The 69,921-nt window shown below is 50.0% G+C and overlaps 3 protein-coding genes across 29 annotated transcripts; 2 read left to right on the plus strand and 1 right to left on the minus strand.

Annotated features, from left to right (window-relative positions):
* The first annotated feature begins 17,467 nt into the window (after positions 1–17,467).
* OR1I1 (olfactory receptor family 1 subfamily I member 1) lies at positions 17,468–19,134 on the plus strand. The gene has a single exon (XM_005588269.4). It carries the CDS (start codon positions 17,998–18,000, stop codon positions 19,132–19,134), a length of 1,137 nt encoding a protein of 378 aa, XP_005588326.3. The 5' UTR covers positions 17,468–17,997.
* Positions 19,135–38,951: 19,817 nt separating this feature from the next.
* Positions 38,952–46,783, plus strand: SYDE1 (synapse defective Rho GTPase homolog 1). The gene is made up of 8 exons (XM_005588270.5): positions 38,952–39,098; positions 40,630–40,971; positions 41,361–42,005; positions 42,176–42,390; positions 42,967–43,093; positions 43,287–43,447; positions 44,003–44,228; positions 45,377–46,783. The coding sequence occupies exons 1-8, from the start codon at positions 39,011–39,013 to the stop codon at positions 45,778–45,780; spliced, it is 2,208 nt and encodes a 735-aa protein (XP_005588327.2). The 5' UTR covers positions 38,952–39,010; the 3' UTR covers positions 45,781–46,783.
* Positions 46,784–46,795: 12 nt separating this feature from the next.
* On the minus strand, positions 46,796–58,454 carry ILVBL (ilvB acetolactate synthase like). 27 transcript variants are annotated; one of them, XR_012428469.1, is made up of 17 exons: positions 58,328–58,454; positions 57,595–57,739; positions 56,091–56,292; positions 55,832–55,959; positions 55,607–55,745; positions 55,408–55,519; positions 51,795–51,894; positions 51,236–51,333; positions 50,984–51,120; positions 50,094–50,181; positions 49,687–49,821; positions 48,206–48,320; positions 47,950–48,119; positions 47,799–47,869; positions 47,635–47,706; positions 47,351–47,456; positions 46,796–47,239 (listed from the first exon to the last, which is right to left on the minus strand). XR_012428469.1 is itself a non-coding variant. In XM_005588274.5 (16 exons), the coding sequence occupies exons 2-16, from the start codon at positions 57,727–57,729 to the stop codon at positions 47,061–47,063; spliced, it is 1,899 nt and encodes a 632-aa protein (XP_005588331.2). In that variant the 5' UTR covers positions 57,730–57,739; positions 58,328–58,454; the 3' UTR covers positions 46,796–47,060. The 27 variants fall into 27 exon arrangements, 4 of the variants coding, with proteins under 4 accessions (XP_005588331.2, XP_005588329.2, XP_005588330.2 ...); XR_012428473.1 differs by having other exon boundaries at positions 48,206–48,948; XR_012428475.1 differs by having other exon boundaries at positions 48,206–49,285.
* Positions 58,455–69,921: the final 11,467 nt, after the last annotated feature.

Raw genomic sequence — 69,921 nt, forward strand, 5'->3', positions numbered from 1 at the left:
CCCCATCTCTGCAAAAAAAAAAAAAAAAAAAAAAATGCAAAAATTTAGCCGGGTGGTGGTGTGCACCTGTGGTACCATCTACTCGGGAGGCTGAGGCAGGAGGGTCTCTTAAGCCTGGGAGTCGAGGCTGCAGTGAGCTGTGATTATACCACCACACTTCAGCCTGGAGTACAAAGTGAAATCCTGTCTCAGAAAAAAAAAAAAAAATACTGTTTTCTTCTACTCATCATTTCTAAGTTAAATCATTTTTAGTTAATATTTTTAGATTTTGAGTATATCCCATTAGAAATTTATGGTTTCTCCCTGGGGTTCCTCATCCTTGTAGGCCATAAATACTCCCTGATCATACTCCAGTGAGAATAAAAATAAATAAAGAAGGTAGGCCCGGTGTGGTGGCTCATGCCTGTAGTCCCAGCACTTTGGGAGGCCAAGGCCAGCAGATCACGAGGTCAGGAGTTCAAGAACAGCCTGGCCAAGATGGTGAAACCCTGTCTCAACTAAAAATACAAAAAGTAGCAAGGTGTGGTGGCGGGTGCCTGTAATCCCAACTACTCGGGAGGCTGAGACAGGAGAATCACTTAAACCCAGGAGGCGGAAGTTGCAGTGAGCCAAGATCACACCACTATACTCCAGCCTGGGCAACAAAGCAAGACTCCATCACAAAAAAATATATAAATAAATAGATTTAAAAAAATAAAGAAGGTAAATAAATCGGTGGCCATGAGATCAAAGTGTTACTACTTGAAAATTGAGTAACACTGGAACGAGCTTCTGCAAGTGCATCCAAATAAGGTTCTGGTTGTAAAATCCCACAAAGGGATTCATTGTTGCTGAAGCAGCCCATTTTTCTTTCATCCTTGATCAATGTTCCCAAAAAAGACTAATGTCTTAATCCAGGACTATAGATCACTGAACCACAGTAGCAGTTTCCCGATGCAGACTCATGCCATGTAAACAGGAGACACTCATAACTGTTCAGCTTCTCTCTGTTGAGCCCCAGAAAGAAACCCCACACCAGGAGTGTAAATTAGTCCAACCATTGTGGAAGACAATGTGGAGAGTCCTCAAAGACCTAGCAGCAGAGATCCCACTTGCCCCAGCAATTCCATTACTGGGTATATATCCAGAGGAATATAAATCATTCTATTATAGCTACATGCATGCATCATGTTCATTGCAGCACTATTCACAATAGCAAAGACATGGAATCAACCTAAATGCCTGTCAGTGATAGACTAGATAAAGAAACTGTGGTACATACACACCATGGAATACTATGCAGCCATAAAAAAAGAACAAGATCATGTCCTTTGCAGGACACGGATGGAGCTGGAAGCCGTTATCCTCAGCAAACTCATGCAGGAACAGAAAACCAAACGCTGCAGGTTCTCACTTATACGTGGGAGCTGAATGATGAGAACGCATGAACAAATTGGCAGGGGAGCAACACACACTGGAGCCTGTCGGGGGGTTGCGGGAGGGAGAGCATCAGGAAGGATAGCTAATGGATGCTGGGCTTAATACATAGGTGATGGGATGATCTGTACAGCAAACCACCACAGCACATGCTTACCTGTGTGATAAACCTACACATCCTGCACATGTACCCCAGAATTTAAAATAAAAGTTGAAGGAAAAAAAAGAAGCCCCACACATAATACACTGAGCACCTTTTTATCCTCTGTAAAATCCCACTGGCAGTGATTTTTAAATTAGGTGACAGTGATGAAAGATTGGAGCCTCTGCAAAACTAAATGACAATGCGCCTGTGTCCTCAAGCAAGAGGCATCTAACTAATTGGGATGGCCTCAGTTGGTGCCACGAGGGCACCGCCAGCAGCAGGAATTTTCCTTGATGTTGCCAAATGACTACTGGTGGAAGTCCAAGTTCAAAGACAAGGGTGACCAGGATATTCACCAGTGAATGATAATTGGATGATAAGGTCCTTGGCAAAACGTGGGATGAACTTGAACCCCTAGAACTCACCATTCTGAGTTTCAAAACTGAGTCCTTCTTGCTCTGAGTTAGAGAAGAGGCTGTCAAGATGGGATCAAATTCCAAACCAGAAAATTCCACTAGAACCAAAAATGAGGAGAAAATAAATCAGAGCATCCCCAAGACTCACCCTGGGACTGGGAAATAAGTTTATTTCTTGGTAGGATTATTGATTGATGCTGAGTAAATCCAGAGCTGCCGTATCTCCTTAGGACAAAGGACTTCCTATGAAATCTTAATAAGATTTCCCTGACCCACGGTATCTGTTCAACGAACAGGACTTGGCAAATCTTCAAAAGTACCTGAGTAGCCTCTGGCTTAATAAATAAATGTAAGCCAAACGTGGTGGTGCACACCTGTAGTCCCAGGTACTCAGGAGGCTGAGGTGAGAGAATCCCTTGAGCCCAGGAGTTTGAGGCTGCAGTGAAATATAATCAGGCCACTGTGTTCCAGCCTGGGGGACAGAGTGGGACCCTGTCAAGAGGGAAGGAAGGAAGGAAGGAAGGAAGGAAGGAAGGAAGGAAGGAAGGAAGGAAGGAAGGAAGGAAGGGAGGGAGGGAGGGAGGGAGGGAGGGAGGGAGGGAGGGAGGGAGGGAGGGAGGGAGGGAGGGAGGGAGGGAGGGAGGGAGGGAGAAGGGAAGGAAGGGGAACAGAAGGGAAGGAAGGGAAGGGAAGGGAAGGGAAGGGAAGGGAAGGGAAGGGAAGGGAAGGGAAGGGAGGGGAGGGGAGCGGAGGGGAGGAAGAAAGGACCAGCCTGGCAACATCAGCGGATCCCATCTCTACAAAAAATTTAAACATTATCTAAGTGTGATGGCTCACACCTGCAGTCCCAGCTACTTGGGAGGCTGAGGCAGGAGGATCACTTGAGCCCAGGAGTTCAAGGCTGCAGTGAGATATGATCGCACCGCTGCACTCCAGCAGTCTAGGCGACAGAGTAAAACCCTAATTCAAAAACAAAACAAAACAAAACAAACCTCCTGATGTCATGGAAATGTAAAATAGTGTGGCTGCTATGAAAAACAGCTTGGCAGTTCCCCAATGAGCTAAGCATAAAATTAGCATATGATCCAGCCACTTTGCTCCAAGGAATATACCCAAAAGAATCAAAACCAAGTGTTCAAAGAAAAACTTATACTCAAACATTCATCGCAGCATTATTCAAGACAGCCAAAAGGTGGAAACTGTTCAAATGTCTACCAACAGATGAATGGATAAAGAAAATATGGTATATGCATACACTGGAATATTATGCATCCATAAAAAGAATGCAGTACCAGCCAGGTGTGGTGGCTGTAGTCCCAGCACTTTGGGAGGTTAAGGCAGGCGGATCACCTGAGGTCAGGAGTTCAAGATAGCCTGGTCAACATGACGAAACCCTTTCTCTACTAAAAAATACAAAAAAATTAGCCGGGCATGGTGGTGTGTGCCTGTAATCCCAGGTATTCGGGAGGCTGAGGCAAGAGAATCACTTGAACCTGGGAGATGGAGGTTGCAGTGATCCGAGATCGCGCCACTGCTCTCCACCCTGGGCGACAGAGCAGAACTCTGTCTCAAAAAAATAAAAAAATAAATAAAAATAAAAAATAATTAGAATGCAGTACCGATTCATGCTACAATGTGGATAAACATTGAAAACAGGCCCAGCTCAGTGGCTCATGCCAGTAATCCCAGCACTTTGGGAGGCTGAGGCAGCAGGATCACTTGAGCTCAGGAGTTCAAGACCAGCCTGGGCAACATGACGAAACCCCATCGCTACAAAACATGCAAAAATTAGCTTAGCGTGATGGTGTGAATCTTAGTCCCAGCTACTCCGGAGGCTGAGGAGGGAGGATTACTTGATGCCTGGAAATGGAGGCTGCAGTGAGCCGTGATCATACCATTGCACTCTAGCCTGGGCAACAGAGAAAGACCCTGTCTCAAAAAAGAAAAAGAAAAGAAAGAGAAAAGAAAGCATGATGCTGAGTGAAAGAAGCCAGACAAAGAGGGCCTCGTAGTGCATAATTCCATTTACATAAAGTGTCCAGAATAGATAAATCCACAGACATGGAAAGTAGATTAAAGGTAGCCACGGACTAGGGAATGGGAATGGGGAGTGACTGCTCACGGGCATGGGGTCTCCTTTTAAGGAGATGAAAGTGTTCTAGAACCAGATAGAGGTGGGGTTGTACAACCTTGTGAAATGTACTAAATGCCACTGAGTTGTACACTTTAAAATGGTTTAAATGATGACTTTTATATTATGTGAATCTTACTACGACAAAAATATCTTGATTTCTGTGTCCCAAACCATTGAAAGCTAAATCTTGGGGAGTTGCGCCCTGCCACCAGGCTTCAACAATATCAACCCTAGCTGCCCAAGTGATTCCGGTAGGCAGCAAGGGTTGAAGTGCTGGGGTCTAGAGACCAGTTCAAGCATGCAGATGTGTCAGGGTTAATGATATTTTTTACAGGTCTTGAACCAGATAACAGTCGTTACAACTAAAAGGTCAATACACATAAAATATAAAGATCTCCTGCAAATAAGACACAAATAACCTAAATGTGTCCAAATATGCAAATAATCTTTGAAATGGGCAGCCACGGGAGAGAAGCTCTTTAAAAAAATAAAATAAACAGGCCAGACCTGGTGGCTCACGCCTGTAATCCCAGCACTTTGGGAGGCTGAGGGGGATGGATCACTTGAGGTCAGATGTTCGAGACCAGCCTGGCCAACACAGTGAAATCCCATTTCTACTAAAAATACAAAAATTAGTCGGGCCTAGTGGCACGTGCCCTATAATCCCAGCTACTCAGGAGGCTGAGGCAGGAAAATCACCTGAACCTGGGAGGCGGAGGTTGCAGTGAGCCAAAATCGCACCACTGCACTCCAGCCTGGGTGACAGAGTGAGACTCCGTCTTAAAATAAAATAAAATAGGCCGGGCGCGGTGGCTCAAGCCCGTAATCCCAGCACTTTGGGAGGCCGAGACGGGCGGATCACGAGGTCAGGAGATCGAGACCATCCTGGCTAACACGGTGAAACCCCATCTCTACTAAAATATACAAAAAACTAGCCAGGCGAGGTGGCGGGCGCCTATAGTCCCAGCTACTCGGGAGGCTGAGGCAGGAGAATGGCGTAAACCCGGGAGGCGGAGCTTGCAGTGAGCTGAGATCGCGCCCCTGCACTCCAGCCTGGGCGACAGAGTGAGACTCTGTCTCGAAAAAAAATTAAAATAAAATAAAATAATAAAATAAATAAAATAAAATAAAATAAAATAGATCCTTCCTGCTAGTGAAGTTAAAAAAAAAAAGAAAGAAAGAAAGAAAAAGAGGTCCAACTTCACTATCAGTCAGGGAAATGAAAATGAGAGTAATGAGGACTTGCTACTTTTCACTCATCAGACGGGCGATCATTCAAAAAATAATAAGGCAATGCAATAATAACCCAGTGCTTGCAACTGTGTGTTGAAAAAGGCACACTTGTGTGTGGTTCGTGGGAATGTGATTTATGATTGCATTTTTGGGAAGTTACTAGAACAATACCTAGTTGAAATTCCACACTGGGAATCCACCCTATAGAGCGATATTTATCAAGGGATTATTTGTAGTAGCAACAAAAAACAAACTGTAAATAACCTGTGTGCCCTCAAAGGTGGAAGGGTTGAATAATCAGAGTACGCTCCTATCATGAGCCATTAGGTAGCTATTAAAAATAATGAGTTAGATATCTATCTATTCACCTGGAGGAATTCCATGATGTGCGTGCTGCCAAGTTTTAAAGAAATGGATCACCAAGTAGGTTTTAGAGAAACATATACAGTCTTGTGTCACTTAATGACAGGGATTCTTTCTGAGAAAGGCATCATTAGGCAATTTCATCATTGTGCCAGTAACCTAGAGTGAGCTTACATAAACCTTTTTTTTTTTTTTTTTTTTTTTGAGACGGAGTCTCGCTCTGTCACCCGGGCTGGAGTGCAGTGGCCAGATCTCGGCTCACTGCAAGCTCCGCCTCCCAGGTTCACGCCATTCTCCTGCCTCAGCCTCCTGAGTAGCTGGGACTATAGGCGCCCGCCACCTCGCCCGGCTAGTTTTTTGTATTTTTTAGTAGAGACGGGGTTTCACCGTGTTAGCCAGGATGGTCTCGATCTCCTGACCTCGTGATCCGCCCGTCTCGGCCTCCCAAAGTGCTGGGATTACAGGCGTGAGCCACTGCGCCCGGCCGAGCTTACATAAACCTAAATGGTATAGCCTACTACACACCAGGGCTATACGGTCTAGTCTATTGCTCCTAGACTATGAACCTGTACAGCATGCTACTGTGCTGAATAATGTTGGCAACACAACAGTAACACAACAGTAAGCATTTGTGTGTCTAAACATAGAAAAGGTACACTAGGCCAAGGGTGGTGGCTCACGCCTGTAATCTCAACACTTTGGGAGGTCAAGGTGGGTGGATCATAAGGTCAAGAGTTCAAGACCTGCCTGACCAATATGGTGAAACCCCATTTCTACTAAAAATACAAAAATTAGCTGGGCATGGTGATGCACACCTGTAGTCCCAACTACTTGGGAGGCTGAGGCAGGAGAATCACTTGAACCCAGGAGGCGGAGGTTGCAGTGAGCCAAGATCATGCCACTGCACTCCAGCCTGGGTGACAGAGTGAGACTCCATCTCAAAAAAAAAAAAAAGATACAGTAAAAATAAGGTATAAGAGAAAAAATGATATATATGATATATCTATAAGGGGCGCTTACCAGGCTTGCAGCACTGGAAGTTGCCCTGAGTGAGCTAGTGAGAGAGTAATGAGTGAATGCTTAGGATACACGAAATGCATTTTTTAATTCTGTTTATAATCAACACATAATAATTGTACATGTTTATGAGTACCTGTGACGTCTCAATACATATGTACATTGCATAGTGATCAAATCAGGGTAGTGAGCATGTCCGTCACCTCAAATCTTTACCATTTCTTTGTGGTAGTTGCATTCAAGATCCTCCATTTTCTAAGTATCTAAGTATCTCCATTTTCTAAGTAGTTGCATTCAAGATCCTCCATTTTCTAAGTATCTTGAAATGGGCAATACAGGTCGGGCATGGGGGCTCACGCCTGCAATCCCAGCACTTTGGGAGGCTGAGGCGGGCAGATCGCCTGAGGTCAGGAGTTCGAGACCAGTCTGACTAACGTGATGAAACCCCGTCTCTACTAAAAATATAAAAATTAGCTGGTCATGGCGGCCGGCACCTGTAGTCCCAGCTACTCGGGAGGCTGAAGCAGGAAAATCACTTAAACCCAGGAGGCAGAGGTTGCGGTGAGCCGAGGTCACACCATTGCACTCCAGCCTGGGTGACAGAGTGAGACGCCATCCCAAAAATACATACATACATACATACATACATACATACATACATACATACATATGAAGCTTTGCTCGTCTGCCCCACTGCTCACCTCCTGCTGTGTGGCCCAGTCCCTAACAGGCCACAGACCAGTACCAGTCCATGGCCTGGGGGTTGGGACCCCTGCCCTGGTTCATGTTATTTTATTACAGAAGACCTAAGAAAATAATACAGTATCCAGTGAGAGAGCCTTGAAATGGAAAGGATGTTCCTAAAAGAAGCCTAATTGAAATGAGGATGGGAAGAGAGAGGAGGAAACACCCACCCTTTGCAAACCATATAAATGATAAAGAATTAATAACCAAAATATAAAATAAACTCCCACAACTCCATAGCCAAAACTCGATTGCAAAATCGATTAAAAACTTGAATAGAAATTTATCCAATGACATGCAAAAGGCCAAGAGATATATGAAAAAATGCACATCGCTAATCATCAGGGAAATGCAAATCAAAACCACAACGAGGCTGGGCGCGGTGGTTCACGCCTGTAATCCTAGTACTTTGGGAGGCTGAGGTGGGTGGATCAATTGAAGTTGAGGTCAGGAGTTCAAGACCAGCCTGGCCAACATGGTGAAACCCCGTCCCTACTAAAAATACAAAAATTAGTCGGGCGTGGTGGTGCGCACCTGTAATCCCAGCTACTCAGGAGGTTGAGACAGGAGGCTTGCTTGAACCTGGGAAGCGGAGGTTGCAGTGAGCAGAGATCACCCCACTGCACTCCAGCCTGGGAGACAGATCGAAAAATAAATAAATAAATAAACAAACCTCACTCTTTTCCTCACCTAAGAGCGGGTCCCCGAGCAGATACTGAAAATGCCCCAACCCACAGCGCCTTCGCTCACCTCCGATTTCACCTTACTGTAGCAGTGGGCAACTTCACACATGTTGGTGGAAGCCCCGCTGCCTCTGTGTTTGCTGCCTGGACATCTTCTCCAGCACCGTGGGAGTGAGCTCAGCCAGTCTGCAGTGCAGAGCAGCGGGCACAGCAAGGAATTTAACACCCCCACGTACCACCCTCAACAAATAAAGGAGTCAATGGTAAATACCCACATACCTCTTCCCTCAATGGAATAATTCTGAAGGTGCTGTCTATGTGATACCCCAGAGAGTACCCCCAGCAGGATGGAGCCCTGTTTCCTGCAAAGGGAATATAATGTGTTTATTAACATACTTTATTTCCTGCTTCACTTTCCCCACTTCTGGGACCAAATAAAACCATCTGCGCCCAAGTGCTTTATAATTAGAGCCTGTTGGCCGGGCGCGGTGGCTCAAGCCTGTAATCCCAGCACTTTGGGAGGCCGAGATGGGCGGATCACGAGGTCAGGAGATCGAGACCATCCTGGCTAACACGTTGAAACCCCGTCTCTACTCAAAAAAATACAAAAAACTAGCCGGGCGATGTGGCGGGCGCCTGTAGTACCAGCTACTCGGGAGGCTGAGGCAGGAGAATGGCGTAAACCCGGGAGACGGAGCTTGCAGTGAGCTGAGATGCGGCCACTGCACTCCAGCCTGGGCGACAGAGCCAGACTCGGTCTCAAAAAAAATAAATAAATAAAAATAATTAGAGCCTGTTTGGACCCAAATCAAGACCATCAGTTCCCCTGGGCACAGTGGCTCATGCCTGTAATCCCAGCAATGTGGGAGGCTGAAACAGGAGGATTGCTTGAGTCCAAGAGGTCGAGACCAGCCTGGACAACATAGCGAGACCTCATTTCTACCAAAAAAAAAAAAAAATTTCAATTAGCCTGTCGTGGTGGCAGACACCTGTAGTGCTAGCTACTTGGGAGGCTGAGGTGGGAGGATCACTTGAGTTCAGGAGTTCAAGGCAGTAGTGAGCTATGATGGGACTCACAGCCTGGGTGACAGAGCAAGACCCTGTCTCAAAAATAAATAAACCAAACACCACATGTTCTCACTTATAAGTGGGGGCTGAACAATGAGAACACATGGACACAGGGAGGGGAAGAACACTTACTGGGGCCTGTTGGGGGAGGTCAGGGTGGGGAGAGCATTAAGGAAAAGAGCTAATGTATGCTGGGCTCAATATCTAGGTAATGGGTTGATGGGCGCAGCAAACCACCATGGTACACATTTATCTATGTGACAAATCTGCACATCCTGTACATGTACTCCGGAACATAAAAACAATGATATTTTGTAAAACAAACAAACAAACAAACAAACAAACAAAAAAACTCTATCAAAAAATAAATAAATGGGATTATAAATCATTCTACTCTAAAGACACTTGCACACATATGTTTATTACAGCACTGTTCACAATAGCAAAGACTTAGAACCAACCCAAATGCCCATCAATGATAGGCTGAATAAAGAAAATGTGGCACATAGACACCATGGAATACTATCCAGCCATAAAAAAGAATGAGTTCATGCCCTTTGTGGGGACATAGATGAAGCTGGAAGCCATCATTCTCAGCAAACTAACACAGGAACAGAAAACCAAACACCGCAGGTTCTCACTCATAAGTGGGAGTTGAACAATGAGAACACGTGGACACAGGGAAGGGAACATCACACACCAGGGCCTGTCAGGGGGTGGAAGGGCAAAGGGGAGGGAGAGCATTAAGACAAATACCTAATGCATGCAGGGCTTAAAACCTAGATGATGGGTTGATAGGTGCAGCAAACCACCATGGCACGTGTATACTTATGTAACAAACCTGCACGTTCAACACATGTATCCCAGAACTTAAAGTAAAATAATAAATAAATAAAATAAATAAAAATTTAAAAGACTGTCCATTCTACTTGACCACTGACACATCAGGAGCCCTTGACCCTATAAGAATTCAGGAATCCCCATCTCTTCTAGATTCTAATCAAGGAAGAAAATCAGGGACTATATAAAAAACTTTTAGATGTTGGATTTTTTTTAAAAAAAAATCATTTGTGCTTGGAAAAATGGGTGGAGAGTGGCTGAAGCCCAAGATGCTGAGAGAAGAAATCTGGACTTCACTTCTAGAGAGGATAGAATGAAGCAGACCACCCCCTTCTCCTCCCTCCCAGTGTTCATTGATGGTTTCCTGGTACCAGACTTGTTACCACATAAAGACTCTAAGATTTTCCCAACACAGTCAGCCACTGGACTCCAAACCAACATGACTAGAAAGTTGGACTCTGGGAGTGTAGAATTGGTCCCGCCTCATACTAATTTCCCAGGGGGGTAAATGTTATTTTTGATAACATTTTCTATAGAGTCTATCAAAACGAAAGGCTTTTTTCTTCCTGAATGTATCTTTTATTCCTCTTTATCTCTTCACTCTTCTTTCTATAACTGGTTTTGGAATTCCCAGGAGAGTTCGGATGGGAGACACCAATGTCCTACCTAACATGACTTTGGGTGAAATACTTTTTTTCAGGACCATGGACAGTAGCAAAAGTTTGTTCACTCTGTGGGACTTTTTTTTTTTTTTTTTTTTTTTTTTTTTTTTTTTTGAGATGTAGTTTTGCTCTGTTGCCCAGGCTGGAGTGCAGTGGCACGATCTCGGTTCACTGCAATCTTCGTCTCCCGGGTTCAAGCTATTCTCCTGCCTCAGCCTCCCGTGTAGCTAGGATTACACGCCCAGCTAATTTTTGTACTTTTAGTAGAGACTGGGTTTCACCATGTTGCCCAGGCTGGTCTCGAACTCCTGACCTCAAGTGATCCGCCCGCCTCAGCCTCCCAAAGTGCTGGGATTGCAGGCATGAGCCACCATGTCCGGCCACCTTGTGGACTTTTTAGCTGGGTTTTTCCCCAACTTTTGGGCTCAAATTGTTTTTTTGTTTTTTTTTTTAAGACAAGGTCTCACTCTGTCTGTCACCTAGGCTGGAGTGCAGTTGCGTGATCTCGGCTTGCTGCAAACTTCACCTCCGGGCTCAAGGGATCCTCTCACCTCAGCCTCCTGAGTAGCTGGGACTATAGCCATGCCCAGTTAATTTTGTATTTTTAGTAGAGACAGGGTTTCACCATGTTGGCCAGGCTGGTCTCAAAACAGCTGAGCTAAATCGATCCACCTGCCTTGGCCTTCCAAAGTGCTAGGATTACAGGTGTGAGCCACCGTGTCAAGCCTCTGAAAATAGTTTTAATTCTTTTTTTTTTTTTTTTTTTTTTTTTTTTTTTTGAGATGGAGTCTTGCTGTGTCTCCCAGGCTGGAGTGCAGTGGCGCGATCTTGGCTCACTGCAAGCTCCGCCTCCCAGGTTCATGCCATTGTCCTGCCTCAGCCTCCCGAGTAGCTGGGACTACAGGCATCCACCACCATGTCCGGCTAATTTTTTTTTTTTTTTTGTATTTTTAGTAGAGACGGGGTGTCACCCTATTAGCCAGGATGGTCTCGAAATTCCTGACCTCAAATGATCCACCTGCCTCAACCTCCCAAAGTGCTGGGATTACAGGCATGAGCCACCGCTCCCGGCGAATAGTTCTAATTTTTAAAAAATAATGACAGTAGGGTTGGCATCTACTCATATCTCCACATGTCCAACGTGAAGCTGATCTGCCTTCTTCTTGCTTTGAAGCTGACCTCCCCACACAGTTACAATCCAAGAACCAACAGTCCAACAGCCAATATTGTTAGGGAAAGTAATTATAATATTTACTAAAGCCTGTAGGAGAATTTCAACAAGTATCCTACACACGTTCTCTGTGGCTGATGGGAAGGATTTTTTTTTTAGAGACAGGGTCTCACTCTGTTGTCCAGGCTGGAATGCAGTGGTGCGATCATAGCTCACTGCAGCCTCGACCTCCGGGGATCAAGTGATCCTCCCACCTCAGCCTCCTGCGTAACTGGGACCACGGGGTTGTGCCACCAATCCTGGCTAATTTTTTTAATTTTTTTGTAGATATATGGTCTTGCCATGTTGCCCAAGCTGGTCTCAAACTTCTGGGCTCAAGGGATCCTCCAACCTCGGCCTCCCAAGTAGCTAGGATTATAGGCATGAGCCGCCATGTCCAACTCCAGTGCCAGGCAGAACACCTGACCTACAGCAGGTGATCAAGAAGCGTTTGATAGGCCGGGCATAGTGGCTCACGCCTGTAATCCCAGCACTTTGGGAGGCCAAGGAGGGCAGATCACTTGAGGTCAGGGGTTTGAGACCAGCCTGTCCAACATGGTGAAACCCTGTCTCTACTAAAAACACAAAGACTGGCTGGGCACGGTGGTGGGCACCTGTAATTCCAGCTACTTGAGAGAATGAGGAGGGAGAATTGCTAGAACCCAGGAGGTGGAGGTTGCAGTGAGCCGAGATTATTCCACTGCACTCCAGCCTGGGTGAGTAAGGCTCTATCTCAAAAAAAAAAAAAAAAAAGTGTTTGATAAATTCATTTATTCAATGTATGTTGATTGATTGATTGATACTCTTCTGGAGCTTTCCTTAATGAACCAAACAGTTTCTTCCATAATGCAATGAATGAAAGAACCTCTCAGATTCAGGCATCTGAGTGCCCGACTGGGGTCTGGGACCCCCCAGACCTCTCTGCCTGGGAGATTCTATGAAGCTCAGCCTGAGCTGGGAGGAGACCCTAGGGAGATGTCCTAGTAAGAGTGAATCCCTAGTGGCTGTTTCCTCTTCTTACTCACCCTGTGATCCCAAAGCACACCCATCTCCAAAAGAAGAGGTCACATGTGGCAAAGGGGAGAAAAAAAATAATTAGCATCCTCTTCCTTAACAAGGAGCCATGGGGATGAAGTCTCCTAGAGTCCCCAGACTATAAATACCCTGTTGTTCCCCTGGCTCCCCCACTCACCTGCCCCAGTCTCGGCGGGGATGCATATATGAATCCTTCCCCCCATAGACATCAGGCTCACGCCAGCAATCACAGGTGAGTAACCCCCATTCCCTTCCTGGGGGTTTAGTGCTGACCTCGGGATCCTCTAGCAGTTGGTGGAGAAGGAGGCTTCCTGGGACCCTCCCCTTGGTGATGCCATCCTGGTAAGTAAGTGAGGGATGGGGAAAGGATTGAGCTGGGGGAGGCCTCAGTGGAGGGTTTGTGGGAGAGGAATCTGTCTCCTTCCCAGATGCCGGGAGAGAAAGAGGAAACTGAGATCAAGTCTAGACTCTCTGAGTGTACAAAGCACACAGACAGCAGACCTTTGTGGTAGGACATGTGGAGGAAAAGCACTGAGGGTCTGCAGCTGCAGGACACCTGCACAGATAGGAGAGGTCTTGAGAAACAGGTTTCTCCAATGCAGCAGCTCCCCAAGTATGGTCCCTGGGCTAGAAGCACCAGCATCCTCTGGGAACTGTCTAGAAATGCTAGTTTTTACACCAGACACTTCAGGGAAAGTGCTTAGCTTTTTGTGTGTGATGAGTTTGGGAGCAGTGGCGGGGGTGGGGGGAGCATTATTTTGTTTGTTCATTTGTTTGTTCTTTTTGTTTTTGAGACAGGGTCTCGCTCTGTCGCCCAGCCTGGAGTGCAGTGACATAATCATAGCTCATTGCAGCATCGACCTCCCAAGCTCAAGTGATCCTCCCACCTCAGCCTCCCGAGTACCTGGGATAACAGGCACATACCACCCTGCCTGGCTAATTTTATTTCTGTAGAGGCAGGGATATCCCTATGTTGCCCAAAATGATCTCCCACTCCTGGGCTCAAGAGACCCTCCTGCCTTGGCCTCCCCAAGAGCTGGGACTAACAGGTGTGTGTCACCATGCCCAGCTAATTTTTTATTTTGTAGAGATAGGGTCTCACTGTGTTGCCCAGGTTGGTCTCGAACTCCTGGACTCAAGGAATCCTCCCACCTCAGACTTCTGAGTAGCTGGGACTATGGATGCATGCCACCATGCCCAGAAAATTGTTTTTATTTTTTGTAGATCCGGGGCAGGATGGAGGATGGCCTCAGTTTCTTGACCAGGCTGGTCTTGAACTCCTGGCCTCAAGCAATACTCCCACTTCAGCCTCCCAAAGTGCTGGGATTACAGGTGTGAGCCACCATGCCCAGTCAGCTTTTTGTGTTTTAACAAGCCCTCCAGGTGACCCTGAAGCACGCTCAAGGTTGAGAACTGCTTGCTCTATGCAACCCAAGTCAACAACTGAGAACTGTTACAAATACGTTGCCAGGAAGGGAATCGCAGTATTCTATCCAGCCTAGGGAAAACCAAGCATCGCACTGCAAAAACCTCAAATCCAACACGAAAAACCTCAAAAAGTAACATAGGGCTTTGCTGAAGGTCTCTTGGGGTTACCAAGGAGCTTATGCTGCTAACCTTCCTTAAAAACCCCTTTCATTGGCCGGGCGCAATGGCTCACACCTGTAATCTCAGCACTTTGGGAGGCCAAGGCGGGCAGATCACGAGGTCAGGAGTTCAAGACCAGCCTGGCCAACATGGCGAAACCCCGTCTCTACTAAAAATACAAAAATTAGTCAGGCATGGTGGTGCGCACCTGTAATCCCAGCTATTCGGGTGGCTGAGGCACAAGAATCACTTGAGCCCAGGAGACAGAGGTTGCAGTGAGCCGAGATGGTGCCACTGTACTCTAGCCTGGGTGACAGAGTGAGACTCTGTCTCAAAAAGAAACACGTGTAAATGCTTGTAGTTGAATATTTTTCCCTTGCACGTGTTGATAGCACAGAGTTTAGCTTCGAAATGCCTCATAAAGAGGTGAGAGTGGCCATTCTTAGGGAGGAAAGGGAGTATGAGAGAGTGAAAATAAATCTAAATTCAAAGGTGAGATCAGGCACTTGCAAGCTGAGTGCCCCGGCAGCTCGCTCAGCCCCAGTCTGCTCACTATAAATTGTAGCTAACACAGTCTCCCTGTGGCAGTTATTGTGAGACCTATGCATTAAGAAACTGGCTCCTGGCCGGCCGCGGTGGCTCGCACCTGTAATCCTAGCACTTTGAGAGGCCAAGCCGGGCAGAACACGAGGTCAGGAGTTCAAGACCAGTCTGGCCAATATGATGAAACCCCATCTCTACTAAAAATACAAAAATTAGCCAGGCGTGGTGGCACACACCTGTCGTCCCAGCTACTCAGGAGGCTGAGGCAAGAGAATCGCTTGAACCCAGGAGGCGGAGGTTGCAGTGAGCCAAGATCACGCCACTGCACTCCAGCCTGAGTGACAGAGTGAGACTTCATCTCAAAAAAAAAGAAAGAAAGAAAGAGAGAGAGAGAAAAGGAAAGGAAAGGAAAGGAAAGGAAAGGGAAAGGGAAAGGGAAAGGGAAAGGGAAAGGGAAAGGGAAAGGGAAAGGAAAGAAAAGAAAAAGAAACTGGCTCCTCATCAGGATAAATAGCTAATGCGTGCTGGGCTTAATACCAGGTGATGGGTTGACGGGTGCAGCAAACCACCATGGCACACATTTACCTATGTAACAAACCTGCATGTCCTGCATATGTATCCTGGAACTTAAAATAAAATTATAAAATGAAATAAAATAAAAATCATGCTGAGCAGCCAATAGCGGGGGAAAAAAAGAGACTGGCTCCTAAGAAGGTTTAACCCATTACAGATACCATCATTGCTGAGAGCAAAATAAAAACAGCTGTCCCAGCTACTAGGCAGGCTGAGGTGGGAGAAACACCTAAGCCCACAAGGTATAGGCTGCAGTGAGCTGTGATTGTGCCACTGCACTGCAGCCTGGGTGACAGAGTGAGACCCTCTCTCAAAATAAATTAAATTAAATTAAATAGATCTTGTATTAGACGATTTTGCCTAACTGTAGGCTAACATAAGTGTTCTGAGCACATTTAAGGTGGGCTAGGCTAAGCTGTGATGTTTGGTAGGTTAGGTATGTTCAATGCATTTTTGACTTATGATATATATATATGTATGTATGTATGTATTTCTTTTTTTTTTTTTTTTTTTTGAGACAGAGTTTCACTCTCGTTGCCAAGGCTGGAGTGCAGTGGCACAATCTCAGCCCACTGCAACCTCTGCCTCCCAAGTTCAAGCGAGTTTCCTGCTTCGGCCCCCCAAGTAGCTGGGATTACAGGCATGAACCACAACACCTACATAATTTTGTATTTTCAGTAGAGACGGGATTTCACCATGTTAGCCAGGCTGTTCTCGAACTCCTGATCTCAGGTGATCCACCTGCCTCAGCCTCCCAAAGTGCTGGGATTACAGGCGTGAGCCACCGTGCCAGAACTGACTTATGACATTTTCAACGTATGATCCCGTTATCAGCCTCAGAACATCTGTTACTTATCACTTCTTGGTAGTGAGAACACATAAAATCGACTCTGAGTTTCTCAAGTATACAATGCATTGTTATTAACTATAGTCACTATGCTGTAAAATAGATCTCTTGAATTTATGCCTCCCATCTAATTGAAATTTTGTATCCTTTGATCTATATCTCCCTAACACCCACCTCCCTCCCCCAGCCCCTGGTAACCACCATTCTACTCTACTTCTATGAGATTCACCATTTTAAATTCCACATATAAGTGAGACCATGTGGAATCTGTCTTTCTGTACCTGGCTATTTCACGTAACATAATGTCCTCCAACTTCATCTATATAGTCGTAAATGATAGAATTTCCTCTTTTTCTCATGGTTGAATAAATAGTATTCCATTGTATATTCCTACCACATTTTACTTATCCATTCATCGGTTTTTAACACAAAACTGATGTTAAAATTATATATCGTTGCTGGAAGTATGAAAGGGAAGGAGAGTGGGAGAGAGGAAAGAAAAGAAGGAGATGGCCAAGTGCGGTGACTCACGCCTGTAATCCCAGCACTTTGAGAGCCCACGGCGGGCAGATCACTTGAGGTTGGGAGTTGAGACCAGTCTGGCCAACATGGTGAAACCCCGTCTCTACTAAAAATACAAAAAGTAGCCCGGCAGGGTGGTGCGTGCCTATAATCCCTGCTACTCGGGAGGCTGAGGCACGAGAATCACTTGAACCTGGGACACGGAGGTTGCAGTGAGCTGAGATCGTGCCACTGCTCTCCAGCCTGGGTGACAGAGCAAGACTCTGTCTCAAAAAAAAAAGAAAAAGGAAAAAGAAAAGAGGGAGAAATAACAGGAAAGGAAGAGAAGGAAAAACAGAAGATGGTCAGGTTCCCTTTACTGTATAGTGTTTTTGTTGAGGTTTGATTCTGCTTGATTTTTTTTTTTTCTCTCTTTTTGTTTTTTGTATTTTGTTTGAGACAGAGTCTTGCTCTGTAGCCCAGGCTAGAGCGCAATGGCACAATCTCAGCTCACTGCAAACTTTGTCTCCCGGGTTCAAGCTATTCACCTGCCTCAGCCTCCAGAGTAGCTGGTATTACAGGTGCCCACCACCACTCCTGAGTAATTTTTTTGTATTTTTATAGAGACGGGGATTCACCATGTTGGCCAGGCTGGTCTCAAACTCCTGACCTCAAGCAATCTGCCCGCCTCAGCCTCCCAAAGTGCTGGGATTACAGGCATGGGCCATTTTGTTTTGTTTTCTATGAAGCTTTGCTCCACTGAAGGAAGCAAAAGTGTTTATAGAGAACATCCACGTTGACTATGAGCGACTCTGTTAGATCCTTGAGACCCTGACTGTCTCAGGCGTGAAGGACTTGGCTTGAGGAGCAACAGAAGCCCACTGAAGATGGCTTGAGGATAAACGAACACAAAGGAATTTGATGGATTTGATGGAATTTTCACAGAACAGTATAGGTTTCCGTGGGAAGCTGGGACCAGAATGGCATCCCTGACCCCCGGCTCTGTGTGGATTTTCTCCCTTTTTGTTCCCACTAGACAACGACCATACATGGAACCAGAAAACCAAACCGAAATCTCAGAATTCTTTCTTCAGGGACTCTCAGCAAAGCCAGAGCATCAGACCCTCCTCTTCACAATGTTCCTCTCCACATACCTGGTCACCATCATTGGAAATGTCCTCATTATCCTGGCCATCATCACAGACTCTCACCTCCACATGCCCATGTACTTCTTCCTCTTCAACCTCTCACTTGTTGACATCCTATTATCCTCCACCACCGTCCCCAAGATGCTAGTGAACATCCAGACTCAGAGCAGAGCCATCACCTTTGCGGGCTGCCTCACCCAGATGTATGCCTTCCACCTGTTCGGGACCATGGACAGCTTTCTCCTGGCGGTAATGGCCATCGACCGCTTCGTGGCCATTGTCCATCCGCTGCGTTACTTGGTTCTCATGTGCCCTCGTGTCTGTGGGTTGCTGCTGGGGGTATCGTGGGTGATCACCAACCTCCAGTCTCTCATACACACCTGCCTCATGGTTCAACTGACCTTCTGCGCCAGCTCCGAAATCTCCCACTTCTTTTGTGACCTCATGCCCCTGCTGAAGCTCTCCTGCTCGGACACACACACCAACGAGCTGATGATCTTTGCTTCTGGCATTGTCATGGGCACCAGCCCACTCTCCTGCATCCTCCTCTCGTACATCCGCATTTTCCGGACAGTCTTTAAGATCCCTTCGGCTCGGGGCAAGTGGAAAGCCTTCTCCACCTGTGGCTCACATCTCACTGTGGTGTCACTGTTCTACGGGACCATCTTTGCTATATACTTACAGCCCGCATCCCCCAGCTCCTCCCAGAAGGACAAGGTAGCCACCCTAATGTGTGGGGTAGTCATCCCCATGCTCAACCCCTTTATCTACAGCCTACGGAACAAGGACGTGAAGGCAGCCCTGGGGAAGCTCATCGGCAAAGTGGCCATCCCCTGTCCTAGGCCAGAACAGTTTTTGGATGTTTATCATGTTCCAGGATCACTGCTGGGTGCTAGAGACAGAGAGATGCATCCCACCCCCTACCCTCGAGGAGTTCAGAGTCTAGCTGGGAATAGAGACACGGAATAAACCCTTCCAGTACAACGTGGTAAATGTGTCATAAAGAGATGAACAAAGTGTACGAGCACCCAAAGGAAAGGTGTGCGTTTTCCCCAGGATTTATCTTCCCCATAAAGATCAGAATAGGAAGGATCAAAGTGGCCTGAAATTAGCCCCCCTGGGGGATCAGGCTTTTAGGATTGCTATGTGGATAAGAGTATTGAAAACAAGAGTTGTAGCTACACTCATTTTAGTATTGACAAAGGCCAGGTGTGGAGGCTCAAGCCTGTGATCCCAGCATTTTGGGAGGCCAAGGTGGAAGGATCACTTGAGGCCAGGAATTTGAGACCAGCCTGGGCAACATACAGAGACCCTATCTCCACACACACACACAAAAATCACTTTAGCAAGCCATGGTGGTGCACACCTGTAGTCTCAGCTATTCAGGAGGCTGAGGTAGGCGGATCATTTGAGCCCAGGAGTTCAAGGTTGCAGTGAGCTATGAATGCACCACTGCACTTCAGCAGCTTGGGAAACTGAGCAAGATCTGTCATTCATAGATAGATAGATAGATGACAGAAGATAGATAGATAGAAGATAGATAGATAGATAGATAGATAGATAGATAGATAGATAGATAGATAGATAGATGAGATAGGTAGGTAAGTAGGTAGGTAGGTAGGTCAACCAATCGATAGATCAATCAATCGATAGATAGATGATTGATTGAGAGATAGATTATATAAGTAGATAGATGATTGATTGATAGATAGATAGATAGATAGATTGATAGATGAGATAGGTAAGTAGGTAGGTAGGTTGGTTGATCGATAGATCAATCAATTGATCGATAGAGAGATAATAGAAAGGTAGGTAGGTAGATAGATAGACAGATAGATAGATAGATAGATAGACATAGAGGAGATAGGTAGGTAGATAGGTGGAAAAATAGATAGATAGATAGATAGATAGATAGATAGATAGATAGATAGATAGATAGATAGATAGATAGACAGACACAGATAGCCCATGTATTAGCCAGTGTCTCCTAAGTGTTATGGAAGAACTATGAAAATATTTGCAAGTGAGATTAGCTCACATGCTGTTCGCTTAGTCGACCAGCAAGCCTCAGCCTCCTGGGGGATCTTGAGACCTCCACTTGTAGCTATGACTATGGTTGGGGCTTGCTTTCTCAATTCTCAACGGGCTTCCTGTCTCCCCACAACCCCCAGTCAAGAGGACTCTGATGCAGACGCTCCATCAGTCGTAGTTTGGGAACACAGACCCTAGCCTAGCTCCAAAATCTATGTGTTTCCTGTGACATCCATCACCTGACCCTGAACCCAGTATGGTTCTACACACAGGGTCAGCCACAGCAGATCAGGTGGCCCAGGTCACTTAAAAAGTTAGTGTTATGGGTCGAACTGTGGCTCCCAAAAAAGATACAGGGGAGGCCAGGCACAGTGGCTCACACCTGTAAACCCTAGCCCTTTGGGAGGTTGAGCAGGGAGAATCACTTGAAGCCAGGAGTTCAGGACCAGCCTGAACAACATAGTGAGATCTCATCACTACAAAAAATAAAAATGAAAAAAGAAAAAATTACCTGGGTGTGGTGGTGTGCACCTGTCATCTTAGTTACTCGGGAGGCTGAGGCAGGAGGATCTCTTGAGCCAAGGACTTCGAGGCTGCAGTGAGCTATGTTCCTGCCACTGCACTCCAGCCTGGGCAACAGAGCCAGGCCCTGCCTGTAAAAGTAATGATAATAATAAAATTTAAAAAGATATGTTGAAGTCCTAATCCCAAGGACCTCAGAATGTGACCATATTTGAAGACAGGGTGTTTACAGAGGTCATTATATTACAGTAAGATCATTAGGGTCGTCCCTAATCCGATATGACTGGTGTCCTTATGAAAAGAGGAGATTTGGCCACAGGCACCCACACACAGGGAGAATGCCATGTGAAGATGGAGGCAGAGATTGTGGTGATGCTCCTACAAGCCAACGAATGCCAGGGACTGCCTGCAAACCACCAGAAGCCAGGAGAGGTGTGGAACAGGCTCTGCCTCTCAGCCCTCAGAAGGAACCAAGGAATCGAATCAAAGCCACTGACACCTGATCTATCTTTTTCTTTTTTTATTTTTTTTGAGATGGAGTCTTGCTCTGTCATCCCGACTGGATGCAGTGGCACGATCTTGGCTCACTGCAACCTCCACCTCCCAGGTTCAAGCGATTCTCCTGCCTCAGCCTCCCAAGTAGCTGGGATTACAGGCGCCCACCACCGCGCCCAGCTAATTTTGTGTTTTTAGTAGAGATGGGATTTCACCATGTTGGCCAGACTGGTCTCGAACTCCTGGCCTCCAGTGATCTGCCCGCCTCGGCCTCCCAAAGTGCTGGGATTACAGGCGTGAGCCACTGCAACCGGCCTGACACCTTGATCTTGGACTCCTAACCTCCAGAACTGTAAGACAATAAATTTCTATTGTTTAAGTCACCTAGTTGATTGTACTTTTTAAATTTTTTTTTTTCTTTTAGAGACAGACAGGATCTACTGAGTCACCCAGGCTAGAGTACAGTGGTGCAATCATATCTAAAGTGCAACCTCACCTCAAACTCCTGGGCTCAAGCAATCCTCCTGCCTCTCCTCCTGAGTAGTTGGGACTACAGGTCCATGCCACTGCAACCAGCCATATATATATATTTGTAGAGAGACGGTCTCACTATGTTGCCCAGGCTGGTCTCAAACTCCCGGCCTCAAGCGATCTGCCCTCCTCGCCTTCCCAAAGCGCTGGGATTGCAGGTGTGAACCACCACACTCGGCCTGATTTGTGGTACTTTGTTAAAACATCCCTAGAAAACAAATAGAGTTAGTTTAAGAAACATCAGCAGCCTACAAAGACTGTGTCCCAGTACATCCTCTCAAGTTTACGATTCACCATGTGTTCTGGTCAAGAGACCCTGGGCTAGAACTGGAGAAAAGGATGAAGGATTTAAATTGCATGGATTTCAGCGTGATGACAATAATGATGATGACAACCGAGATTTATTATCTGAACAATGCTAACTCCTTTATATGCACAATCTCAATAAATGTTAAACAACAGCCCTACAAGGTAGGTGCAGAAGAAATTGCGGTTTTGACATTGAAGGTAATGGCAGGCCGGGCACGGTGGCTCAGGCCTGTATTCCCAGCACTTTGGGAGGCCAAGGCAGGCAGAGCACAAGGTCAGGAAATCGAGACTATCCTGGCCAACATGGTGAAACCCCGTCTCTACTAAAAATACAAAAATTAGGCCGGACGTGGTGACTCACTCCTGTAATCCCAGCACTTTGGGAGGTCGAGGCGGGTGGATCAGGAGGTCAGGAGATCGAGAACATCCTGGCTAACACGGTGAAACCCCGTCTCTACTAAAAATACAAAAAATTAGCCGGGCGTGGTGGTGGGCGCCTGTAGTCCCAGCTACTCGGGAGGCTGAGGCAGGAGAATGGTGTGAACCAGGGAGGCGGAGCCTGCAGTGAGCTGAGATGGCGCCACTGCACTCCAGCCTGGGTGACAGAGCGAGACTCCGTCTCAAAAAAGAAAAAAAGAAAAACGTAATTTAAAAGTTCGAGCATCACTGGGCTAGATGGGGGTCTCCTGTAGATAACCGGGATCCAAATAGGCTTTAGGTTCAGAGATACAGGAGAACCAGATCTGGGGTGACGCTCTAGCCACTATGTCCAGGAGGGAACCTTCCCAACACCCCTAAAATCTCTGAAAACTACAGTTACAGAAGTGGCCACTAGGTGGCAATAATGCCATTTCACAAATTGGATTTAAAACCTTCCCCCCCAACCCCCAGAAACTTGTATTCTAACTGTGAACTGGCCCAGTTCCATGGCCCTTAGGTTTACTCTCCCCCTGGAAGGGAACAACAGGCGGAACGTTTCCATGATGAGAAGGATCCTGTGTCGTTCAAAGAAATCATGGAGACTGGTGTGGCCTGAGCCCAGAGTGACAGGGGAGCTGGGTTTGCAGGGGGCCCGTGGAGGGCACTGGGAGTCATACGGTCTGTGGACCAAGGTGAGTGGGACCATGACAAGGTTTAAGGAGGATGGGGGAGGGGGGGCTGTGCTTCAGCACGAACCCGACAGTGATCCACGCCATAGATCTAGAATCAACAAACTTTTTCTATCAAGGTCCAGGTCGTCAATATCGTCAGTTTTAGGGACCTTACCATCTCCGTTGCAATGACTGAACTCTGCTGCTGTCTGGTGAAAGCAGCCATAGATGAGACATCAAGGAATGGGCTTGGCTGTGTTCCAATAAAACTTTATTTATACAGAAGCTTCCATTTCATATCCTAGTACATGTCATACAATGTAGCCTTTGGGCTTGTTTTCAACCACTTTTAAAATGTTAAAACTACTCTAGGCCAGGTGCATTCACTCATGCCTGTAATCCCAGCACTTTGAGAGGTCAAAGAAGGAGGACTGCTTGAAGCCAAGAGTTCGAGGCCAGACTGGGCAACATAGTGAGACCCCCATCTCTACAAAAATTTTAAAATTAGCTGGACGTGGTGGTGCATGCCTGTAGTCTCAGCTACTCAGGAGGCTGAGGAAGGAGGATCACTTAAGCCCAGGAGATCAAGGCTGCAGTGAGCTATGATTGCACCACTGCACTCCAGCCTGGGGGACAGAGTAAGACTACTGTCTCTAAAACACTAGCAAATATAATAAAATAAAAATAAATGCAAAACTATTATTATCTCAAGGGCTGAATTTAGCCTATGGGTCATAGGTTGCCAACCCTGGTATAGATGGATGGAAGTGACAAGAGTTAAGGGGACAAATAAAGACCAAAAAGTGAGAGGTGAAGTGGGCTGAAAACCATCAGAAGATGAGGTGCCACAGGACCTTTGCAAATGCTATTCCCTTTTCCCAACTCCTCCGAGTAAATTCCTGCTTGGCATTGAGATTTCAGCACAAACTTCACTTCCTCAAGGAAGCCTCCCCTAACCCCCATCGCTTGTCCAGCTACATCAGTTGCCCTAATGTTACACTCACTATCCCCTCTCTCAACGTCACTCTCATCATCAGTGATCTCTTTATCACTGCAGTGGTTTCTTGGGGTGTTTTGTTTTGTTTTGAGACAGAGTCTTGCTCTGTGTCCCAGTCTGGAGTGCAGCGGGGTGCTCTCGGCTCACTGTAACCCCCACCTCCTGGGTTCAAATGATTCTCCTGCCTCAGCCTCCCGAGTAGCTGGGATTACAGGCACGCACCACCACGCCCGGCTGATTTTTTGTATTTTTAGTAGAAACGGGGTTCATCATGTTTGCCAGGCTGGTCTCAAATTCCTGGCCTCAAGTGATCCACCTGCCTCAGCCTCCCAAAGTGCTGGGATTATAGGTGTTAGCTGCCACACCCAGCCTCATCACTGCAGTGGTTTTATATTAGTTTATGTAATCCTTTGATTAATGTCTGTTTCACCCATTTGACTGAGCTGGGAGCTGGGGGCTGAAACTGTGTTATCTTGTTTATCTTTGCACCTCTGTGCCCCTGTAATTAGTACGGTAGTCAATCAACGTATATTTTCTGGCTGGGCACAGTGCCTCACACCTGTAATCCCAGCACTTCGGGAGGCCAAAGCGGGCAATCACCTGAAGTCAGGAGTTCAAGACCAGCCTGGCCAACATGGTGAAACCCCATTCCTACTAAAAATACAAAAATCAGCCAGGCGTGGTGGCACGCGCCTGCAATCCCAGCTACTCAGGAGGCTGAGGCAGGAGAATCGCTTGAACCTGGGAGGCAAAGGTTGCAATGACCCAAAATCGTGACACTGCACTCCAGCCTGGTTGACAGAGCAAGACTCTGTCTCAGAAAAAAAAAAAAAAAAAAAAAAAAAAAAAAAAACTTTTTTATTCTATTTTATTTTATTTTATTTTTTGAGACGAAGTCTCACTGTGTCGCCCAGACTAAAGTGCAGTAGTGGGATCTCGGTTCACTGCAACCTCCGCCTCCCGGGTTCAAGTGATTCTCCTGCCCCAGCCTCCCAAGTGGCTGGGACTACAGGCGCCCGCCACCACGCCTGGTTAATTTTTCTATTTTTTAGTAGAGGCGGGGTTTCGCCATGTTGGCCAGGCTGGTCTCTAACTTTTTTTTTTTTTTTTGAGATGGAGTCATGCTCTGTTGCCCAGGCTGGAGTGCAGTGGCCGGATCTTAGCTCACTGCAAGTTCTGCCTCCCAGGTTTACACCATTCTCCTGCCTCCGCCTCCTGAGTAGCTGGGACTACAGGTGCCTACCACCTCTCCCGGCTAGTTTTTTGTATGTTTTTTAGTAGAAACGGGGTTTCACTGTTTTAGCCAGGATGGTCTCGATCTCCTGACCTCGTGATCCACCCGTCTTGGCCTCCCAAAGTGCTGGGATTACAGGCTTGAGCCACCGCGCCCAGCTGCTGGTCTCGAACTCTTGACCTCAAATAATCCACCCACCTCGGCCTCCCAAATTGCTGGGATTATAGGCATGAGCCACCGCACCCAGCCACAAAATATATTTTCTGAATGAATGAATGAGGAGGCAGTGTGATGGAAAGGCTTTAGGAATACCGGATGGGGCAGCCGAAGTAGACCGGGTTGGAACAAAGATACCTACAGTCAAGATTAAGTGAGAGGTGCCCTCCTCCTTTGACACCCCCAGCCTTCAGTTATGCCTGTCCCACACTCAGGTGCCTGTGGGACTGGGGACTCTGCTGAAATCAAAGAAGCCAGGTGCCTCATCCCACAGAGCAAAGCCAGCAAGATGGTGGGACTCCTTAATTTAGCAACAACAAGAGACACAAAATAATCTGGAGATTCTCTGAAATCATACCAAGTTTGCTAGAAGAGGCTTGAGCCAATCTTATCATATATATATATATATATATATATATTTTTTTTTTTTTTTTTTTTTTTTTGAGACAGGGTCTCGCTCTGTCGCCCAGGCTGGAGTGCAGTGGTGTGACCATGGCTCATTACAGCCTCGACCTCCTGGGCTCAAGCAATCCTCCCACCTCACCCCCCTGAGTAGCTGGGATTATAGGCACACATCACCACACATGACTGATTTTTGTTGTTGTTGTTGTTTTTTTGTTTTTTTTTTGTATTTTTTTAGTAGAGACGGGGTTTCACCGGGTTAGCCAGGATGGTCTCGATCTCCTGACCTTGTGATCCACCCGTCTCGGCCTCCCAAAGTGCTGGGATTACAGGCTTGAGCCACCGCGCCCGGCCCCATGACTGATTTTTTTATTTTTTTATACAGACGAGGGTTCACTATGTGGCCTAGGCTGGTCTTGAACTCCTGGCCTCAAGCTATCCTCTCACCTTCGCTCCCAAAGCGCTGGGATTACAGGTGTGAGCCACTGTACCCGGCCCTGGCCTGTATTAAGAGTACAAGAACAGACTGAGAGCAGTGGCTCACGCCTGTAATCCCAGCACTACGGGAGGCCAAGGTGGGTAGATTACCTGAGGTCAGGAGTTCGAGACCAGCCTGACCAACATGGTGAAACCCCATCTCTACTAAAAATACAAAAAGTAGCCAGGGGTGATGGCACATACCTGTAGTTCCAGCTACTCAAGGCTGAGGCAGGAGAATCGCTTGACCCTGGGAGGTGGAGGTTGCAGTGAGCCAAGACTGTGCCACTGCACTCCAGCCTCGGTGACAGAACAAGATTCTGTCTCAAAAAAAAAAAAAAGTACAAGAACACTTCCATGTCTCCATGTGAAATTTTATTGGATGATTCAAAGCAAATCTTGAGATTCAGGAACTGAGGCTCAGAGAGGAAAAGTGACCACCCCAAGGCCACATGCCAGATCAGGGGCAGAGTGGGGGAATCCAGCTCGGGCTGGTGTGACCTCAAAACCCATCCCCACCCTCCCTCATGATGCTGGTAGCCTCCCAGGTTGGTGACTTGCCCAAGGTCACGCTGCAGTTTGGAGCAACTCAAAGCGTGTACCAGGAAGAGGGAGCAGCCCGGTATGGGACTCTGGGGAGTGAAACGTGGACAAGCCAGCAGGAGTGGCCACTTCCAGGAAAGTGTAAGAAAGATTCACTAAGATTTGGGCTGAAGGTCCCAGAGACAGGATTGGGACAATCCTCCCAATTGTCCATTTGCCAGGAACTTGGCAGGAAATGGAGGTGGTTTTGTTCATGTAAACCTTTGTGGTTGGGGTCCCAAAGGCATCCCTCACCTCTAATGATTTGCTAGAAAGACTCACAGGGCTGGGCGCGGTGGCTCAAGCCTGTAATCCCAGCACTTTGGGAGGCCAAGACGGGCGGATCACAAGGTCAGGAGATAGAGACCATCCTAGCTAACACGGTGAAACCCCGTCTCTACTAAAAAATACAAAAACCTAGCCGGGCGAGGTGGCGGGCGTCTGTAGTCCCAGCTGCTCGGGAGGCTGAGGCAGGAGAATGGCGTGAACCCGGAAGGCGGAGCTTGCAGTGAGCTGAGATCCGGCCACTGCACTCCAGTCTGGGCAACAAAGCGAGACTCTGTCTCAACAAAAAAATAAATAAATAAAATAAAATAAAATAAAATAAAATCTGCAAAGGACCAGCCACAGTGGCTTATGCCTATAATCCCAACACCTAAGAGGCTGAGGCGGGAGGATCACTTGAAACCAGAAGTTCGAGACCAGCCTGGGCAACATGGCCAGACCCTGTCTCTACAAAAAATTTAAAAAATTAGCCAGGCATGGTGATGCACACCTGTAGTCCCAGCTACTTGGGAGGCTGAAGTCAGAGGATCACTCAAACCTAGGAGTTCAAGGCTACAGTGAGCTAGAATTGCACCACTGCACTCCAGATGGGGCAACAGAGCAAGACCGCTTTTTTTCGAGACAGCATCTGGTTCCATCACCCAGGCTGGGATGCAATGGTGTGAGCACAGGTCACTACAATTTCTGCCTCCTGGGCTCAAGCGATCCTCCCTCCTTGGCCTCCCAAAGCAATGGGATTACAAGTGTAAGCCACCATGCCTGGCCCCCATTTAAAAAAAAAAAAAAAAAATCTGCAAAGGTAAAAGGCAGATAGAGCAGCATCTAGAAGACACCAGGCATGAGCTTCCAGCTGTTTCCTCCGGGTGGAGTTGTGCAGACAATGCTTAATTCTCACTGCCACAATGTGTAACAACAGGTGCAGAGTGTTGCTAACCAGAGGAGCTGACCCAAGCCTTGGTGTTCTGGGCTTTTTTTTTTTTTTTTTTTGACAGGGTCTCTGTCACCCAGGCTGGAGTGCAGTGGTACAATCTCGGCTCACTGCAACCTCTGCCTCCCGGGTTCAAGCAATTCTCTGCCTCAGCCTCCCGAGTAGCTGGGATTACAGGCACCCACCACCATGCCCTGCTCATTTTTTGTATTTTTAGTAGAGACGGGGTTTCACCATCTTGGCCAGGCTGATCTTGAACTCCTGACCTCGTGATCCACCCGCCTCGGCCTCCCAAAGTGCTAGGAAGTGTTCTGGGTTCTTATTGGAGGTTGGCCACTGTATTACAATAGTTCCCCCTTCTTCGTGAGGTTTCAGTTACCTACTGTCAACAGCAGTCCAAAAATACTAAATGAAAAATTTGAGAAATAAACATTTTGGGCCGGGTGCGGTGGCTCACGCCTGTAATCCCGGCACTTTGGGAGGTCAACGCGGGCGGTTGACGAGATCAGGAGATCAAGACCATCCTGGCTAACACGATGAAACCCCATCTCTACTAAAAACACACACAAAAAATTACCTGGGCGTGGTGGTAGGCACCTGTAGTCCCAGCTACTCGGGAGGCTGAGGCAGGAGAATGGCATGACCCCAGGAGGCAGAGCTTGCAGTGAGCCGAGATCACACCACTGCACTCCAGCCTGGGCGACAGAGCGAGACTCTGTCTCAAAAAAAAAGAGAGAGAGAGAAAGAAATAAACAATTTGTAAGTTTTTTTGTGGGTAAATAGTACGCGTATATATTTATGAATAACATGTCATATTTTGATACAGGCATGCACACATCAGGGTAAATTGGGTATCCATCCCCTCAAGCATTTATCCTTTGTGTTATCAACAATCTGATTATACTCTGTAAGTTATTTTCAGATGTACAATTAAACTACTTTTGACTACAATCACCCAGTTTTGCTAGCAATTCGTAAGTTTCTGGTTTTGGGTTTTGAGACAGTCTCACTCTGTCGCCCAGGCGGGAGTGTAGTGGCACAATCTTGGCTCACTGCAACCTCCGCCTCCTGGGTTCAAGCAATTCTCCTTCCTCAGCCTCCCGAACAGCTGGGACTACAGGTGCCCGCCACCACACCCAGCTACATTTTTGCATTTTTAGTAGAGATGGGGTTTCACCGTGTTGGTCAGGCTGGTCTCAAACTCCTGACCTCAGGTGATTTGCCCACCTCAGCCTCCCAAGTGCTGGGATTACAAGCATGAGCCACTGTGCCCATCCACAATTCATACTTTTTTTTTTTTGAGACGGAGTCTCGCTCTGTCACCCAGGCTGGAGTGCAGTGGCCGGATCTCAGCTCACTGCAAGCTCCGCCTCCCGGGTCTACGCCATTCTCCTGCCTCAGCCTCCCGAGTAGCTGGGACTACAGGCGCCCGCCACCTCGCCCGGCTAGTTTTTTGTATTTTTTTAGTAGAGACGGGGTTTCACCATGTTAGCCAGGCTGGTCTCGATCTGCTGACCTCGTGATCCACCCGTCTCGGCCTCCCAAAGTGCTGGGATTACAGGCTTGAGCCACCGTGCCCGGCCCACAATTCATACATTTTAAATTGCATGCCATTCTGAGTAGTGTGATGAAATCTTGCACTATTCCACTCCATCCCAGCCGGGATGTCAATCATCCCTTTGTCTGGCCCATCTATGCTGTAAACACCCCACCTGTTAGACCCTTACTAGCCTTGGCAGTTATGAGATCGACAAAACAGTATAGCTAGGGTTCAGTACTACCCACGGTTTCAGGAATCTCCCGGGCGTCTTGGAACATGTTCCCTGCAGGTAATGGAGGATTACTAGTGTCCTGGGACTACCATAACAAAAGACCACAGCCTGGGAGGCTTAAACAACAGAAATTTATTTTCTCATAGTTCTGGAGGCTGGAAGTTCAAGGTCAAGTTCAAGATCATTGGCAGGGTTGTTCTGCGGCTTCTCTCCAGGCCTTGGAAGTGGCTGTCTATTCCCTGAGACTTCACACTGTCTTCCTTCTATGTGTGCACACATCTGTGTCCAAACTTCCTCTTCTCGTAAGGCACCAGTCCTACTGGATTAGGACCCACCCTAAAGACGTCATTTTAACGTAATTACCTCTGTCTCTAGCTCCGGGATGTTTATCCACCAACTCCCCTTGACTGCCACAGAAGTGCTGAGCTCTGCCCAAACCTAACCAGTCCCTCCACCTGCATTTGGTCTTTCAACGAATTGGTCTGTATGTGCCTGGGGCTGGTTAACCCACCAGGTACCAAAAGCATGGCGCTTCAGGCCTGCAGTCAACGAGAAAGAAAATTGGGAGAAGAAAAATACACACATGGGGGGCTAGGTGTGGCGGCTCACACCTGCAATCCCAGCACTTTGGGAGGCCAAGGTCGGGGGATCACTTGAGGTCAGGAGTTCAAGACCAGCCTGGCCAATATGGTGAAACCCTGTCTCTACCACAAATACAAAAATTAGCTGGGCGTGGTAGCACGGGCCTGTAATCGCAGCTACTCGGGAGACTGAGGCAGGAGAATCACTTGAGTCTGGGAGGTAGAGGTTGTAGCGAGCTGAGATCGCATCACTGCACCCCAGCCTGGGCGACAGAGAGAGACCCTGAAAAAAAAATAGAAAAAAGAAAAAAAGGAAAGGAAAGGAAAGGAGAAAGGAGAAAGGAGAAAGGGAGAAAGGAAAAGGAAGGAAGAAAGGAAGAAAAATACATACATGGCCAGGAGCAGTGGCTCACACCTGTAATCCCAGCACTTTGGGAGGCCAAGGAGGAAGAGAAGACTCTAGCTCCAAATACAGTCACATTCTAAGGGACTGGGAGTTAAGACTTCAACATAGGAATTTGGCAAGGGACGGAAGGGAACATAATTTAGCCCATGGGTGTCCAATCTTTCTGCTTCCCTGGACCACACTGGAAGAAGAATTGTCTTAGGCCACACATAAAATTCACTAACACTAACAATCGCTGATGAGTTAAAAATCGCAAAAAAAAAAAAAAAAAAAAGAAAACCTCATAGTGTTTTAAGAAAGTTTACGAATTCACGTTGGGTCACATTCAAAGCCTTCCTGGGCCACATGCGGCCTGTGGGTGGCAGGTTAAACAAGCTTGATTTAGCCCATAACAGCCACATAGATATGGCTGCCCATTTGTGTGACTGACCTTCGCTACTCAGCCTCAAGCCCCTCCAGAGGTCAAACTGATTCAGGGAGGCCCAACGCCTCCGCCGTAAAACACATTTTTGGCATAAACTCTGGCGTGACCTCCAGGTATACAAAGAGACTCTCATCACACAGGATACTCCACCAGCTTGAAGGCAAACTCTTCAGGAGCCAGACAAGGGCCAGACTTTACTTTGGAATGTGCAGGAGAGCCCAGAAGCATGGGAGGAAAGAGGCAGGAGCTAAGGATGATGTGGGGTGTCTGTCAAAGCCCTGCCCACCCAGCCACCTGTCCTCCCCTGATCAGCCACCTCTCTGCAGGCTGCTTCTGCTTCCTCTGGTACACCCAGCCTGTAAAGTCTAGAGGGTCCACTCCAGCAACCCAGGCCTGGGAGTTAGACATCAGATAAGCTTTGTTTAAGAGACAGGGCCTTAGCTGGGCACGGTGGCTCACACCTGTAATCCCAACACTTTGAGAGGCCAAGGAGGGCGGATCACTTGAGGTTAGGAGTTCTACTAAAAATTATAAAAACTAGCTGGGTGGGGTGGTGGGCATCTGTAATCCCAGCTACTTGAGAGGCTGAGGTGGGAGAATCACTTGAATCTGGGAGGCAGAGGTTGCAGCGAACCGAGACGGTGCCACTGCACTTCAGCCTGGGCAACAAGAGTGAAATCGCATCTCAAGAAAAAAAAGAGAGAGAGAGAGAGAGGGTCTCACTCTGTTGCCCAGACTAGAGTCAGTGGTGCAGTCATAGCTCACTGCAGCCTCAAACTCCTAGGCTCAAGTGATACTCCTGCCTCAGCCTCTGGAACAGCTGAGACTACAGGTGTGAACCACCATGTCCACCTGGGAGAGCTCTTGGCATGGCTGCAGGTGGCCAGTTGCTGAGTCTATCCCTGAGGCTGTGCAGAGGCCTAGCCAGCAGGAAAGTTCCACAGCCTTGCAGCTGATAAACAGAGACCACTCTGGAGGTGGCATAGAGCAACTAGAGACCCTCCTGCACCTCAGTTTCAGCTCTATAGCTGTCTGGCCAGACTTTTCCAAGGGTCAATGGGAGGCTCTGGTCAAGCAATGCTGTACCACTGTCACCCAGGTGAGACTGTGCTCTGCCTCAGGAAGCTGATTTATGATAACAGAATTCATAACCATTCATTATATACAATCATCCTCCTCTCCCTCCAGCTCCTGAATGCTACTCTGATGGATATCTCTGGGCAGCCACCTCTTTTCTGGTTCCTCTGAGTCTGACTTCCAGCCAGGGAGGCCTAGGCAGGCTGAGGTGTTCACTTTCTTCTGGAAGATGCCAGATAGAAGCAAGCCTCAGGTGTGGAAACAAATGGGAATGACCACGGCGGGTGGAGGAAGCTTGGGACCTGCTCCCCAAAATCTTCTCTATCTCCCATTCCCCAGGAACTGAACACGGCAGGGAGCTGGTAGAATGGAGATGTAGCCCCACGGAACCACGCCCCATGCCCATAGCCTTGAAAACAGCCTAATGTATTCTTCCTTTTGCACATCAAACAGAGGCCTAGAGAGAATGTCTGTGTTTGGAGTCTGCCAGAAGCCAACCCTGAGACAAGGATTCAAGTATTTAGGAAATAAACAGGAAATACTGTAAGTGGGGTGATATGTGGGAGAGGGAAGGGAAGGAAGTCAGCAAAGAGCGTATTGATAAGCAGGTTTCTACAGTGGGCAGCTGGAGCTTAATCCCGTGGGTGAACACTAGGGGTCAGTGTAGAACATGAACCTCAATCATCCCACACAAGGGTGAGGGAGCTGGGGTATTTATCCATCAACTCCCCTTGACTACCACAGAGGTGCAGAGCTCTGCCCAAACCTGGCAGGAAATGGTCTTTTGATCTTTCAACTAATTGGTCTATATGTATCTGGGGCTGGTTAATCCACCAGGTACCAAAAGCACAGCGCATCGGGCCTGCAGCCAATGAGAACATTTAGGGGAAAGAAAATACACACATGGCCAGGTGCAGTGGCTCATACCTGTAATCCTAGCACTTTGAGAGGTCAAGGAGGAAGGATCACTTGAGGTCAGGAGTTTGAGACCAGCCTGGGCAACATAGCAAGATCCTGTCTCTACAAAAAAAAAAAAAATTTAAGTTAGCTGGGTATGGCAGTGCATGCCTATAGGCCTAGCTACTCAGGAGGCTGAGGCAAGAGGATTGCTTGAACCCAGAAGTTCAAGTCTGCAGTGAGCCATGATCACACCAATGCACCCCAGCCTAGGTGACAGAGGGAGATCATGTTTCTAAAAATAATAAGGCCAAGCACAGTGGCTCACACCTATAATCCCAGCCACTTGGGAGGCCAAAGTGGGAAGATCACTTGAGCCTAGAGGTTTGAGAACAGTCTGGGCAACATGATGAGACCCTATCTCCACAAAAAAATAGAAAAATCAGCGTGGTATGGTGGCACATGCCTGTAGTTCCAGTTGCTTGGGAAGCTGAGGCAGAAACATCACTTGAGCCTAGGAGGTTGAGGGTGCAGTGAGTTGTGGTAGTGCCATTGCACTCCAGCCTGAGCAATAGAGCAAGAAAAATAAATAAAATAATAATAATAAAGTAAATAAAAATAGCATGAAAATAATTTTTTAAAAAAATTTGAGACAGAGTTTTACTCAGTCGCCCAGGCTGGAGTGCAGTGGCATGATCTCGACACACTCCAACCTTGACCCTCCAGGTTCAAGCAATTCTCCTGCCTCAGCCTCCTGAGCAGCTGGGATTACAGGTGCCTGCCACCATGCCTAGCTAATTTTTATATTTTTAGTAGAGACAGGGTTTCACCATCTTGGCCAGGCTAGTCTTGAACTCCTGACCTCATGATCCACCCGCCTTGGGCTCCCAAAGTGCTGGGATTACAGGCATAAGCCACTGTGCCCAGCCATGAAAATAAAATTTTTTTTTAAGAAAAGAAAAAGGGCCAGGCACAGTGGCTCACCCCTGTAATCTCAGCACTTTGGGAGGCCAAGTTGGATGGATCACAAGGTCAGGAAATCGAGACCATCCTGGCCAACAGGGTGAAACCCCATCTCTACTAAAAATTAAAAAATTAGCTGGGCATGGTGGTGTGTGCCTGTAATCCTAGCTACTCAGGAGGCTGAGGCAGGAGCATCATTTAAACCAGGGAGTCAGAGGTTGCAGTGAGCCCAGATCGTGCCACTGCACTCCAGCCTGGGTGACAAAGTAAGACTGTGTCTCAAAAAAAGGGAAAGGAAGGAAAAAGAAGGGAAGGGAAGGGAAGGGGTACACATACAGGCTCTAAAATCTGTACAGCAACTAGCAAAATCCACAAGAATAAGCATACAAACATCATTGTGAAACTTAGAATTCATAACCATTTCATTACATACAATTTGCAGATAATCTGTTCTCACTTATGAAGATTTCTGATTGCTAAGAAAGAATCAGAGCCAATGGTGAATTAAATAGGCTACATGCAGGCAAATAAAGACAACAGGAAAAGTACAAAACGCAAAAAGATTTACAAAAACTAATAATAATAAATATTCATGTGGTATGTGGGTGTCATATGGGTGGGGCTAAGGGTTGCTCTCACCCCCATGTCAGACCCCAGCTCCCCTGAGACTCTGAAGTACCCCATTGGGACCTTAGTCCTGCAGCCTCTGCCCTCAACTTATAAAGAGGTATTGTCTTGACCCCTGACTTCTTTCCCCACTGTCAACAGCTGCCTCAAAGGCATCCACGCAGGGATCTCATAGGGAGGAGGGTGCACTCCACCCTTTTATAGACTGATGTCCCCCAAACACACACATCCAAGAAAAGTGAATAGCACCTAGGAGAACTGTATACCAACAGTTGTATAATGAGTATACCAATATATGCATAATGAGAGTCCCAGAAGGAGAGAAGTGAAAGGGACAGAAAGAATATTTGATGAGGCCGGGTATGGTGGTTCATGCCTGTAATCCCAGCACTTTGAGAGGCTAAGGCGGGCAGATCACTTGAGGTCAGAAGTTTGAGACCAGCCTGGCCAATATGGCAAAAAACCATCTCTACTAAAAATACAAAAATTAGCCGGGCATGGTGGCAAGCACCTGTAACCCTACCTACTTGGTAGGTTGAGGCAGGACAATCACTTGAACCCAGAAGGCAGAGGCTGCAGTGAGCCAAGATCACGCCTCTGCACTCCAGCCTGGGTGACACAGTGAGACTCCATCTCAAATAATAATAATAATAATATTTGATGAAACAATGGCCAAAAACTTCCCAGAAGTCCAGAATTGATGAAAGACATTAATCTACACATCCACGAAGCTCAACAAACTCCAAGTAGGATAAACACAGAGAACCACACCAAGACACATTAAAACTAAACACACACAGCCTCCTGGTCCAGGCCTCTTGGACACCCCCTCCTATACAGACCTCCATCACCTGACACCTGATCTCCTACCTGAATATTCAGCAGTGAACAACATAGATAAGCATCACCTGATCACTTGGTGGAGCCCCAGTCTGGACAAGGAGGCAGATAAACCAGAACAAACCACTGGGACTGTTAAATTCAAGTTGTAGCAAGTGTTAGAAGAAAGGAAACTGAGTGATGTGATACTGACTAGACAGAGGTGGTGGACAGAAAGGGCCTCCCTAGAAGGTGCCATTGGACCTAAAGGATGAGAGAGAGGTAGCCTCAGAAGAACAAGGGCTTCCCAGGCAGAAGGAACCGTGTGTGCAAAGGACCTAAGGCAGAAACAGCTTGATGTGAAGGAGAACCAGAAAGGAGGCCATGGTGAGTGAATGGGCAGCCAAAGAGATGAGGCTGGAAGTCTTGTTAGACCACAGTGGGAATCTGGATTTTATCCTAGGTGGGGTGAGCAGTCACAGGAACACTATTCAGCAGGATGGTGCCATAATCTGATTTCAGTTTTAAGTCCACTGTGGGTAATATATGGAGAATCAAATGCAGGGCTAAGGCAGGTTATATTTTCCCAGATGGCCACAATATCTCCCACCCTACATCCATTTGTACAAGGTCACCTTGACTTGCCTCCCATGTAGAGAGGTATAGCCTGTGTCCACTTTCCTTGAATCTGGTGGCAGAAGTGACACAGCATGACACCCGAGCCTGGGTCAGAAGAGATGCAACTTCTTCCTTGTTCACTTTGAGAGGCCTGGGTGGCTGTCTAAGAAGTCTGACTACCCCAAGGCCACCATTGCTGGAAGGAAACCCGAGCCACACGGAGAGGCCTGTGTAGTTGCCCTAGTCCACAGCCCCAGCAACAGCTGATGTCAATTGCAAGACCTCTGAGTGAAGACACCTCCAGATGATTCAGGACCCCACCCTCCACCATTTTTTAGTCACCCCCTAGCCTTGGAGACTTCCCAACTGAGGTACAGGGACAGGCACTGTCAAATCTCCCCTGTCCAAACTGAACCACAGCATCTGTGAGCATCATGTAAAAGGGTATCTGAGACAAGTCTCAACAAATTTAGAAAGTTTATTTTGCCAAGGTTAAGGACACGCATGTGACACAGACTTAGAAGCTCCTGACAACATAAGCCCAGGGTTGTCAGGACCACTACCTTGATTCACGTCTGTAATCCTAGCTACTTGGGGGGCCAAGGCAGGCAGATCACTTGAGCCCAGGAGTTTTTTGTGTTTTGTTTTGTTTTGTTTTTTGAGACGGAGTTTCATTCTTGTTGCCCAGACTGGAATGCAATGGCACAGTATCGGCTCACCACAACCTCCGCCTTCTGGGTTCAAGCAATTCTCCTGCCTCAGCCTCCCAAGTAGCTGGGATTATAGGCCTATGCCACCACCCCCAGTTAATTTTGTATTTTTAGTAGAGATGGGGTTTCCCCATGTTGGCCAGGCTGGTCTCGAACTCCCAACCTCACGTGATCCACCCGCCTTGGCCTCCCAAAGTGCTGGGATTATAGGCGTGAGCCACCACACCCAGTCAAGCCCAGGAGTTTGAGACCAGTCTGGGCAACATAATGAGACTCCATCTGTACAAAAAGTAGGGAAATTGGCCAGGTATGGTGACATGTGCCTGTAGTCCCACTTGCTGGGGAGGCTGAGGCAGGAGCATCACCTGAGCCCAAGAGGTTGAGACTGCAGTGAGCTGTGGTGGTACCAGCTAGACCAGCTTGGTCTAGTTTTATATATATATTTTAGGGAGACATGAGACAGCAATCGACATATGTAAGATGCATGTGGGTTTGGTCTGGGAAGGCAGGACAACTCAAACGTAGGGAGAGGGCTTCCAGGTTAAAGGTAGATAAGAGAGAAACAATTGCATTCTTTTGAGTTTCTGACTAGCCTTTCTGAATATGCAATTTACAGAGACAGTCACTTATGATAAGACTAAGATATGCCTTAGTCTGGCTTAGTGAAACAAATAGGCAAGGAAGTGATCAGATATGTGTTTGTCTCATGTGAGCAGAGGGAGTTTTGAGTTCTGCCTGTCCTTTGTCCATAAGGAATTTCCCTGTGGGCAAATTGTGAGGGAAGTGTGTAGCTCTTTTTTTTTTCTTTTCTTCTTCTTTTTTTTAGATGGCATCTTGCTCTAATGACCAAGCTAGAGTGCAGTGGCACAATTTTGATTCACTGCAACCTCCACCTCCCATGTTCAAGCAATTCTCCTGCCCCAGCCTCCCAAGTAGCTGGGATTTTACTGGAGCCCACCCACCATGCCTGGCTAATTTTTTTTTCTTTTCTTTTTCTTTTTTTTTTTTTTTTTTTTTTGTATTTTTAGTAGAGATGGGGTTTCACCATGTTGGCCAGCCTGGTTTTGAACTCCTGACCTCAAGTGATCCGTCACCTCAGCCTCCCAAAGTGCTAGGATTACAGGAGTGAGCCACCGTGCCCAGATAGCTTTTTCAACCTTGTAGCTATCTTAGGAATAGAATGGGAGGCAGGTTTGCCCTACACAGTTACCAGTTTGACATTTTCCCTTTGGCTTAGTGCTTTGGGGGCCTCAAGATTTATTTTCCTTTCACAATCACGACATGGTTGTTTTACATCATCACGTTTGGGGATGGTTTGTCAAACAGCAGTAGTAATTGGAATTTGGAGGTGAGAGAATTGAGTGGGGAAAGAGTGGCATGAGGAGACCAAGGAAGAGGCTTAAGGTGGGTTGGGTAGTGGGGACGGTCATTGAAACGAATGACACTACGGCTTGCACCAGGTTGAAGCAGTACCTGGGAAGGAGAGCGGTGAGACAGACCCAAGAGAACTTCCTGGATGCCATCACCCAGAGTCCTATCCAGGGAGGGTGGGTGAGGAGGAAGACCAGGGATCGTCACGTCCCATCGAAGCTGGAGCGGATCCGGGCACCCGGAGCCCCCATTCCATCCCCTCCCGGCCCCAGGCAACTACATCTCCCAGCATCGCCCGCTCAGGCCGCGGGAAAGGGAAAGAAAAAAAAAAAAAGTTTGGGCCAAGCATTCCCGGAATGTGCTTCCTGCTGGCTCGGGGTGGGGGGCGGGCGGGGAGGCCCGGGCGGGGCGGGGAGGGCGCGGGGCGGCGCGGCCGGAGCCCGGGGCGCGCACTCGGCTCGGCCCGGCCCGGGCCGCAGCATGGCCGAGCCGCTACTCAGGAAAACCTTCTCCCGCCTGCGGGGCCGGGAGAAACTTCCCCGGAAAAAGTCGGACGCCAAGGAGCGCGGTGAGCAGAGATCCGTGGGGGAAGAGAGGGCGCCGAGCCCCGCCCGGCCTAGGAGCGGGGTCCCAGGGCCCCGAGGACAGACGGTGGGGGGGATTAGGGGGAGCCCCCCGCACCCCGCTGCAGACTGCGGTGCCTCCAGCCAGGGGAGGGTAGGGGTCCTGGAAGGAAGGGACTGGGAGGGAGGGGGGCACGGACCGTTATGTGCAGCTGGCCGAGGATGCCAGCGCTGCGGGCTCCTTGGGAGGCCCGGGAGGGGGCCTCGCCCACGACAGGAAATGGGGCTGCGACTGAGAGCCTGGAGGGTGGAGGGGAGGAGGGGCTGGGAGGCCGGGACACTGGGGCCCAGTCAGGCTGGGCAAGGGGCATCGGAAGCCCTGGAGGCGCAGGATGGGAGATGAGGGGTGCACTCCTGCAAAGGAGAGAGGGGCGGCCCATCAATCAGAGTAGCTGCCGCCCTCTACCTCCCACCTACTAACCGGTGACTGCAACTGCGCCTGCCTTAGCCCCAGGAAACTGTGCCCTTTATACAGATGGGGAAACTGAGGCACGGAGCAATGGGGTAATGTGCCCAGGGCCGGTGACTTAAACAGCTCTTTGGGCTTTGCTACCTATAGAGACCCTAGAGGGTAGACATGGGAGGTGACCAGAAGAGGAGTTCAGCAGGGTAGCAAGTAAAGACCTTAGAGAAATAGCTGCGTGGGATAGGGGGACCCAGGAAGGAAGGAGTTAAAGGAGGAAGGCCAGACCATTCCATGGACGTGCCCCTTCCCCCCAGGCCTTCCCAAAGATTCCCAAGGTTCCCAGGGCAGGGAGAAGGGACAGGGATGCCCAAACACAAACACACACAGGAAACAGCCCAGGACATGAGAGAGGAGAGGAGGGAGGGAAGGGGAAGTCCCAAGGCATTAAGCCTGGGGGGCCTGGCCTGGGCTGAAGGACAAGGGCCCATCCCAGGATGGCGACAGAGTTTGGAAGACAGGAGGGAGGGTAAAAAGGGCAGGAGACTGGGAGTGACTGTGCTGCAGGGAATAGAGAACCCAGCTCCTCACTCCTGAGCACGTAGTGCCTGCTGTGGGCTGTGTACTTTTCCAGAAGGCTCCTGGAAGCCTCCCTGGACATGGAAATCACATCCCCCCATTTCACAGGAGAATACTGAGCCTCAGAGAGGGAAGCGACTTGCCCAAGGCCACACAAGTGCAAAGCTCCATGCCACAGTTATTGAGAGGGGAGAGGAAGTGGAGACTGGAACCCAGTACCTACGGGCCCCAGGAAGCCTGACTTAGAACCCTGAGGCTGCAGGGACAGAGTCCCCTTTTGGGATGTCAGGGATTGAGCAGGGGGCGCTCTAAGCTGATAACCGAGATCACTAGCCTGTGGCTGCCTATTCCAACCAAAAGAGCAGGATCCAAGGAACAGTGACTTATCAGGGGCGGGCCAGGGCTGTACACAGCATCCCACCCACTGATCAATTGCACAGGGCTGCTCTGCAGGAAGTGAGGGGCTGGGTCTCACTCCCCTTGCTCTCCACCAGGCCGCCCAGCCCAGCGCCCAGAGCCCAGCCCTCCAGAGCCAGAGCCCCAGGCTCCCGAAGGGTCCCAGGCTGGAGCAGAGGGGCCCCCTAGCCCTGAGGCATCAAGGAGCCCTGCACGGGGGGCCTACCTGCAAAGCCTGGAGCCCAGCAGCCGCCGATGGGTGCTGGGTGGGGCCAAGCCAGCTGAGGACACCTCTTTAGGGCCTGGGGTACCTGGCAGTGGAGAGCCCGCGGGCGAGATCTGGTACAACCCCATCCCTGAGGAAGACCCCAGACCTCCAGCACCTGAGCCCCCAGGGCCACAGCCAGGCTCAGCTGAGCCAGAGGGCCTGGCCCCCCAAGGTAAGAACAAGCTTCACATCTCCTTCCCCCAGGTGAGCACCAGCCTCACACCCCCTCCCCCTCAGGGGAGCACAAGCATCACATTCCTTCCCTTCAGGGGAGCACCAGCTTCACACCTCTTCCCTTCAGGGGAGCACCAGCTTCACATCCCTTCCCTTCAGGGGAGCACCAGCTTCACACCCCTTCCCTTCAGGGGAGCACCAGCCTCACACCCCCTCCCCCTCAGGGGAGCACAAGCATCACATTCCTTCCCTTCAGGGGAGCACCAGCTTCACACCCCTTCCCTTCAGGGAAACACCAGCCTCACAGCCCCTCCCCAGGGAAGCACCAGCCTCACCCTCCTCCCCTAAGCCCAGGTTCCTGGACCCTGAGGTCTGCTCTCCACACAGGTGCAGCCCCTGCCAGCCCCCCGGCCAAAGCCTCCCGCACCAAGTCCCCGGGCCCCGCCAGGCGCCTCTCCATAAAGATGAAGAAGCTGCCGGAACTGCGGCGCCGCCTGAGCCTGCGAGGCCCCCGGGCTGGCAGGGAGCGCGAGAGGGCTGCCCCTGCGGGCTCCGTCATCAGCCGCTACCACCTGGACAGCAGCGTGGGGGGCCCCGGGCGGGCAGCAGGGCCCGGGGGCACCCGGAGCCCGAGGGCCGGTTACCTCAGCGACGGAGACTCACCGGAGCGCCCAGCTGGGCCCCCGTCGCCCACCTCCTTCCGGCCCTACGAGGTGGGTCCCACAGCCCGGGCACCCCCGGCTGCACTCTGGGGCCGCCTCAGCCTGCACCTGTACGGTCTCGGAGGGCTGCGGCCAGCGCCAGGGGCCACCCCCAGAGACCTCTGCTGCCTACTACAAGTGGATGGGGAGGCCCGGGCCCGAACAGGGCCGCTGCGAGGGGGGCCGGACTTCCTGCGGCTGGACCACACTTTCCACCTGGAGTTGGAGGCCGCCAGGCTCCTGCGCGCCCTGGTGCTTGCATGGGATCCTGGCGTGAGAAGGCACCGGCCCTGTGCCCAGGGCACCGTGCTGCTGCCCACGGTCTTCCGAGGTAGGACACGTGGCTGCAGGGGAGGAGGGGCAGGGACCCCCAAACCCCACCGCCACCCCCGCAGAGTGCCTAGGGGGCTGGGCTCCGGGCAGAAGGTGTGACCTGGAGTAGGGAGGCCGGGGGGGTACATGAAGCTTCAGAGTACCCGGCTCAGGCCCTTGTGTCCTCAGGGTGCCAGGCCCAACAGCTGGCCGTGCGCCTGGAGCCCCAGGGGCTGCTCTATGCCAAGCTGACCCTGTCGGAGCAGCAGGAAGCTCCTGCCACAGCTGAGCCCCGCGTCTTCGGGCTGCCACTGCCACTGCTGGTGGAGCGGGAGCGGCCCCCCGGCCAGGTGCCCCTCATCATCCAGAAGTGCGTTGGGCAGATCGAGCACCGAGGGCTGCGGGTAAGCACCCACCCCACTCCACCCCTCTGGCCCCCAGACCTCAGACCCACTCTTCAGGACACCCTATGTACAGATGCCAGACCCCTACCCCAGGCCTGAGCCACTCCTAGCTCCAATCCCAGCCTAGACAAGGGCAGAAGGCCCCCCCTTGACTGTGGCACCCTGGGCAGAACCCATGGGTCATCCATCGATTTAATAACAGGATCCAAGCCCTCCTGGGGCTCAGAGTCTGATGGGGGAAAAGATACGACTCTAGTCATTCATAAATGTAAAACTAACTGGGACTAGAGTGGGGCGGGGGTGTACCTAGGGTCTGGGAGAGCTTAAAACAAAACCTGGGGTAGTCATGGAAAGCTTCCTGGAAGAAGCATCAGAGTTTCCTAAGTCAGAGGAGGTGGGAGCCAAGACAAGTAGTCCAAGCAGAGGGTTTACAAGGCCAGGTTGTCAAGGTAGTTCCAACCTCCCAGCCCCCAGTGTCCATTGCTGCCGTGGCCCAGAATTCCAGTGCTCACCCCACTGGGCCGATTAGTCTGTGGCCCCAGCAGGAAGATATTCACTCTCTCTTCCCGCCTCCAGGTAGTGGGACTGTACCGTCTATGTGGTTCAGCGGCAGTGAAGAAAGAGCTTCGGGATGCCTTTGAGCGGGACAGTGCAGCGGTCTGCCTATCTGAGGACCTGTACCCCGATATCAATGTCATCACTGGTCAGCATGGCCCCCTCTCCTCTGCCTGCTCACCCCCATTCAAGGCCTCACTTCAAGGCCTTGGGGCTCCTCTGGGACCTCACTCCTCCTATCTGACCTTGCTTTCACCCACCTCCTCTTCCCCCTTGTCTGTGCCCCTCCTTGGCCTTAGAAGCCAGTGGTGCCCTGACCAGAGGGGGCCCTGTGTTCACAGGCATCCTCAAGGATTATCTTCGAGAGTTGCCCACTCCGCTCATCACCCAGCCCCTGTATCAGGTGGTACTGGAGGCCATGGCTCGGGACCCCCCAAACAGAGCTCCCCCCACCACTGAGGGCACCCGAGGGCTTCTCAGCTGCCTGCCGGATGTGGAAAGAGTGAGTTGGGCCTGGTGGGAGTGATGGGACTTGAGAGTGGGCTAATTCCAATAGAATGTTTCACCCATGGCTGGGCCTGCGATGGGCATGAGCTGGCAGCAGCATCATATCCCCAAGAAATAGGTGCTATTAGCATCCCACTTCAAAGATTTGGAAACTGAGGCCCAAAGCAGTTGAGTGAGTTACCCAAGGTCACACAGCCAGGATGTGTCAAAAATGCATGCTGAATGCTGGTCTTTCAACCTACAAGGGAGGTTCCTGGCTGAGGGAACCTAGACAAGTTCCATCCCTCTCTATGCTTCAATACCTTCATCTGTAAAATGGGATTCATGGCAGCTTTGCCTTTCCAATGCTTAGTTGCCTTTGGCTTCAGTCTTCCCTCCAGCAAAATAGGCTCATAATACTAATACCTAATGATTAATAGTCTTAACCCGACCACATCCCAGCTATGAGACTGTGAACCTGCTTCCTTACTCTAGCCACCTTAGTCTCTTGCAGGTAGGTGCCCCAGGGGCCTGACTTTGTCTGACTTACATCCTCTCAACCCTCTCCCAGGCCACCCTGACGCTTCTCCTGGACCACCTGCGCCTTGTCTCCTCCTTCCATGCCTACAATCGCATGACCCCACAGAACTTGGCAGTGTGCTTCGGGCCTGTGCTGCTGCCGGCACGCCAGGCACCCACAAGGCCTCGTGCCCGCAGCTCCGGCCCAGGCCTCACCAGTGCAGTGGACTTCAAGCGCCACATCGAGGTGCTGCACTACCTGCTGCAGTCTTGGCCAGGTGAGCTCATGCCCAGGACCTGCACCACCAGTCTGAGCCAGGCTGCTGCAGTGATGCCACCTTAGGGGACCAATCAGTGTCTTGGGCTTGAAGCAGGCTACGTCCCCTCATGGAGTAAACTGGTACCTGGTTGCCTCAGCAACCAGTTCAGATCCAACCAATCTATCTGTTTTGTCTTTTTTATTATTATTATTATTATTTTGTAAAGACAGGGTTTCTCTATACTGCCCAAGCTGGTCTCAAACTCATGATCTCAAGCCATCCTCCTGCCTCAGCCTCCCAAAGTACTGGGATTATAAACTGAATCACTTTGCCCCACAGAGCAGATTCATCTTTACTTTTTTTTTTTTTTTTTTTTTTTTTTTTCCGAGATCTCTCTCTGTCACCCAGGCTGCAGTGCAGTGGTGTGACCTCGGCTCACTGCAAGCTCTGCCTCCAGGGCTCATGCCATTCATTCTCCTGCCTCAGCCCCCCGAGTAGCTGGGACTACGGGCACCCGCCACCACGCCCAGCTAATTTTTTGTTTTTTGTTTTTTTTTAGTAGAGACAGGGTTTCACCGTGGTAGCCAGGATGGTCTTGATCTCCTGACCTCGTGATCCACCCACCTCGGCCTCCGAGAGCACTGGGATTACAGGCGTGAGCCACCGCGCCCGGCCAGTCCTGGCTAATTTTTATATTTTAAGTAGAGAGGGGGTTTCACTGTGTTAGCCAGGCTGGTCTTGAACTCCTGACCTCAAGTGATCCACCCACTTCAGTCCTCCCAAAGTGCTGGAATTACAGGCACGCACTACCAGTCCTAGCTAATTTTTGTATTTTTAGTAGAGACGGGGTTTCACGGTGTTGGCCAGGCTGGTCTTGAACTCCTGACCTCAAGTGATCCGCCTGCCTCAGGCCTCCCAAAGTGCTGGGATTACAGGCATGATCCAGGGCACCTGCTGCTATCCATCTTTGATGCAGTCAGAGGCCCTGCCTCTTGACATGCCAATCAGAGGTCTAGTCGCCTAAGCAACCAGTTCTAGCTCCGCTGGTGAAACCCTGAAACGGTCGAAGGCCTCTTCCCACAGGCCAATCAGGAGCCTAGTTCCCTAAGCAGCCAATCAGAAGTCGGCTGTCTCCTCTCTGTATGACCCGCCCTGTCCCCCTTCAGATCCCCGCCTGCCCGGAGAAGCTCCAGATGTCGCGCCGTACTTACGACCCAAACGACAACCACCTCTGCACTTACCACTGGCAGACCCCGAAGTGGTGACTCGGCCCCGCGGCCGAGGAGGCCCTGAGAGCCCCCCGAGCAACCGCTACGCCGGCGACTGGAGCGTTTGCGGGCGGGACTTCCTGTCTTGTGGGCGGGACTTCCTGTCCGGGCCAGACTACGACCACGTGACGGGCAGTGACAGCGAGGACGAGGACGAGGACGTCGGTGAGCCGAGGGTCACCGCTGACTTCGAAGATGACTTCGATGCACCCTTCAACCCGCACCTGAATCTCAAAGACTTCGACGCCCTCATCCTGGATCTGGAGAGAGAGCTCTCCAAGCAAATCAACGTGTGCCTCTGAGCCAGAGGACAGGGCGGGACCCCGGTTACAAAACTGGGCGCCCGGTGGCGAAGGCGGTGCCCTGGTGACCAAGGAGAGTCAGACCTGTTGCTCAGGCCGAGCTCCTGGTTGTTAGGGAGTTACCATGGGACCAGTCGCATGTGTGGCTGAGACTCATTCCCCGTTTCCAGGGCCCAGTATTTGGACACTAGTTGCGAAGTCTGGGTACTGGGGATTTTAGGGACCAGAGGTTGTGACCATCTTTCCTGAGCACCAAGGGTTTCCCCTTTTGTTGCCAAAAAGGCAGTTCTCGCGCTTGCTAGGCTGGCCTCTCTTGCCTCCCCTTGGCCGGGTCAACACCAGTTACGGTGTGCATCACCCTGGAGTGGTGAGTCACCTCTAGTCGGCCCTCTTGCTGCTGCCAACCAAATCAGTATTAGCTTTGAGCACTGCACTCTTGTTTCTCCCTCCCTTGGACGACACAAGGACTAGCATGAGGCACTGTTTGTGGGAGGCAGCCCCTATCCTGGGTTCCAGCATGGACACAGGGGCAGCCTGGGGCTTATGGAGAAACAGCTGGTTTCCCCCACCCTTTTCCCGGGAAGACCCCACAATTGGCCTCTAGTCAGCAAATGGAGATAACAGAGTCTGGCCTTTCCAATCCCCATCCCCTCATCCCCACCCCTGAAAAAAAAATTGAGCACTTAAACCCCTCTCTTTTGGAGGGGGCCCCCCAAAGCGTCAGGCTGGGGGCAGTCTGGTACGGAACATATTTATTGCCTCCATGCATGTGTGTGTGTGTCTGTGAGGACTGGTGTGCGTGGACACGTCTGGAGCAGGCGTGTGGGGCTCTTTCAGGGACCACAGAGGAGGGTGCAGTTGGCAGTGCCCAGCCACCCTGAAATCCCCAGTAATGGTGCCTCAGTGGGCCCCAGAGTTCCAGTGGGAGAGTACAGTTCCCTCCTGTCTCCCTCTTCTTTTCCGCACCTCCATCTTTGTGGATAATAAATCAATATGCACAGGTTCTGAGACTGAGTATGTGGGCCCACGTGGGCCAGAGGTGGTTTATTCAGTCTCCGTAAGAGAGGGGACAAAGGGCATAGTTGGGTCCGTGGAGAGGAGGGTCGAAGAGCTCACAAGGGAGCCTCTCTGAGCTTTGACCCCTCCATCCCCTCCTCAGGGAGGTTGTGGAGTCATCGGGCCTCATGGGATAGGCCCAGGGCAAGCAATGATGAGACTCCAAACCAGCTGGACACAGTCCAGCCGCAGGAAGGCAGCCAAGCATTCTGACCCACAAGGCCCTATACAGCAATGGAGCCATCGCGGAAGTCCGTCCTCCCAATGAGGATGTTCACCACGACCGGGTGGCCGTCTCGGCACTGCTGCTGGGCATCGTGCAGCACCTTGACCACCTGATCCTCGTTCTCCCGTGAGAGCAGCAAGCCCCGGGCCCCCAGACCCATGGCTGCCTTGTGATATTCTGAAAGAGGAGATGAAGTCAGATGGTGGCAAGGATTCAGCCCACCGCACGTGCAGCCAGCCGGGACTGAAACAGCCTCCTGTCCTCCCAACCTTGCTGAGGCCCCCTCACCAGTGTAGGCCAGGCCACAGGCCACGTTGCTGCCCAGAGACGGCACCTGCTCCCGAGAAATCTGCGTCCAGCCAGCATCATTCCCTACCAAGGCCATTACTGGGATCTACAGAAAGAAGATGAAGGCAGGCTGTAGCCTTCAGCCCCATGACTTGGCCAGCCAGAGGACAGAGACAGGGACAGGGCCTCTGCCAGACAGAAGGCTCCCTCCCCACCTCAGCCCACCCCTGGTGACATCTCCCAGAACCCCAGGCCCTAAGCTTCCCTCAGGCCAGCCCAGTCACCTTGTGTCTGACGAACGTATCAAATTCGATGAGGCTATAGCCAAAAGCTCCATCCCCAAACAGGCACCAGACCTGGTGGGGAGGGGACCCAGGATGGTTAGGGTGGATCAGGGCCCAGAGAGCAGCAAGTCTCCCAACTCCAGTGCTCAACTCCAGTGCCTCACCTCGGCATCCGGCCGGCACAGCTTGGCCCCAAGTGCAAATCCTGCGCCAACTCCCAGAGTCCCAAAGGCCCCTAAGAGGACCAAGAGCAGGTGGGTGTGAAGGCGTCCAGATGAATGGTGCCCACTGCCCCTGGCGGGAGCCTTTCCTTACCAGGATCCAGCCAGCGCAGGGGGCCACGGGGCTGTACCAGATGGGCGGCAGTGCCCACAAAGTCCCCGCCATCCACCACCAGAATTGAGTTGTCAGGTAGCGTTTCCTCCACCAGCTGTAGCACCCGCACTGGGTTCAGGTGCTGGGCCACAGGCATCGCTGCCTTCTCCCTGCAACAGGACAGCGAAGGTCACCAGCGCTGGCAGCAGTGTCTGCCGGGAACCCCCTGCCCACATCCACTCCACCCAGGCCCCACCGAAAGGTCTGCTCCTTCTGCCGGTCAGCTTCCCGCAGCTCCTCCACCCAGTCTGGGGCCCATGTCTGGCCCTGAAGGCCCTCCACCAGCTTCAGCACGAAGGAACCCACATCTCCTGGGGAAGGAAGAGGACACAGCTGTGCGGAGCTGGCTTCCTCCTGTTCTTCCAGCACCAGAGGCCTCAAAACAGCAGGAAGCCAGCAGCAGCATCCGAGCGGGCAGACGGGAAGCAGGCCAGGGGTGCTCCTAGGAAAAAAACAGGTGAAACACCCCAGAACCAGGGGAGGGCAGCCCAGGTGAAAAGGGAGGTCAAGACCCAAGAAACAAGAGTTAAGGAGCACAAGGCAGGTGACAAACCCAAGCTGGCCTCGTCCCCTCCCTCTACCTCCTTCTGCCTGGGAAACAATGAAAAGAGCTACATCCACCAAGCACATCTTTCAATTCCAGGCACGTGGAAGCGCACGGCAAACGTTACTGAAGTGAACTAACAAACAGCCCGTGATGTATTTTTCACCACCCCATTTTTCAAATGATCAAATGGAGGCTCCGAGAAGGTGAGGCTCTCCCGCTGTTCATCTCCAGTTCAGGCCTCCTCATTTCTGTCCTGGCCATTTTTAGCAGCCCCGCTGGCCTCCATCCGGCCCCCTTCCAGCGTGCCGTCCACGGCTGCTGAGGGGACCTTCCCAACACGGATGCAACGGTGCCACTTCTCTGCTTAACACAAGAGCGTCCTTTCGCCTAGGCTGCAGAGGAGTCAACATCCTCAGAACAATGAACAAGTTCAAGTCCAAGGGGACTCAAATAAGGGGAGGGCATAGATACAGCAGGAAGACAGAGAGGCTAAGGGGCCAAAGAGTGTGCAGTGGGCACACTGAGGGCAGTGGGCAGTGTGGGAGGGAACGTAATCACATGCATGTTTTCAAGCTTCCCTGTGTCCACCCCACCATCTGTTCCTACAGAAGCATCGATTAGGCTGGGCGCAGTAGCTCTGGTCTGTAATCTCAGCACTTTGAGAGGCCGAGGCAGGAGGATCACTTGAGGCCAGGAGTTCGACACCAGCCTGGGCAACATAGTGAGATGCTGATTCCACAAAAAAAAAAAAAAAAAAAAAAAAAAAAAATTAAAAATTAGCCTGGCATGGTGGTGCACGCTTGTAGTCCCAGCTACTCAGGAGGCTGAGGTGGGAGGATTGCTTTGAGCCTGTTGAGTTTGAGGCTGCAGTGAGCTGTGATCGCACTACTGCATTCTAGCCTGGGTGACAGAGCAAGACCTCCTCTCTAAAAAATAAAAATTAAAAAAAATTTAAAAAAGAAGCATTCATCAGTTTGAGGGCCAACTATTTGTCTCTGGTTGACAGGCTGTGCCCTAGGGCAAGGTCTGGGCCTCGATCACCGTACCAGGTTCAAGCCAGCTGCAGCAGAAACCAGGAGGAGAGGGACCGGAAGGAGCGCATATGTGTACGGGGGGATTAGGGGGCTCACCCTGCACAGCCTCCTGGGGCTTCCAGAAGACGTCTGAGTTGAGCAACATATCTTCCCGGTTACGATTGACAATGATGATCTTGCTGCTGTGGCTGAGGACACGGCCATACGATAGGCGAAAGTCGCACACGGTTCCTGGGGTGGAGGACAGGAATACAGTGGGTAGAGGCCCCCTGTCCTCTACCTTACTTGATCCATTGTGGTGGACTGGATGCAAAAGACTCCCTGTTCCTCACCGAGTCTCCTTGCACCTGTGCCACCTGCAGTGACCTTGAAGCTCCCCACACCCCCTGAATCTGGGCTGGCCTCATGACATGCTTTGGCCAACAGGATAGGGCAGAGGCGGGTTGTATTTTCCCAGAATGGCCACAATATCTCCCACCCTACATCCACTTGTACAAGGTCACCTTGACATGCCTCCCATGGAGAGAGGTGCAGCCTGGGTCCCCTTTCCTTGAATCAGGTGGCAGAAGTGACATAGCATGACACCCGAGGCTGGGTCAGAAGAGATGCAGTTTCTTGTTCACTCTTAGAGGCCTGGGTGGGGCCAAGGAGTGTGCTCTGTCTGCGAAGTCTGATTACCCCGAGGCCATCATGCTGGGAGGAAACCCGAACCACAAGGAGAGGCCTGTGTAGTTGCCCTAGTCCACAGCCCCAGCAACAGTTGGCATCAATTGCAAGACCTCTGAGTGAAGACACCTCCAGATGACTCAGGACCCCCTCCCCCATTCCTGCAGACTCTACTTCAAGAAGCCACACAGCCTCCACTCTCTCTCTCGAACAACCACACTCCCCCAGCCCCACAGTTTTCTCATCCTTCACCAAGTCGGCTGGCCCAGGCTAGCCTACTGGAGGATGAGAAACAAGGGGGCCATGGAGACAGGGATGAAGAACCCTATGACCCCAGCTGAAGCCATCCCAGACCATCTGCAGGGCCAGCCAATCCCCATACAGGTGAGCGAGCCCAGCCTGGATCAGCACAGCTGCCTTCCTGCCTAACCCAAGAGCAGACTCACAAATGAGCCCAGTCAAAACCACAGCTACCACCTACCTTATAGGTGGGTCTTGAGAAATCAGAAATGCATTTTTAGCCATTGAGTTTGGGGATGGTTGTTACAGGGCAGTAGCTAACTGATACACCTATTATGTGTCTGGTAGGGTTCAAAGCGCTCTATGTGAAAATGTGTATCAAGTACAGTAGGTGCCCACTAGATGTTCATCCTCCTTTGTGTGAAGCTGGGTAACAGGGTGAGGGGGTTCCTGGGGGAAGGAGGGAAAGGAAGAGGCTCAGGCCCACCTGCTAGGACAATGACATCTGCCTTCTTCAGGGCCGCACTGCGGTTCTCCCGGATATGGAGGGAGTGGTTGCGGCCTAACAGCCCCCGTGCCATCCCCCCAAGGAAGCAGGGAACACCCAGGGTCTCCACGGCAGCCCTAGGAGTCCAGACAGAGCAGAGGTCAGTGTGGCCGGGGCCTCCCGCCTCCCCAAGAGCACCCAAGGACCGGGAACTGGGAACGTGAAAACAAGGGCAGGGCTGGGGCTTCTCACCGAAGCTTGTCGGCAGACTTCGGGGTGAGCAGGGCCTGACTCCCTAGCACCATTAGGGGCCTCTTGGCCCGGCTCAGGATCTCCACACAGCGTTGAACCTGGGGCGAGAGGTGGGGCTCAAAGAATTGTCTTTTTATGTTTTTTTTTTTTTTTTTTTTGAGACACAGTTTCACTCTGTTGCCCAGGATGGAGTGCAGTGGCGTGATCTCAGCTCATTGCAGCCTCCACCTCCCAGGTTCAAATGATTCTCCCGCCTCAGCCTCCAGAGTAGCTGGGATTACAGGCGCATGCCACAATGCCTGACTAACTTTTTTATTTTCAGTAGAGACAGGGTTTCACCACGTTGGCCAGGCTAGTTTGAACTCCTGGCCTCAAGTGATTTGCCCACCTTGGCCTCCCTAAGTGCTGGGATTACCACCGTGAGCCACCGCGTCCGACCAAAGGGCCACCCTTGAGTCGCCATGAGCACCCAAGATCAAGGCCCCAATACTGACTCAGGGAGAGGGTCAGGGGGCCCTGCTGGGTAGGGTCCTCAGACAAAAAAAGAGAGGTAATTCACCTGCTGCGGGGAAGCCTGGGGGATGTCCAGGGGCAGTGGTCCCTCGGGCTGAGGCTCCCATGCCCCAGCAAAGAGGTTGGCCAGGTAATTCTCTAAATACCTGCAAGAGGGAGGGGAAAGAACCAAGTTTCCAGAATGAACTACAAGGATTCCAGGATCTGAGGGAGGAGAGGGGCCAGGAGCAAAGTGACATGGGGACAGGGATGGGGAGTAAGAAACCTCAGGGGCAGACGAACCCTGGTGGCCAGGTCTCCAGCAGCCTGTTTCCCCTCAGTAGCCTCTGGGGTCCACCCTAACTCCACGTAGACCCTCAGAAGCAAGGAAAGCAGGCTCAGCATGCCAGGATTAAGCCTGTGGGTCCAAGAGATGTGCGCTCAAGTCCTGGCTCTGTCACTTCCTAGCTGTGCGACTTAGGGCAAGTGACTTCACCCTTCTGAGCTTCTTGCCTCTGTCAATGTAAATATGAACCTCCCTCTCCAGGTTCAAGGACCTGTCCATTTAGGTCATGAGGTGCTTTGCGTAACACTCGATCCATGGGAGTTCTGAACACTATCCTCTCCTGCTTTAAACAGGACCTTCTGGTCTCCTTGCTCATTGGGCCCCAGGGCCCCAACTTTCCTGAAGGACCTGTGCAGGGCCCTGGAGACACAAAGATAGATCCTGCCCAGCCCTGCCCTCAGGGGACGCTCTGTCCAGCCAAAGAGAGACGCATGGGCATTGGCAGGAAACAGTCGGAGCTCAGAGCCAGAAGCCTCTGCTTTCACTGTCAAGGACAGGCTGAGACAGCACAGAAGCAGCCAAGGATGGAACCGTGGGAAACCCCGCAAGTAAAGAAAAGGCAAGGGAGGCTAAGGCAGGAGGACTGCTCGAGGCCAGGAGTTCAAGGCTGTGGTGAGCTATGATCATACCACTGCACTCCAGCCTGGGTGATAGAGCGAGACCCTGTCTCAAAACAAAACAAAACAAAAAAGGCAAGATAAGAGATAGCATTGTGAGAGGCAGCCAGAGAGAGGGGCAAGGAGGAGGAGAAGGGGAGGGACTGACTGGGAATTGAAACCTCATCTCTACTAAAAATACAAAAATTAGCTGGGCATGGTGGACTGCACCTGCAATCCCAGCTACTGGGGGGCTGAGGCAGGAAAATCTCTTGAACCCGGCAGGTGGAGGTTGCAGTGAGCTGAGATCGCACTACTGCGCTCCAACCTGGGGGACAAAGTGAGACTCCGTCTCAAAAAAATAAAGAATGAGGCCATAGAACAAAATCACTACTGCCTGAGCTGACCCTCAGGGGCTTCACACACATCCGGAGTACCTGACTACCTTGTCCACTGGTGATGCCCCGTGCCTGTCCTGGAACCTGGCACATGGCTGCTGCTCGCTAAATGTATAGAAAGGAAGGGCCAAGGACAGGCAAAGGGAAGGGACTGAGGGGAAGGGAGAGAAATAGGAAGAAGAGGAAGAGGAGAAAGGAAAGGAGGAAAAAGAGAACAGGCCAGGCCCGGTGGCTTATGTCTGTAATCCCAACACTTTGGGAGGCCGAGGAGTGTGGGGAAAAGAAAGAGAGATCAGACTGTTACTGTGTCTATATGGAAAGAAGTAGACACAAGAGACTCCATTTTGTTCTGTATTTGAGATGCTGTTAATCTGTAACCCAACCCCCAACCCTGTCCTTGCAAGAGACATGTGCTGTGGTGACTCAAGGTTTAACGGATTTAGGGCTATGTAGGGTGTGCTTTGTTAAACTAGTGCCTGAAGGCAGCTTGCTGGTTAAAAGTCATCACCATTCTGTTAATCTCAAGTACCCAGGGACCCATACACTGCGGAAGGTCGTCACAGGGACCTCTGCCTAGGAAAGCTAGGTATTGTCCAAGGTTTCTCCCCATGTGACAGTCTGAAATATGGCCTCGTGGGAAGGGAAAGACCTAATCGTCCCCCAGCCTGACACCCGTGAAGGGTCTGTGCTGAGGAGGACTAGTATAAGAGGAAAGAAGGCCTCTTGGCAGTTGATAGAGAAAAGCATCTGTCTCCTGCCCATCCCTGGGCAATGGAACATCTCAGTGTAAAACCCGATTGTATGTTCTATTTACTGAGAAAGGAGAAAACCGCCTTAGGGCTGAAGGTGTGACATGCTAGCGGAAATGCTGCTCTCTATGCACTAAAAAGGTTTATGGAGATATTTGCATATGCATATCAAGGCACAGCACTTTTCCTTAAACTTACTCATGTCACAGAGATCTTTATTCACATGTCTTTCTGCTGATCTTCTCCCTACTATGATCCTATTATCCTGCCACTTCCCCTTTTCCAAGATGGTAAAGATAACGATCAATAAATACTGAGGGAACTCAGAGACCGGTGCGGGTGTGGGTCCTCTGTATGCTGAGCGCCAGTCCCCTGGGCCCACTTTTTCTTTCTCTATACTTTGTCTCTGTGTCTCATTTCTTTTCTCAAGTCTCTCGTTCCATCTAATGAGAAATGCCCACAGGTCTGGAGGGGCAGGCCACCCCTTCAGAGGAGGGTGGATCATTTGAGGTTAAGAGTTCAAGACCAGCCTGGCCAACATGATGAAACCTCGTCTCTACAAAAAATACAAGTATTAGCCAGGCGTGGTGGCGGGCGCCCGTCGTCCCAGTTACTCGGGAGGCTGAGGCAGGAGAATGGCGTGAACCCAGGAGGTGGAGGTTGCAGTGAGCCAAGATCGCACCACTGCACTCCAGCCTGAGCAACAGAACGAAGACTCTGTCTCAAAGAAAAAAAAAAGGAAAGGACAAAGATGTGAGGGAAGGAAAGGAGGAGGAAAGGAGAGGGCTCGAGTCTGGGCTCTGCCACTTTTTTTTTTTTTTTTTTGAGACAGAGTCTCGCGCTGTCACCCAGGCTCCCAGGCTGGAGTGCCATGGCGTGATCTTGGCTCACTGCAAGCTTCACCTCCCGGGTTCACGCCATTCTCCTGCCTCAGCCTCCAGAGTAACTGGGACTACGGGCGCCTGCCACCATGCCCAGCTTTTTTTTTTTTTTTTTTTTTTTTTGTACTTTTAGTAGAGACGGGGTTTCACCGTATTAGCCAGGATGGTCTCGATCTCCTGACCTCATGATCCACCCACCTCGGCCTCCCAAAGTGCTGGGATTACAGGTGTGAGCCACCGCTCCCGGCCTGGGCTCTGCTACTTCTTAGCTGTGTGACTTTGGGCAAGTGACTTCACCTTTCTGAGCTTCCTCCTCTGTAAATGTAAGAATGAACCTCCCTTTTGAGGTTCAAGGATCATCCTTAAGGAGGAGGAAAACGAAGAAGACAAGGGGAAAGGTGGGGAGGAAAGGGAGGAGAAGAGGAAGGAAGAGGGAGGAGGAAGAAGAGATGATGATGGAGGAGGAGGAGGAGGGCTGTCCTGAGCCTCTCCCCTCTGCTGCCTCCATGAGGGCCACCTTGCTTTTCCCACCCACCCAATTCATTCCTGCCCCAGGACCTTTGCACATGCTGTTCCTTCTACCTGGAATGCTCTCCCCACAGCTGTCTCCTCCCACTCCACAAGTGAATCAAAGGAGGATGGACACAGGCTGGAAGCTGCAGGAGAGGACGGGGGATAGAGGAGAGAATGGCAGTGGTGGGGCTATTCACCAGGAGACCACTCGGCCCACAAGGCCCTTGCGTGGCTTGGCTGGCACCATCTCCTTCTGGACCATGAAGTAGGGGTACAGCACGTCAATGGGCAGCTCCACAAACACTGGACCTGCAGGGGCAGGGAAGACGCTGAGTCCACAACATGTCCCCAGCCCCTCGGCCCCAGCACTGCTCAGCATCACCATCCTCCACCTACCTGGGGTGCCCGACTGGGCAGCAGCCATCGCAGCCCTCAGGGTGGGCACGATGTCCCTCACCCTCCGCACAGACGCACAGAACTTACAGAGTGGCCGGAAAAGGGACAGCTGATCAATGGCCTGGAGCGCACCCCGGTTCTGGCAAAGACAGAGGTGTGGTAGGGTTACCACATGAGCCCTTTAAGCCCCACCTAGGCCCCCACCAGCCCCCAAGGACTGGGTACCTGCAGCAGAGTACTGGCGGCCCCACCCAGAAGCAGGACTGGGGACTGAGCCATCTGAGCATTCTTCACCGCCGTCACTGTGTTAGTGAGGCCAGGGCCTGCTGTCACTGCCGCCACACCCACCGTTCCTGGAACACAGAGCCCATCACAGCCATGCCCACTCTCTTGGCCATTCTCCCACCTCTGAAAAACCCCAACCCTCACAGACACTGTATCCCACAGTCCAACCAATCCCCAGCCCTCTCCGCAATGCTCTCACCGGACAGGCGGGCCATAGCATCAGCAGCAAAGACGGCCGTGACCTCATGGCGTGTGTCCACCACACGGATGCCCAGTTTCTCACAGGCCACCAGCAGTGGGGAAATGTGCCCACCGACCAGCGTGAAGATAAACCGCACGCCATGGGCCCTCAGCACAGCGGCCACGTTCTCTCCACCATGCCGGACGCTTGCCTTGTCCACCTGGGCCCAAGGACAGGTGGAGCAATAAAGTTAAAGGTCAGGGCAGAGGGCAGCTGGGAAAGGGGGCAATCACCCTGCCCCAGGTAAGGGGGCAGGAGCAGGGTGAGAGGTCAAGAGAAGCTTGGTCTTGGTTAGGCATATATTATACTACACACCAGGCTCAAAGCAAGGCATAACATCTTATCAGATCCCCTTGTCACTACATCCCTCTTAAGCTGAGGACATCAAGACTTACCCAAGTAAGAATGAAAGTCCAATAGAACCCACGCTCTTAAGTGCCCCACTGTTACACTGCCTGTCTCCAGGATGGCAGGGCAATCAGGGAGAGAGGAGACGGTTATATAACCCAGGGAGTTTGCCAGGGAGCCATCTGCTGTGACTACTGACTGTCCTCCAGTATCCCTGCAGGGCCTGGCAGCTGGGCTCCTGATTCCAGCCTCCCTGATACCCTCCTGATAGACGCTAAACAGGCCCAGGGCTTAGTTGACAGGCTGCCAGCCACCATGTGCCTGGCATAGGAGTGAGCTGCTGGCATAGACTGTGCCAAGGCCTCCCAACTCCAGCTGCCTCACAGCCCTACACATCCAAGGCTTGCTTTAAATCTCTGCAAGTCCTGAAGGTCAGTGGCATGACTCTTGGCTAGCAGAGGAAGGATCAGAGAAGGGTTTGGGGAGGGAGAGGTCAAGCTTGGTCCCTGCTAGGAGAGAAAGGGTTAAGAAGGAAGTCTGAGGAAGGGGTAAATTTCAAACAGGTGCAAGGAGTTCGGGGAAAGCCTGTGGGGTCAGCTCTTTCCAAACATGTCACCTAGGGCAAACCACCACACAATCTCTCTGAGCCTCAGCTTCCTCTTGCAGAAAATGAGCTGGAAAGAACAGCACCTACTTTCAAGGAAAAGGTTAACGGGTAGATAAGAAAGTCTACAGTACTGTCAGCAGAGGGCAACTGTTATGAAACTCACTGCCACCCCCTTGCTGGTGCCTGCCCTCTGCCGCATTTATCCCATCCAGTTTAGGGGTGCTGTCCATCTGTTCTGTGAAAAGAGTCACTGGGGAAGGAGGTAGGTGGGGTGCAAGTGCCCGGGCAGCGGCAGCTTCCATATTGTCTCTCACTAGTGGCAAAGTCCAGGCCCCCATACGCAGCGTGGCAATGGAGACAGGGCCCTGGACACAGCCTCTTACCAGTCCCTCTGGACTAGTCGGGGCTCGCTTTCCCACCCTGCGCAATGAGTGAGCTGGAAGCAGCACCACGAGGTCCCTCCCTCTTTGACTGCCCCCAGCCCACCTCCCATTCTATGTCCCGCACCTTGTGCAGCAGCTGATAGAAGAGCCCCAGGCGGTGCGCGGCGCCTAGCAAGGCGGCCACCAGCGTCCCGCAGGCCAGGAGCAGGAAGGAGGGAAATAAGCTCCCGGCAGGGGCGGCGGCCGCGGGGGTCTCCATGAGGTGGCACCTAAGAGAGAAAGGGCACTTCCCAGATTTGGGCGCGACAAGGAACCTATCCGGAAGAAATCGCGCCCCCTCTCCCAGCCCGGATTCAGGACCACGCCCCTTGCCCCCAGTTTCTGTGCGGCCACGCCCCCAACCCTGCCAGCCCACGCCCTTTGTGCGCCTAGGCTCGGAGTGAAGCCAAGCCTCTCTGTGACAAGGTCACGCCCCTCGCGGGCCTAGCCCCAATCCTTTATGTCACCACCACTCCCACCCAAACTAGCCACCACAGGTCAAAGCGGCGACGACAGCACCACAGAGTTATCTTCCACTTACCTACCTGTCAGTGGACAGGCAGAAGCCCGTCCTCTTTCCACAACGGGACCCCAAAACTCAGCCCCAGGAGTGAGCCCGCCCCACGGTACGTCACCAAGAGGCACGAGGTCACGCCCCCAGGTTAGCTGGCGCGACCCTCCACGCAAGCCACGCCTCTCCCTTAGAGAGCGCACGGGCCCGAGCCTGGACCCAGACCCCGGGCTACGGGTCGAGGTCACATCGCATCAGGATGTAGTTCTCCCACACCAGCTCGACCCCCGAGGCTATGCACTTTCACCTCTAGGCTATGGCGTTGCCTCCTGCAGAATTCGGCCAGCTCCGTGTCACGTGACCCGGGAGCCCGTCCTTGCCCGGGTCGCCCACTTGGCTCAGCGGCGCCCCGTAGTCCGGCCCGATGCGCATGCGCACAGTCGGAGCCGCGCTCCGGGGCCACCCGAAAGAGCCTTGCCTCTACTGGCCGCCTGGCGCACAGACCCCGCCTCCCCTCGCCTTTCATTGGCTCGCACTGCAGGCCTCACACCCATTTTATTTTTTTTAAACCTGGAGGCCACGCCCCCCGGCGGCTTCAGGAACCCAGACCTTTGGGGGCCCACCTTCCGCAGCCTTCCATTGGTCAAACAATGTAAGCCCGTAGGTTCAGGCCGTCCGAACACAGCTCGCTTTCCACACCAGCGGGGCTGTATGTACCACTGCACTCTAGCCTGGGCGACAGAGCAAACCGTGTCTCACAAAATAATAATACTTAAAATGGTAAATTTTATGTTATGTATGTTTTCCACACTATAAATGAATATTTATGCATATATATGTGTATATTTTTTATATAATATAGTAGCAAGCAAAGGAACTCAAATTGAGTCACATTCTATAAAATGCCTAACCAGGCCTCTCTAAAACTGTCAGGTCATGAAAAACAAAGAAAGACTGAGGCACTGCCACAGACCAGAGGCAGGAAAGGAGATGTGACAAGTAAATTAAATATAGTACCCTGGACTGGATCCAGGAATCAAGAAAAGGACAAATTTGCGGATAAAGCTAGTGAAATCCAAATAAAGTCTGGAGTTGAGTTAATAGTAATGAACCAGTGTTAATCTTTTTGTTTCAGTAAATGTATTATGGTTATATGTTAACATTCAGGGAAGCTGGATAAAGAGTAGATAAAAATTATCTTGCTATCTTTACAGCTTTTCTGTAAAGCTAAAAAAAAAAAAAAAAGTCTTAGTAGCAAGGATACAGTTTTCCAGAGAGAGAGAGAAAGATGTTGTAATAGATGTAAATTCTTTCGTGGGAGACAAAGCTTTAACACGCTCCAAGACTAATTATGTGTCCTATGTCTCCCCAGATAAAGAAAGATTGTCACTAGAGAAATGTCCAAAAACCTTCTCAGCCGAAGGCTGAAACAAATCAACAGTCCCTGAAACAAATATACACAGAGGACAAGTGACTTTTTTAAAAAGGGAAATGAGCCTGGCATGGTTGCCCATGTAGTCCCAGCACTTTGGGAGGCCAAGGCAGGAGGATCGCTTGAGGCCAGGAATTTGAGACCAGCTGGGGCCAAAAAGTGAGACTCTGTCTCTCAAAAAAAAAAAAAAAAAAAAAAAAAAAACCGGCCGGGTGTGGTATCTCACACCTGTAATACCAGCACATTGGGAGGCTGAGGCGGGCGGATCACGAGGTCAGGAGATGGAGACCACGGTGAAACCCCATCTCTACTAAAAATACAAAAAATTAGCTGGGCACGGTGGTGGGCGCCTGTAGTCCCAGCTACTCAGGAGGCTGCGGCAGGAGAATGGCCTGAACCGGGAGGCAGAGCTTGCAGTGAGCCGAGATCACACCACTGCACTCCAGCCTGGGCGACAGAGTGAGACTCCGTCTCAAAAAAATAAAAATAAATAAGTAAATAAATAAACTTAGCCAGGAGGCGGAGGTTGCAATGAGCTGAGATCACGCCATTGCACTCCAGCCTGGGCAACAGAGCAAGACTCTGTCTAAAAAATTAAAAAAAAAAAAAAATTAGCTGAGCATGGTGGCAGGTGCTTGTTATCCTAGCTGCTTGGGAGGCTGAGAAGGGAGGATTGCTTGAACCCAAGAGGTCCTGGCTACAGTGAGCTGTGATCATGCCACTGCACTCCAGCTTGGGCAACAGAGCAAGCAAAAAGACCCTGTCTCTTAAAAAAGGGGCGGGGGTGGGGCAGGAGAGGGAACAAATACCATGTATCAAAATTGATTGATATTTAAAGAGAAGTGCAACAAATTATAGAGTTAGAGGGATACAGTAAGGGCCTCTCTTAAGACGAGCAGGAGGACTCTCTAAGTAGGTGAGAGTTGAGCAGAGAGACCAGGAGGAAGTGAGGACATGGGCCCCACAAGAATCTGGGGAAAGAGTAATCCAGGTAGAGGAGATGGCACGTGTAAAGGCCCTGAGGTGGTTTATTAATTTCCTTTGACAGCCATAATACATTACTACAAATTGGGTGGCTTGAAACAACAGGAATTAATTTTCTTACACTCTGGAGGCCAGAAATTCAGCGTGGAGGCATCAGCTGGGCTATACATTCTCTGAAGATCTCTGGGGGAGGATCCTTACCTCCTCCAACTTTCAGAGGCTCCAGGCATTCTTTGGCTTGTGGCTGCGTCACTCCAGTTTCTGCAATATCTTCAGATGGCCTTATTCCCTGTGCCTGCATCTACTTCTGTTTTTTGTTTTTTGTTTTTTTTCTTTTTTTTTTTTTTGAAACAGAGTCTCACTGCGTGTCCCAGGCTGGAGTACAGTGGCGCGATCTTGGCTCATGGCAACCTCCACCTTCTGGGTTCAAGCAGTTCTCTTGCCTCAGCCTCCTGAGTAGCTGGGCTTACAGGCACACGCCACAACACCCAGCTAAATTTTTTTGTATTTTTAGTAGAGACAGGGTTTCTTTTTTTTTTTTTTTTGAGACGGAGTCTGGCTCTGTCGCCCAGGCTGGAGTGCAGTGGCACGATCTCGGCTCACTGCAAGCTCCGCCTCCCGGGTTCACGCCATTCTCCTGCCTCAGCCTCCCGAGTAGCTGGGACTACAGGCGCCCACAACCGCGCCCGGCTAATTTTTTTGTATTTTTAGTAGAGACGGGGTTTCACCGTGGTCTCGATCTCCTGACCTTGTGATCCGCCCGCCTCGGCCTCCCAAAGTGCTGGGATTACAGGCGTGAGCCACCGCGCCCAGCCAGAGACAGGGTTTCACCAAGTAGACCAGAGTGGTCTCGAACTCCTGACATTGGGCAATCCACCTGCCTCAGCCTCCCAAAGCACTGGGATTACAGGCATGCGCCACCAAGCCCAGCCCTCCTCCTCTATGTCTTATAAGGACACTTGATGTTGCATTTAGGTACCACCCTAATCCAGGATAGTCTCATCTTGAGACCCCTCACTTCTGCAAAAACATTTTCTAAATTACGTCACATTCGCAGGTTCTGAATGTACATTTTAGCATCTACCATCCAACTCATTACAAATGGGATGGGCTTTGCATGTGCAGAGAAAGTCAGGAAAGCTAGGATCGCTGGAAGAAAGAGAGCAGCGAAAGAGAGCAGAGGAGGCAGGGAGGAGGAAATGCTATCAAAGGCTGGACAAAGGCCAGACAGGTGTGATTTTACAGACTGCAGGAGGACTGCAAATTTTATTCTAAGTGAATTGGAAAGCCAGAGAGGATTTTGAACAATATGCAACCACACACAATCTGCACATGCTTATTCGTAGGAGCTCTATTTGCAATAGCTGAAAACTGGGGGAAAAAAAATCCCTTAAGAAAGGAATAAACTGTGATTCACCCATACCATGAAACGCTGCTCAGCAATAGAGGGCCAACTACTAAAATGCAACAGGCAAGGTGCAGTGGCTCACGCTTGTAATCCCAGCACTTTGGGAGGCCTAGGCGGGTGGATCACCTGAGGTCAGGAGTTAGAGACCAACCAGATCAACATGGTGAAACCCTGCTCTATTAAAAATATAAAAAATTGGCCGGGCGCGGTGGCTCAAGCCTGTAATCCCAGCACTTTGGGAGGCCGAGACGGGCGGATCACGAGGTCAGGAGATCAAGACCATCCTGGCGAACACGGTGAAACCCCGTCTCTACTAAAAAATACAAAAAACTAGCCGGGCGAGGTGGCGGGCGCCTGTAGTCCCAGCTACTCGGGAGGCTGAGGCAGGAGAATGGCGTAAACCCGGGAGGCGGAGCTTGCAGTGAGCCGAGATCGCGCCACTGCACTCCAGCCTGGGCGACAGAGCGAGACTCCGTCTCAAAAAAAAAAAAAAAAAAATATTAAAAATTAGCCAGGCGTGGTGATGGATGCCTGTAATCCCAGCTACTCAGGAGGCTGAAGGAAGAGAATCTCTTGAACCCGGGAGGCAGAGGTTGCAGTGAGCTGAGATCGTACCATTGTACTCTAGCCTGGGTGACAAAGCAAGACTCCATCTCAAATAAATAAATAAATATATATATATAACTAGCCAGACATGGTGGCATGCAGCTGTAGTCCCAGATACTGGAGGCTGAGGCGGGAAGATCCCTTGAGCCCAGGAGTTCGAGGCCGCAGTAAGCCAAGATTGTCCTACTGCACTCCAGTCTGGAAGACAGAGCAAGACCCTCTGTCTTGCTAAAAACATAAAATACAACAAAACAGAAAAGCAGAGAAACACACAACACTTTGGATGAATCTCAACATAGCCTGATTGAAAGAAGCCAATCTTGGCCGGGTGTGGGGCTCATGCCTGTAATCCCAGCACTTTGGGAGGCTGAGGCGGGTGGATGACCTGAGGTCAGGAGTTCGAGACCACCCTGACCAACATGTTGAAACCCCGTCTCTACTAAAAATATTAAAAAATTAGCCAGGTGTGGTGGTTGGCGCCTGTGATCCCAGCTACTCAGGAGGCTGGGGCAGGGGAATCACTTGAACCCAGGAGACAGAGGTTGCGGTAAGCCAAGATTGTACCATTGCACTCCAGCCTGAGCAACAAAAGTGAAACTCTATCTCAAAACAAAAAAGAAAGAAGCCAATTTCAAAGGTACCACTAATATGATCCATTTATACGATATTCTCCAAGAGTGACAAAACCATGCTGTGGGAGGAGAGATCAGTGTTGCCAGGGGTTAGGGAAGGGTGTTAGAATAAAAGGGGCAGCATAGAAGGTTTTGGGGGTGATAGAACTGTTTTGTATTGTGGTGGTTGCTTATGTTACAATTCTAATTATGATAGTGGTTACCTATGTTAAAATTTTTATTGAACTGAACTCTGAAAATGTTCAATTTTATTGCATGATCCTGTAAACACTAAAATTACATACATATAATTTTATACATATATGTGTAAATAAATAATTATATGCACACACACAATGTCCATAAATAAATAGTATTGTTTAAAGACACACTGGTGTCAAACCAAAGTGGTACCTTGAAGTAACCAGAAGGTTTGAAAGAGAACTGGAAGAGGGACTCAATTTCTGCCTGCTCAGTTCAAAGGCGTCTTTGATGTTACTCGCAGGAAACGCTACTGTTAAGTGTTTCAAGTCTGGGGAAGCAATGCACTTACCACACCCTCATACCCTCGTCAATCCTTATTTTTATGAGTTTCGTAGTAAGTATAGAGTCTGGAAATGTCACAGAGGGAAGCGATCATCAATGTCAGTTCCTCTCTTTGATGACTTGTGAGGCACAGAGGCGGGTGATCTCTGCAAGTCCCAGCGAGTGGTTCAGAGTTAAACTGGTTCCCAGATTTCCTGACTCTTCCCAGTGGGCATGAAATGCCTGTGTTTCTAAACGCTCCTACAGCCTTTGAGAAGGCTCCTTAGGCACTTAGAGCTCCTTCTAAACTGATGCAGGCCCCTAATCCTGGCTTTCATCTCCCTGGGCCAAGGACAGCATTGTGTAGGCTTCCAACGATCGTCATGAGGTGTGAGTCCTAACTGGCTCCACACCTGTAGGAGGTAATGTGTAACAGGGAATGGTGGAACTGGTATTTCCATCCACTCAAGCAAATAAATGAAAACCAACAAGCTCTCGCCACTGGGGAAAATAATCCACAGAAACCACAAAAACATTACTAAAGGAGTTGTTAGTAATGTATAAATGAACAGGTTCCCAAAATTTAAAAGAAAAATGGAGTCACCCTACATAACTTTCAATGTGCTCAACATGCCCCTCAAAACTGAAAAGGAGGCTGGGTGCTCATGCCTGTGATCGCAACCCTTTTGGGGGCCAAGGCGGGAGGATCGCTTAAGAGTTTGAGACCAGCCTGAGCAACTTAGAAAGACTCTGTTTCGGCCGGGCGCGGTGGCTCAAGCCTGTAATCCCAGCACTTTGGGAGGCCGAGAAGGGCGGATCACGAGGTCAGGAGATCGAGACCATCCTGGTTAATACGGTGAAAGCCCGTCTCTACTAAAAAGTACAAAAAACTAGCCGGGCGAGGTGGCGGGCGCCTGTAGTCCCAGCTACTTGGGGGGCTGAGGCAGGAGAATGGCGTGAACCCGGGAGGCGGAGCTTGCAGTGAGCTGAGATCTGGCCACTGCACTCCAGCCTGGGTGACAGAGTGAGACTCCGTCTCAAAAAAAAAAAAAAAAAAAGAAAGACTCTGTTTCTACAAACAATTTAAAAATTAGCCAGGTGTGGTGGTGTGCACCTGTAGTCCCAGCTACCTGGGAGGCTGAGATGGGAGGATTGCTTGAGCCCAGGAGTTTGAGGCTGTAGTGAGCTATGATCACGCCACTGCACTCCAGCCCAGGCAACAAAGCAAGACCTTTTCTCAAAAAAGAAAAATTGAAGCCAGGCACGGGGACTCACACCTGTAATCCCAGTACTTTGGAAAGCCGAGGCAGGCAGATCACTTGAAGTCAGGAGTTCGACACCAACCTGGCCAACATGGTGAAACCCTATCTCTACTAAAAATACAAAAATTAGCCAGGCCTGGTGGCGGGCACCTGTAATCCCAGCAACTCAAGAGGCTGAGGCAGGAGATTCGCCACTGCACTCCAGCCTGGGCGACAGAGCAAGACTCTGTCTCAAAAAAAAAAAAAAAAATTGAAATTGAAATCCAACATCCTGGGTTGAGCTGACCCATAGAAGCTTTTCGTTAATAGCCCAAAACTGGAAAAAACAAAATATTCCTCGAGAAGTGAATAGCTTTCAGTATTACGTTATGGCAAACCACTAGGTAAAACTGTGATGTCTTCAATAACAGAGCAGGTACTGATGGAGTCTCCAAGCTTTGGAGATGTCATTGGAAGAACTCAGACTATTTGTGTGTGTGTATTGACTACTTCTGGCTACTATTAATAATGAGAGGGATGTACTGTAGCAAGTGGAGATGGAAAGGAATAGAATTACATCAATGAGGCTGGGCCTGGTGCCTCACACCTGTAATCCCAGCACTTTGGGAGGCTGAGGCCAGTGGATTGCCTGAGCTCAGGAGTTCGAGACCAGCCTGGAGCTCAGGAGTTGGAGACCAGCCTGGGCAACACTGTGAAACACTGTCTCTACTGAAATACAAACAATTAGCAGGGCGTGGCAGTGGGCACCTGTAGTCCCAGCTACTCAGGAGGCTGAGGCAGGAGAATTGCTTGAACTTGAGAGGGGGAAGTTGCAGTGAGCCGAGATCGCACCACTGCCCTCCATCCTGGGTGAGACAGTGAGACTCTGTCTCCAAAAAAAAAAAAAAAAAAAAAGAATTATATCAAGGGAGGCTCTTTCTCCATGCAGGCTACAGTTGAAATGAACTGACTGTGGTGATTCAGGGCCTCACAGGGCTTCAAAGCAAAACACCTCCTGCACCCACAAAATGAAGCATCCATGCAAGATGGCTCTGCTGAGGCAGCGGGTTCTCAGCAGCTTCCCACTTGGCACTCTCTTCTAGACCGTGAGAGTCAACCCAGGAGCAAGAGTACTGCCTCCCCTCGCAACTCTGCTTTTCAGAAAGCTAAGAGTAGCTGTCACTATGATGAGAGAATACCGCCGGGCGCGGTGGCTCATGCCTGTAATCCCAGCACTTTAGGAGGCCAAGGCGGGCGGATCACGAGGTCAGGAGATCGAGACCATCCTGGCCAACGTGGTGAAACCCTGTCTCTACTAAAAATACAAAAATTAGCTGGGTGTGGTGGCCCACGCCTATAATCCCAGCTACTCAGGAGGCTGAGGCAGGAGAATGGCTTGAACCCAGGTGATGAAGGTTGCGGTGAGCCGAGATCACACCATAGCACTCCAGCCTGGGCAACAAGAGCAAAATTCTGTCTCAAAAAAAAAAAAAGAAAGAAAGAAAAGATGAGAGAATACCAAGGTCCAGGCATAGAGGCTGTAAGCCTGGCCTGCTTTGGCACAGTCTTTTGACTGTGATTATTTGACATTAAATAAACAATCTCAGCGGGGAGCAATGGCTCATGACTGTAATCCTAGCACTTTGGGAGGCTGAGGCGGGTGGATTACTTGAGGTCAGGAGTTCAAGACCAGCTTGGCCAACTAGTGAAAGCTCATCTCTACTAAAAATACAAAAATTAGCCTGGCATGATGGCGCATGCCTATAATCCCAGCTACTCGGGAGGCTGAGGCAGGAGAATCGCTTGAACCAGGGAGGCAGATATTGCAGTGAGCCAAGATCGCGCCACTGTACTCTAGACTGGGTGACAAAGGGAGACTCCATCTCAGAAAAATAAAATAAAATAAAATAAATAAAATAAAATAAAATAAAAACAATTTTGGCCGGGAGCAGTGGTTCATGCCTGTAATCCCAGCACTTTGGGAAGCCAAGGCAGGGGAATCAATTGAGCCCAGGAGTTTGAGAATTGGCCTAGGCAACAAAGTGAGACCCAATCTCTGCAAAAAATTTAAAAAATTAGCCGAGCATGGGGGTGCATGCCTGTGGTCCTAGACACATGGGAGCCTGAGGTACGAGGATCCCTTGAGCCCACAAGGTTGAGGCTGCAGTGAGCCATATTCACATCACTGCAGTCCAGCCTGAGTAACAGAGGAAGACCCTATCTCAAAAAAAAAATCCCCCAAATTTGTGTCATGAGCCCACTCAAAATTGTACCAGCAAGAAATTAGATGAGAAAGCTTCAGAAATGGCCTTGGGGCATAGAAAACAATGAAGGGCCCTGCTAGAGGACAAAACCAAGGACCATGGAGGACAATGGACAAAGGACTTACTCTCTGGCAATGCTGCCCTTCAAGGAGTCTTCACAATTTCTGCCTAATAAAATTTGTATTTGTTTTGTTTTGCTTTTTACAGACTGGGTCTTTCTCTGGCGCCCAGGCTGGAGTACAGTGGCACAATCATAGCTCACTGCAGTCTCAATCTCCTGGGCTCAAGCAATCCTCCCATCTCAGCCTCCTGAGTAGCTGGGACCACAGGCACACACCATCACACCCAGATAATGTTTTGTTTCTTTTGTAGAGATGGGGTCTCACTATGTTGCCCAGGCTGTTCTCAAACTCGTGGCCTCAAGCAGTCCTCCAACCTCAGTTTCCCAAAGTGCTGGGATTACAAGCATGAACCACTGCACACCTAGTTAATTTCTGCATAATGAAAATTTCATATTGCAATTCATTGACTTTTGTGTATTTCCCATGCTTCCATTGAAGTTGGGGTTTTTTATTGTTTGGGAAATTGGGGGCAGAGGGGTTTGTTTGTTTGTTTGACTATGGTTTTATCATTTATACTACATGTAGACTAGAGGGAGCTTTCTAAGTTTGTAGGCCACCACCAGACCATGAGAAACCATACCAGAGCTCAATGGAGGAATGTTATATTTCAAACTGGACCAGTGAGTGGATGAGTCATGACTAGATGAGTCATGACACATCTAGACTATGTCTCTTAGATAGGGATGGTCTGTGTATGAGAATTAGGAGGTGCACGTACATTGTATGCAGTGGTACTAGTTCATCTAGTTCTGCCTGTTTAGAGAGAGGTGATTTAGATATTTCAGAACCAAGATATCTACAAGAGAAATAAACTCTTATCTTGCCAACTCAATGTTGCTAACTGGCTGCCTTTCATTGCGTATCTCTTTTAACTTAATTTCTATTTTTAGTTGTGGCAAAATACACGTAACATAAACACTACCAGTAGGGTCATTTTTAAGTCTCAGTGGCATTAAATACATTCACACTGTTGTGTAACCATGACCACCACCCATTATCAGGACTCTTCCATCTTGCGAAAGTGAAACTCCATACCCATTAAACACTCACTCCCCATTCTCATCTCCCTCAGGCCATGGTAACTCGTGTTCTACTTTCTGTCTCTATGAATTTGAATGCTCTGGGTACCTCATAGAAGTAGAATTATACAGTACTTCTTATTTTGTTATTGGCTTATCTCACTTAGCGTACTATCCTCCAGGCTCATCCATGTCGTGTCAGAATTTCCTTCTTCTTAAGAATGAATAATATGGCCGGTCACGGTGGCTCATGCCTGTAATCTCAGCACTTTGGGAGGCCGAGGCAGGCGGATCACGAGGTCAGGAGATCGAGACCATCCTGGCTAACACCGTGAAACCCCGTCTCTACTAAAAAATGCAAAAAACTAGCCGGGCAAGTTGGCGGGTGCCTGTAGTCCCAGCTACTCGGGAAGCTGAGGCAGGAGAATGGCGTAAACCCGGGAGGCGGAGCTTGCAGTGAGCTGAGATCCGGCCACTGCACTCCAGCCTGGGCGACAGAGAGACTCTGTCTCAAAAAAAAAAAAAAAGAATGAATAATATTCCGTTGTATGGTGGTATGTACTACACCATGTCTTATTTATTCATCCATCCACTGAAGGGCAGTTGGGTTGCTTCCAACTTTTTTGGCTATTGTGAATAATGTTGCTCTGAATATGGGTGTACAAATACCTCTTCAAGAGCTTGCTTTCAGGTTTTTTGGATGTATACCCAGAAGTAGAATTGCTAAATCATATGCTAAATCCATTTTTAACTTTTTGAGGAACCACCTGTATTCGTCCATTCTCATGCTACTGATAAAGACATACCTGAGACTGGGAAGAAAAAAAGGTTTAATTGGACTTACAGTTCCAATGGCTGGGGAGGTCTCAGAATCACGACAGGAGGCAAAAGGCACTTCTTACATGGCAACGGCAAGAGAAAATGAGGAAGACACAAAAGTGGAAACCCCTGATAAAACCCCGTCTTTACTAAAAATACAAAAATTAGCTGGATGTGGTGGCACACACCTGTAATCCCAGCTACTCGGGAGACTGAGGCAGGAGAATTGCTTGAACCAGGAGGTGGTGGTTGCAGTGAGCCGTGATCATGCCACTGTACTCTAGCATGAGTGACAGAGAGTGAGATTCCAAAAAAAAAAAAAAAAAAGAAAAAACCCACACAGGTTTATTATCTCAAAGTGTTTATAGATCAGGAATCTTAGTTGGGGCACAGCTACTCACAGGCTGCAATCAAAAAGTTGGCCAGAGCTGCGGTCTTATCTGAAGGTTCAAGTGGGTAAGGACCCTTTTTCTAGTTTACTTTTGTGGTTTTAGCATGAATTAAGTTACTTGAAAACTGTTGGACTAAGGGCCACTTCCTCACTGGATGTTGGCTGTAGGCTACACTCAGTTTCTTGCCTCTCCAAATAGGCTGTTGGCTTCATCAAAGCCAGCAAGAGAGAGATTTTGCTACCAAGAAAGATGCCAGGATCTTTGTAATACAATCATGGAAATGGCATCCACTCAACATTTTGATATTCTACTGGTCAGAAGCAAGTTACTCAAGAGAAGGGAATTATATGAAGTCATGACTACCGGGAGGTGGGATCATTGGGGGCCATCTTAGAGGTTCCCTGCTGTACTGTCTGCTCTTCTGTATTTTAGGGCTCCAGTGCCTGACCACTTGCTTCCCCAACTTCTAGCATCACCT

The sequence above is a fragment of the Macaca fascicularis genome, chromosome 19 (assembly GCF_037993035.2).
Source record: "Macaca fascicularis isolate 582-1 chromosome 19, T2T-MFA8v1.1".
Classification (NCBI taxonomy): Eukaryota; Metazoa; Chordata; class Mammalia; order Primates; family Cercopithecidae; genus Macaca; species Macaca fascicularis.

Excerpts from the sequence above, each read along its gene's own strand:
- OR1I1 (XM_005588269.4), top strand. The coding sequence starts at position 17,998 with ATGGCATCCCTGACCCCCGGCTCTGTGTGGATTTTCTCCCTTTTTGTT.
- SYDE1 (XM_005588270.5), top strand. The coding sequence starts at position 39,011 with ATGGCCGAGCCGCTACTCAGGAAAACCTTCTCCCGCCTGCGGGGCCGG. Across the intron at positions 43,448-44,002 it reads GCCTGCCGGATGTGGAAAGA|GCCACCCTGACGCTTCTCCT; the intron begins GTGAGTTGGGCC and ends ACCCTCTCCCAG. Across the intron at positions 44,229-45,376 it reads CCTGCTGCAGTCTTGGCCAG|ATCCCCGCCTGCCCGGAGAA; the intron begins GTGAGCTCATGC and ends GTCCCCCTTCAG.
- ILVBL (XM_005588274.5), bottom strand. The coding sequence starts at position 57,729 with ATGGAGACCCCCGCGGCCGCCGCCCCTGCCGGGAGCTTATTTCCCTCC. Across the intron at positions 47,707-47,798 it reads TGTGCCGGCCGGATGCCGAG|GTCTGGTGCCTGTTTGGGGA; the intron begins GTGAGGCACTGG and ends CCTCCCCACCAG. Across the intron at positions 47,457-47,634 it reads ATACGTTCGTCAGACACAAG|ATCCCAGTAATGGCCTTGGT; the intron begins GTGACTGGGCTG and ends TTCTTTCTGTAG.